Source organism: Prunus dulcis, chromosome 5 (assembly GCF_902201215.1).
Source record: "Prunus dulcis chromosome 5, ALMONDv2, whole genome shotgun sequence".
In the NCBI taxonomy this organism is placed as follows: domain Eukaryota; kingdom Viridiplantae; phylum Streptophyta; class Magnoliopsida; order Rosales; family Rosaceae; genus Prunus; species Prunus dulcis.
The window spans coordinates 5,362,554-5,431,489 of record NC_047654.1 but is presented as its reverse complement, the minus strand read 5'-3'; the positions used below and the strand labels follow the sequence as shown (position 1 = coordinate 5,431,489).

Below are 68,936 nucleotides of genomic sequence, written 5' to 3'. Positions count from 1 at the left end.
GTTGACTCATTACCATCCATGCCACAACCCACTCAAGCAAGCCCCGGGCGTTTGAGTGGCTTGGGCCCACTTAGGCTTGTAGCGTGGTTGAGTGTGAGATAACGATTTCGTGCTTGGCATGGCATGTCGCTTGGCATGTTTTAATTATGATGCTTGGTGGGATAATTAGCATGGATTTGTAGAGCTAATGCATTTTATAATCTTAATCTCGATTCTTAGCATGATGGATTATTTATTTGGCATGGCATGTGGAGTGTGACTTGTGCGTGGCGGACTTTCGTGTGCTCCAAATCGGGTCTTTTCTCAATAATATATCGTTTTGAACCGAGAATATTTTCGGGCCCAACCGTGGATATTTTGGGCCTCAACAACCGTCTACAGGGGACCAACTCTGTTGCCCTTTATTCACTTTTTAAAAAAAAAATGGTTTTGTGTCATTGAACATACTCGAACCTTGACCCTTAAAGGAGGAAGGCTCACTCACAAACCACTACACCAAACTTGATTTTGTAATATTTATTCAGTTACACAATATTTATATAAATAATCAACGGTTTTTTAAATATTAAAAAAAATCATTTCATCATTTATTCACACAAAAACTGCAAATAAAAACATAAACTGCAATAAAAATACAATGTAGATATCAATTATGTTTAAAAAAACAAAAACGAAAACGAAAACAACTACAAAAACAATTGTAATTAAATGAAAACTGCAATGCAGTTTCCAATTTTCAAAAGTCCAATTTTGAGTTCCCTTGCTCTTAGGTAGTTCTACTCTTCTCTTGCCCACCCAATTCCTCATCTGGGTAGTCTCTACTCTTCAAATTGGTGAGGTTGAAGACCAAGGAAAGAGCAAAAATTCAATTGTAATTAAATGAAAACTGCAATGCAGTTTCCAAAAGTCCAATTTTGAGTTATCTTGCTCTTGGGTAGTTCTACTCTTCTCTTGCCCACCCAATTCCTTATCTGGGTAGCCTCTATTCTTCAAATTGGTAAGGTTGAAGGCCAAGGAAAGAGCAAAAATCCAATTGTAATTACCAAAATTGCAATGCAGTTTGTGCAAAAATACAATGCAGAACCTGTGTAAAATTTCACTGAACTAAAGCTTAAATGGTATTGCAAAATATCATATGACAGTGATGGCATCAACCATTTCCAAATCAAGACAAATGCATAGTAAGTGAGCTTTATAATAAGAAGTTGCTTATTTCAAATCAAGACAAATGTATCGTAAGAGTAACAGCTAGAACTCAATTAGACTGTATCATAATAAAGACTAGGTAAGGACACCTTAATGGAAAGATAACTCAGTCAGTTAACCAACTAGATATTCATCGAAAATATCCAAAACCACCAATTATGATTCATTTTTACTTTAATTTTAAGCTAAAGGCCTTAAGGTCTAGGGTTGATTACTTTGCAACATTGGGTCCCGTAGTTCGCTTGCTCGAGCCATCTTCAAGCTCCATAGTTCACTTGTTCAAGAGCTTGACAACCCTAAATCTTACGGCTATCGACCTGTCACGACCCGATTCGAGAATTAGGACAATTCTCGAATCAGGGTATGAGTCATACCATAGTTAAGAATAAAATCCTACAACCATAATATAATGAGAAATAGAGCCACAAATAATACAAATTCACTTAATAACACATAATTAGAGTCGCAGTAGCTTGTAGTTAAATATACACTTAGATCCTTATCAAACGGTTGACTACTTATCAATATTAATTACACAAATCAACAACAAAAGCCTAGTATCTTGGTTGAAACTCAATTCCTCAAACTTCGCCTTGAATCCTACACAATCTATTAGGGTATGAGCATTCTAATACCCAGTAGAATACCGTCAAACCCCTCAAGGTCAACTATCACAGTTAATCAAAGTGTTATGCATCAAACAATACAAGATACATAAATTATACAACTAGTCCATAATAGATAAATAAATTTGCATATGCAATGATGTTATGGACTCACTCCCTTATAATCCTACTAATTCATACCTTAGGGCAATAAGCCTGCATGTCTCATACCATGCGTATTACCACCGCGACTCTGAATAGCATAAAATATGAACTAGAACCCATTCATCCCTTCACCCCATTTTTTATTTACAAATTCATAACTTTCACTTTTCATTAAAGACCATGCTCCCATCACCTAATTATATTCATGCCCTGCTCTCGTCACCTAAATATGTTCCACATTTTTACAAAAATATATCTAAGATCTCACCCCTTAGATATACCTCGACCCAAACACAACTGTATTTATGATGCACAGTCCTGATCTCTTGGACCCCTGTAGTCCAAGAAATTTATGGTCACTCACCGTTGGATGTAAATTCAACGGTTGACTTGAATCGGGTAATAATCATTTATGTCATATTGCATTTATATATATTATTTTGAACCATTGGATTAATATCCAACGGTGGGTGACCACAATCTCTTGGACTCCTGTGGTCCAAGAGATCGGGACTGTTATGATGCATATGTAATGCAACTCAAATATTATTTATCTCTGAGGAATAATAATAGAGATAATAAAAATAATATTTCAAGTTTAATCACATGAATAATAATATTCACCCAACATCAAATAATATCCCCAGAGCAACATCTATAATAATATTCACATGACATCAAATAGTATTTCTTCGAACATCAAATTATATTCACCGAGCAAAATAATAATAATAATAATATTTATAGTACTATATATAAGCACCAAAATTAAAAGTGACATAGCCCAATCATCGAGAAATCAAGAAACCATTCCTCGTGTCCAGCTATCTAAAGTACCAATTTACCATTTGGAAGTTCTCGCATTCGTCGAATCTACTCTTTTAATCCAATTCCTAAACAAATTCAAATCCAAATTATTAATGAGCAGTCTTCGCTCTATTTCACCTAAGACCAGTAAACCTCAACCTTACGCATTTCAAAGATTCTACGTGAAAATGATGAAAATGCCATTGGGACCAACCGGGGGTCCAAAGCGGTCAAATCTCGTCCAAAACAATCTAAAATTGCATCCTACGCCTTGTCAACAGCGAAACAAGGCCAACAACACCCATTGTCCAAAAGTCACTATTCGGGTTTCGTGGGCCCCACATCAATCGACACTTCAAAAAAAATCTGTATCGACGCACAACCTCGAATTAACTCAAAATATATATCATCGAACTCGAATCGAGTCGGATGGAATAAAAAATATTGCGTCGAAAGCTATCGAAACAGCAGCCACTCGCCGAAGATACGAGTGTGCTTGGTTAAGGTTGTTGTTCATCTTCTCCAAAATTCTGTAATTTATCCTATTTCTTCCCAATTTGTGTGCTTCATTTTGACTAACCAAACTTTAGTGGAAAAGGGCAAATTTATAACGGTTTTAAAGCCTGTTATCTCTAGTTTCTAACCAACAAACCACACTCAAAACGAATCTAAAACAAAAGAGAAATCAAGCTTCAAAGTTGAGCTCGTGGATGGTTTTCTGCATAAAGCATATTTTTCTCCAAAGATTTGCAACCACGTTTGACATAACAAAACTTAACCAAATTCGACGAAACCAATTGCGTTGTGTTCCTTGACAAGTCTAGTTTAAAACTCAACAAATGGATTTCTCATACACTCAAAGAATTGGGAGAAAAAGATAGCCAAAATGAGGCTCGCTGATTGAATATTTCCAAAAAAAGAAAATTTCTGGATTGTTTATAAGTTGATTTCATCCATTCTAACTCACCAATCGATCCTATAGCTTCAAACTCACTCCAAACTTCACAACTACTTCTCAAAAGACTCAAAACAATTATAAAAATTGAATTAAATCCATGTATTAACAAATTACTTGAAATAATAAATATGCTTACCTTTCATTATCAACTCAAGAACATTTCCAAGCTTCTTCCTCTTCTTCTCCCTCTCACTGTCTCCTCCATTTATCCCACTTTTCGTAGCTCTAATAAAATCAGATTGATTAGGGAAGATCCCTTAGGCTAGGTGACTCATCCTTTCATAATGGTGAATTTGAAAATTTGAGGCAAAGGGGAAAGAATGGGATGTTGCCCTCCACGTTTCAGATTCTTCTCTTCTTCTTTTTTCTTTTTTTTTTCTTTTTTTTTTTGCTTACAAGGTATTTTGGTAATTTTCACACGTTGGGGTATTTTTGGTCATTTTTGTGAAAAATTTAAAAAACGATTTTCTACGCATTCACTAAGTCGAATACTATCGTTCTACCTAAGAATCATAATGGTCTCACTTCAATTTCTTATACTTTCTTTGAAAAATTCACAAAATGTTACATAAGGGCATTTTTGTCAAACTGGAAATTAAACACACAGGGGGGGTATTCAATTGAGATTTTAATATATTGTAATTACATGATTTTAATGTCATGGATTTTAGCCAAATTTGTAATTATATGGTTTTACTTATGATTTTAATAGATCGCAATAACATGATTTTACTTATGATTTTAATTCACTTAGGATTTTACTTATGATTTTAATATATTGTAATTACATGATTTTACTTATATTTCTATACAAGTTTGAACTCTATCACCCAACATCATTCACATAAATACATAACCTGAAGGCATATACCATTACACTAAATACAAGGAAACATCATGATCGTGGCATGAGAGCAAGTCAAAGCTGAATCAAGAATGGAGATAGAAAATCATCACGAAGATGTGAAGTGGTCCAGAGTGCCACCCAAGTACTTATGCCTTTACACCATCTATTCTTGAAAAACCACTTTGACAACTGTTTCTTTCATTGGTTCAGATTTTAAAACAATTCATGAGTTCAGATTTTAAAAAATTAATGTTATGTGATGACTTCTTAACAACTGTGCTTTTGATATTTTCATCCCCAAAGAGCAGGTGTTTATGAAAAAAGTACCCAAAAGATAATTTTGCTCTGAAGAAACTTGTCTATAAGGAAAGAAGAGCCATTGGAAAATGCCCATTAACTCCAGAAGAGGCAAAATCTTCTCTCTTGTTAATGTTTCATTATCTTCTCTCTTATGAAAAGTTTTTGTTTTTGTTTTTTTTGGTATAGTAGAAAGCATGAAAAAATAGTGGGAAAAAAAGGTATGAGAGCATATATGATCGAATCATGCATAGGATGGTGAGATTTGTTATGTGATTTGGTATTTATATCACACACTCAAAAGTCTCACACAATACATCATTTAATAAATACATTAAAATCAATAAGTTTTTTAATACCACGATACTTTTTCTTATCTTTTAAAAGTCTTAATTGAATACTACCGAACTTGTATTGATTATTTAAAAATCCTAATTGAATTACTTAAAAATCTTAACTAAATATTTAAGCTTCAAAACAATCCATTAAAATCTCAACTGAATACACCCTACCCCAAGTGCAAGTCGGGACTTGAATCTCAAGTTCAAGTCGGGACTTAAAGGGGTGGTATTCAATTGAGATTTTAAAAGACTATTTAAGGATAAAAAAATCCAATTGATTTAATCAGAATGTAATGACTTATGGGATTCTATTGATGGATTTGTATAATTAGGATTTTTAACGTTTGGATTTTAAAGATTATATCATCATATTTGAAAAGATCACATGAATTTATATCATAAGATTTATACCTGGGCCTAACTAAGTAGGGCTACAGCCCAAACCAAATTTGAAACTTTTTTAAATACCTAGGCCGATAGATATAGTGAACCCAAAATTTCATACTCATAAAAAAAAAAATTATATATATATATATAAAGGTAGCCCATGCATTATCCACAACTACAGCAGCCGACCTAGACAAAAAGGTGTTTACTCCCAAGTTGTGGCTTGATATTGATGTGTCATTTTATGGGGTTAGAAGAATACGTTTTGTTCAAGGATGAAAATAAGAATAACATTCATGGTTACAGCAGTGCACTCCCATGGATGACAACCAACATAAATAAAAGCATAGTTCCATCTCTTGAAAGGAACAAAATCGATGTGGAGACTTTTAACTAATCCCCCCAAGTGTGCAACTCCTGAGATATGACTGTCTCCCTACAATAACAAAATAATGTTACCACTAAATTGACTGAAAAATAACAATAATATTGATTTGATGGCATCAGAAAGACAATTCTGGAGTTCCAAATCATTCAGTTTGATAAATGACAGTTTGCACAGTGTTTCAACTTGGCTACGTTACATCACTCGAAGGATAATGCTTGCAGAAAATAAAAACAAGCACAATAAACAAGGTCGAATTGTGAAACCATTGACAGGCTGAAAACCATTGAGTGATGATAACCATGACTCAAGTCCTACTCTTGTTTCAAGCCCAATATAAACACCAGACATGAAACTTGAACATAGACACAATGAAATTTGAAAACTGGAAGATAATCAATGTACCTCTATTATCCTCAAGACATCTTTCCCAATTAGAAAGATCCCTTAAAATGGAAAAAAGAAGAGGTAAGTTTTCAAGGATTTTCTTAAACCAACAAGGCAAGAAGATCAGCACAACATGATTTGAAGGAAGAAGTACCTTGTTCACGAAGAGCTCAATGCATATCTATTCATCTTCTCTAGCAGACCCAAAAAAACACTCACTTGAAAAGTCTGATAGATTAGGGTGGGATTTGATATAGGGTTGGTATTTATACCTCCCACTAAAAAGTCTTACACAATTCCACATTTTAAAAAATCCCTCTAAATTAACAAGTTTTTGAATACCATAAAATTTTTTGTTACTTGTTTAAAGTCTTGATTGAATACCGCTAGATTTTGATACTCTCTTTAAAATATCCTAATAGTCTTAAGGCAAAATGACACTTGTAGTCCCTATGGTTTCCAACTTTTACTACTAAGGTCCCTGTGGTTTCAATTTCGTCATTTTTGCCACTATAGTTTACGATTCCAATCAATTCAAGGACACTTCTCAATTTCCGTCAAATTCCTTTTAGTTATGTTAGGGCATGAGCACCTACCCCTCATATAGAGGGGCATTACGGTCAAATCGAGCCATCTTATAAACCCAAAACACTGGCTCAGCCTTACCCATTCGAATTAGGAGATAATTTCAGGGTCGTTGATCATGATTGTGGTTATGAAGTTGGTAAAAATTTGAACATTGGCACCATTCCTATCTGTTATGCATTCTGAATGTTGTAATGTGTAAATTGAATGTTGTAGTTCTTTTGGTTTCAAAATTTGCAAGGAATGTGGAATGGAAGCTTTATTTTGATTCAAATGCCTTATTCAATTGACATTTGTTTCAACAAAAAAACTTGACAATTTCATGCTACAATAAATTTCCTGCTTACTCATTTGATATAACAGAATGCTAAATACTGCTAACAATCAATCTACTGCTCCCATTCAATTCCAAAAAGAGTCACTTTCAATTCCAAAACAACTTCAAAATGCTATTACATGACAAATGTTCCAGCAACTAAAAAGCTTCAGAATGTTAACAATTGATATCACGTTCAAAACATGCATCAATTCAAAATACTTTTACATTTGAAAGGTGCAACAATTGAAAGGTTCAGCACTTCAAATTCATAAGGTCTAGTAACTGAAAGGTCCAACACTTCAAAATACTTTTATATTCCCAACTTCAAATTATATTCCTAACTTCATTACTTCACAAAATAGTCAAGAATATGAATATGTTTCACTTCAGTTGGATTTGTACTTCATTCACTTCCTTGGTGCTTTTCCAGGTGGTTTCCATGAAGCACTACTGCAAACCCCCAACAGCCTTGGACCTTAGCTTGGAGTTGAATGCACGGAAGCAGATGGATTCATAGAGGCAGAAGTAATTGGATTCACAGAGGCAGAAGCAGTTAGATTCACAGAGGCAGAGGCAGATAGATTCACAGAACTCGATACACCTTGCTGCAAAGTTGCATGTGATGAGCTTTTCCTGATCTGCATTGAAAAAAAAAAAAAAAAAAAGGTTTACCAATTATTGTAATATATATGAAGTTGATAAAAAAAATTGCAAAATTATGAACTGAAACTCATAAGAAGCTTTCTTCTTTGCACATTCATTTGAGAACCTCTTGCATTCATTTCAGAACCTCTTACATTCATTTTAGAACCATATGCATTGGTTTGAGAACCAGACCCTTTCTTTTTCTTTGAAGGGTACCCAATTGTCAATTAACAAAGTGAAGGAAAAGAAAATAAATTTGACCTAAAAAAAAAAATTGAAATTTGAAATTAACAACTAACAAAGTGAAGGAAAAGAAACTAAAACAACTATAAAAATAAAATAAAAAATTGAAACAATTAAAAAAAAGAAACTGAAACAACTAGGCTTTACCTGAGAAATGATCCTTCAAGTTGCACCCATCTACTCCAATGATGGGTTTATAACCAGCAAGAAAGCCCTTTTTGCATGCATCAAGGCATACATAAATCCTCTGAAAAAGTGGAGGAAGCTCCACCCTTATCTTCATTATGCTTGCAACATTAGTTGCTCTGACCTCATCATAATACTCTCGTAACCTTGAGTATTTCTCCTTATAAGTCCCTTATATTATCTCCTTGGCCTTGTTCTTAACTCTTGGAGCATTTCCACCAGTTGCCTCTTGCCATGGCAAGATTAGCCCTAGGGCAGACACTATTCACGTGAATAGTGGCTGCCCTAGCCCCCTCCAGCAAAATGTGTTTCCAGCAGTTGGGGCTTGCCATGGCAAATACTATTCATTTTTTTTGTTTTTTTCACAACTTTTTTTACTTAAATAATTAATTTGGATAATATTTTCGGATAAGATTTTTTGGTTTCTACGTGTCAATACTATTCATATTGGATAATATTTTCGGATAAGATTTTATTTTATTAGTTGTATTGGTTGGTATTTATAGGAAAAAAAAGTATGAGGATTTGGTGTTAAAAGTGAAGAGTATTGGTTGGTATTTATAGACATTGGCGAACCCAGAATTTTTGTAGCAGAGGTGCAATATTGACTAAGTATGAAAAATGATTTTTTGGAAAATCATTTTCTCAAGATAATTTTTGGCGGCTTTTATTCCTTACACATCAAATAAGAAAACTTGATTTTATGAAATTTTAATATGAAGTATATATTGACTTAATGAGCCATCATTTTTAGCTTAAATCGTATTTTGCACTAAAACCGATTTTTTCATATTTTGATTTGATGGGAATTTGATTTTCTAGTATTTTTATTTGAATCCAAATAGGGGGTACTTCCTTATTTACATTGTAAACTTAAGTAAATGGAGTAATATAAAAATAAATTAAAGTAAAAGAACAAAGACATTTACTTAAATGTTGAAAATGGAAATAAGGTATAGAGAAAAAAAAAAAAAATCAGCCTTGCCCTCGGGCCAGCACTCGGGCCAGTCTTGCCCTCGGGCCAGCCCAGTCTACTGGGTCCCACCATTTGCCCGGGCTGGATTTTGTTACTGGAAACCACTTTTTTGCCCAAACCCCCCCCAGCCCGAGTCCAGCCTTAGCTGCTGGAAATGCTCTTGCACATTGACTATCAGACACATTATACCCTAAGTCCCTCTTCACTGCTTTCTTCAAATGCTTACACTTTATATCAGGCTCATCCATGATACGATCTAAGTACTTATGAGCAATGAACACACAGTTCACAAATGGGTTAGTAGGGTTTCAATGACAAATGTGCTTATCAATAAACGTCTTGATTTGCAGTGTTTTGCTCAAGCCGCATAAAAGAAGCATGCATTTTCCACGTGCAATTTTTACATTGTGCAGTTATCCTCCTCTTATCATTTATCACAAATTTAATATGAAAATTGCCTTGCATTGCATAATTTTTCACAGCTTTTTTAAAGTCTTCCTTGCTTCCAAATAACATTCCCTTCTCAAATTTAGGGTTATCCAAATCAGACTTACAAAACTCTGGAAATTTTCTCCTTCAATCACCTTCCTCATCTGAAGAGTAATTAGGAGAATCAAATCTTTTCTCAGATTTTGTATCACTATCTTCCACAAAATCTTTAGGGAGACAAGTATTTCCTACTCTCCCAAAGTTGGACTGAAGATTTACATCAAATTCATTGTTGTCATCTATATTAGCACTATCTTCAAATTCTAATCTTTTTTCCTCTACCATCAATATCAGTGTCTTCTTCAGTACTCTCTTCTTCATTACCCTATTCATTGATGATATTCCCAGCCAGCTTTATAGGAACCTCTACAGTTCCTAGAGTTCCTATATTGGGCACTTGTTCTACATATTCTTGGGTCAACTGTGACTCATAATTAAAAACCTCATCAAAAAAATGCATCTGAAACATCATCAAATGTTGCATTATAAAGCAATGGGGGTGGCCTAACATCTGAAAATTTTTAGCATAACTAAATAAGAACAAAAAAGCAAACCATGCATATTGAATATTTTATGTAAATAAATAAAGACACTATTCTTCCTAAAGCTTTTAGTAGTGAAAACATGTACGAAACCACTGCCTTTACTTCCTATTCCAACAAAAAAAAAACCTTCACTTCCTAAAGTCTTTACTTTCCCACCAACTATTCCACTAAGAGACAAACTTAAACCAGTACAAAAGGCTACAAATCAAGAATAAGAAATAACACTGCAGACAATCGAAAAAACAAAACATTGAAAGCAACAAACACTTTAACCATTGAAGGCCCCTATATCAAATTGAAACTAAGTTAAATAATCAAGCTCTTTCTAACCTAGTTTGTTCGAGCCTTTGTGTTTGAGGATTCGAGCCTTTGTGTTTTCTTTCTCTGAAGTAAGAAGAATGAGAATGCTGGGTTATTTTAGGGGCACATGCGCTATGAATTCCAAGGGATTGTACCTTAATGCCCCTCCACTTATTCAATAACTAACGGCAACAACTAACTAAAAGGAATTGACAGAAATTGAGAAGTGTCTTCGAATTGCTTGGAATCCTAAACCACAGTGGCAAAAGTGACGAAATTAAAACCACAGGGACCTTAGTGGTAAAAGTTGAAAACCACATGGACTACAAGTGTCTTTTTGCCTATTCTTAATGAAATACTACAAGACTTGTTTAGATTATTTAAAAGTCTCACAAAACTTATTTATTTCAAAATAATATTGTAAAATTTCAATTGATTACACCCTCGTAAAATCATATAATTGCAATATATTAAAATCATAAATAAAATCAAATAATAAAAAATTTAGCTGAAATCCATCACATTAAAATCATATAATTACAATTTATTAAAATATCAACTGAATACACCCCCTCCGCACCCAAAAAGGGACAACTTTATTCCACGCGATCCTCACGTGTTGGTCGAACCCAGAAATTTCAGTGAGAGAGAGAGGAGGAAGAGAGCAAAGATGGAGAGAAAGGCAGTGAGAAGCGAAGCGATGGAGAGCATATCAGAGAGGCTATCGTCAATGGAGGGCCTCTACTTCCCTCGTGCCTTACACTCCAACACCGTCAATCCCTCCCAGCGCAAGGCCATACTCCTGGACCTCCTCTCTCGCGACGTCTCTGTTTTCCTAGGTACCCCGATTTATCTCTCTCCCACCCTCCGAGCTTTCTATGTTGGTATATTCTAACCCTGAAAGTTTTCAATTAGGGTTTTGAAGTAAAACCCTGACTGGATGATTGGTTTCTGGACAAATTTAGTGTAAAGTTGAAAAGATGCAAATTGTTCCTTTCGTTTTCGAGAAGATTAAGGAGAAAGAAGGAAGATTGTTTAGGTTTAGCTCTGCTGCGTTTAAAACCACTGAAAGGAGATTTTTCTTTGTTTCCACAATCCTCTTTATTTGTATGCTGAGAGAACTGAGCAGAAAAAGATAAAGAATCTAACTTTGAAGTTGACGTGTTTCTCGAGGTTCTTGCTATTGTTAATCTCACTTAAGCAAGCCAAAGCGAAGACTCGTATGAGTAATTAGCCTCAGGTTGAGTGCATATTATCATTGTTTGAGGATTCGAATGACGGGAAATATAAGATGCCAAAATGTATGTTGATTGCTATGCTGCAGTGCTTCCGATTCATTGGAAATTAGGCAGAACTATTTCTTTGTAATCTAACAGTTCAAATTAATTTCATTTCCATTTTTGCTAATACCATTTTCGTGATTTGTTTTTTCAGAACGTTATGGATCGAAATTGACTTTTGATGAGCTCCAGGAGTTTGACGTGCTTAAAGATGATTATGAAATCAATTGGCATGTGAATCATCTTAGAAGTTTAATGAGCCCAACGTCAGATGAATTGAAGTCAAGGTCAGTTACAGTCAAGAACCGGAGGCGAGCATATCTGAATAAACTGATATTGGATGGGCATTATTTCTCAGAAGATGCCATGAGGGAGAGGGAGCCATACTTGCATCACGAGTATGTAGGGAAGTTTCAGGATCCGATTGGAAGGAGCATGGCCAGACCTGGGGAGAGGTGGTCAGACACGTTGTTGAGGAGGGCAGAGGAAGCAATTTTGGTTGCAAAGATTAGAGGGGAGCAGCAAAGGTTGGGTGTTTCTGAGAGTGATTGGGTTGGTGGTGAGAGAAACCAGCAAGAAGAGCAAGAAGAGGAAGAAGAGGAAGAAGAAGAAGAGGAAGACGAAGAAGAAGTTAAGAAGGCTAACAGGGGCGCACAATCTGCAGAGGTAACTTATTAAACAATTAAAAGTTATTCTTGCAAAATTAAAGAAGTATTGTTTGCTGACTGCCACATTCTATATTCTATGTATATTTCAATATTTGTGCTGACTGCCACATCCCATGATAAAACCTGAAAACAATATGGTGATGGTGATTGTCTGCGTTCTCTGTTGAATTTTGGAGTTTTGTCTGGTGAGATATGTAATGACCAAAAACTAGTTCATAATATATACTTTTTAAAAGAAGTGGGTTATGATTAGAATCAATGGCTATTACATAAGATTTCAGATCCCTCTCTCTTACTATGGTTTTCTTCTGTTAAGTATCACTGTAGTGACAAAATATCTGCTGCCTTATGGAAGAACACCTTGATTGCCTTATCTCTAGAATTCGAGTTGGATTCTAAATAATTATTGAAAAATAGACAAGGGTAAGGTAGTGGTGCTACAAGTTACTTTTAGTTTTATTTTTTATGTCAGTGGTCTATCCAGTGAGCATCACCGTTTTTATTCTAATACTATGTGCTATACTGATGAAACTTTAAAGTCATAGTAATCTCAACCAATTTGGTGAAAATGCTTTTTTTTGATGTTTTGATCTTTGGTTCTTGTATGATTTAAATGCTTCTAATGATTTAGATAACTACTTGGTTCTTGTTAGTTGATACAACATAGCTTGCAGGTGGTTCTAACATTTTTAGTTTGCCTTGTCTCTTATAGGTGCTTATGGATCATCCAGATGCACCTAATGGTGCTCAAACTGGGGATCGTCTGGATGCGCCCAATGGTGCTCAAACCATCACAGACGAGCGCAGTGAGCAAGCAACTGTATCTGCAGAAGAGTTGCAAGATCAGATGGATCAGTTCACCCACATCATGCAGCAGAAGTTTTTGTTGGGAGAAGATAATGAGTATCTAGATTACTCAAAAATTGACAATGATGAGACCTTGGATGATCACTGGCAGAGGGAAGCCAACCATGACGCTGAGGAGAAGTACTTTGCTGAGGATTAAGGAGAACTCAAGTGCATATAGTCCTGGTGCTTGTGAGTTTTTTTTTTCTTTTTAAATAACCTAGTGGTCTAGCATATACCTACTTTCTATGTACATTATGTGTAACCAGCACTTTGTTTTAGTTGTTTGCTGGTTTTTTCAACTGAAACATCTTAAGAATACTTGAAAAGTTAATCTTTTTAACTGATTGAGATTATGCACATGTAAGATACTATAGAGCTCAAATATATTTTCACTAGTTTTTTGTTGCCCTCTATCCTGAAGTGGGACTCAGAATATCATGGGTTCCATCCGAAATAAGAGATTAATTTGAAATTATAGCTAGGAATTGAAATAAATACTCAGAAGTGGGACTCGATGCAATCTACTCAATTGAAGAGCCGAAAATGCATATCATACATAATATTGATCATGATCTTCCGCATCTCAATAATGCCTTCATCAAGGAAGATAATTGACTAAGACCCCATTGATTATCTACATGAACGGTTAACTCCAAATGCTTGAGATTTGATAATATATGAATGACATCATCCTCATTGTAGTTCTGAGAATCAAAAAAAGAGTAACTAACTACATAACCAAGAAAAAGACCACAAGGAAAAAAAATATCATAACTATAAATACTAAACTAACCACAAATTGAATATCCATCATGGGAGTTTCTGGTTGGGAAAGACAACATGAAAGTTGGGTAAAGGTATTCCTCATGAAGTCCCAGTGGTGGCACTCCAACCCTCAATGGATACCTCAACCAGAAAGAGTGCATTACTGATGAGCATGTTTATTGTGTCAAATAAAGTAGGACAAATATTCAGATATGCTCGTATATGCTCATATTATTATTCTTCTCCAATATGGAGGTATTTATATAAGTACAAAGATGTGTTAACCCTAAATAAAATAGGAAATATATCTAAATTACAATAGGAAGTAAATCTCTATTACAATATGACTAAATAATAATTGGTAAATAACCAAAATTCTAATGAAATAAGGAACTAAAATCCTAACTAAGGACTCGCCAACACTTCCCCTCAAGTTGGGGCAAAGATATTTTGCATGCCCAACTTGAGAAGCGAGTCATAGAACTCCATACTTGAGAAGCACCAATTGTAGAGAAGGTCTTTTCGTCAACCACAAGTGAAACAAGTGACAAACTAAGGCAAAGTTCGCAGCGGAAACACAAGAGCAAACCCTAAAAAATAGGGCACATAGCAGAACATAGAAACCCTGTGAGCACAGCTGTAGATAAGGAAGAACACAGAAACTCTGTGAGCACGGCAGTAGATAAGGCAGAACATAGAAATCATGTGAGCATGGCAGTAGGTAAGGCAGAACACAGAAATCATGTGAGCATGGCAATAGGTAAGGCAGAACACAGGTAGATAAGGCAGAACACAGAAACCCTGTGAGCACGGCAGTAGATAAGGCAGAACACATAAGGCAACAATAAATTCTTCCATATAAACTTTCGCTAATTCACGTAGACACAACTTCTTTTCAATCCTCCTCTCCCCTTGAAGAGAAGGGGTCGTTAGAGTCAAGAAATAAGCAGCATCTTCATGGGAATACGTCAAGGTCATTGGGATAGGTCAATAAACATATCCATTTCACTCCCCCTTCCCCCTAAGGGGAGGAGGAGAGCACTTAAAATTCAAGAAGAACGCAAGCACATGTCACAAAAGGACTAGGCTCTGATACCATGTCAAACAAAGTAGGGCAAATATTCAGATATGCTCCTATATGCTCATATTATTATTCTTCTCCAATATGAAGGTATTTATACAAGTACAAAGATGTGTTAACCCTAAATAAAATAGAAAATATATCTAAATTACAATATGAAATAAATCTCTATTACAATAAGACTAATAATAATTGGTAAGTAACCAAAATTCTAATGAAATAAGGAACCAAAATCCTAACTAAGGACTCGCCAACATATTGTAGTGCCAGTTTGAATAAACGAAACAAGGTTTTGTGTCACGAATCTCAACGTTTTTGACTTCACTGCATTTCTTTAGCACTACGTACTTCAATTTCACTAAAGGACTGACAACTCTCAAATTAACCAAACTTCTAGCCATACACATTGATAATGGTTCAAAAACTGAACAATGTGTGACAAGAAGTACTCAAGAATTTCTCCAATCACATCAATATTTTGGAAACACGGAACTTCGAGGGACTTAAGTCCAACGTAGTAAAATGAAGCAAACCCTTCTTTGAGACCGAATAGTTGGCGGGGAAATGTATAAAAATCTATGCTCACATCACCGTGTACCATAACAAAATCCAACACAAGCACTTGAACTCCTCTCTTTTTCAATGCAAATTGAATCCAGTTATCGATGGAACTTGTAAAGCGGCTATCTAAATCAAAGCAAACCCTAAATAGTTTGATGTTAAGGCTAGTATGTTGTTCCTTAAGTTTTACCTCATTTTAAGATCTTTGCAAGCATCACTCTTTCTTGTCCGATTGAATTATTTATTTATTTTTTTTCCCTCATTGCAAAGCTAATTGATGGCCACTACTTTTGCTTGATTAATATATTTGAGCAATTTCCTTTATGTTTTGTCGTCCAATTACCAAATTCATCTTTCTCTTGTAAAATTAATTGGTGGTGGCCACAACTTTAGCTTGATTAATATAAAGATTTTTTAGTTCTCATCATATTCGGGTTCAGACTCCATACTCGAGACATAGACATAAAGTTTGTGACGTCTCAGGATGAGCAGGAAATGGTTTTGATATAGCCTTTGCTACCCTTCTGAAGTGGTACCATACGTAGTTGCAGACCTGGATTTTGGAGAATCAGCAAAACTAGATTTTGATATGTGAAAAGAGACTTTGAAGTGAGAAAAAAGAAAGAAGAAGAAAGGATGCAGAAATGTTTAATTTTTCTTTAATCGACTCTGTTTTTTTTTTTTTTTTTCCGGTAAATGTTAGGTCTCCTTAGAAGTCATTCTATAAAGGAGGAGTGAGTTTGCCTTTAAAATTTTAAAGATAAAATGAGTAAGGAAATAGGACAAGGGATGGAAATAGTAGCACACTCTACTCGTTTGTGAGTGATTCTAGATAGACCAAAAATCACTTCTCCATATAATCACTTTAGGTGGTTTTAAGTGATTTTATGGAGAGACAGACGAAATGTGTTTCTCCTTATAATCACTTAGGGCCAGGTTGACATTGTTGTATTGTGAAAATAATCTTTGTAAGAGAAATCAACTGTGAGAGAAATCAGTTATGAGATAAAGCAGTTTGGCGTTGATAAACTTTTTATTAAAGTGTTGTTTGTACTGATTCCTGCATAATCAAAAAATGAGTGCAGCATAATCACTCAGCGCCTCTTTGAAACTAATTTCTATAGGCTGGGCTTCCCAAATTTTTTTAAAAATCACTTATTATCCCAAATAAGTCATGCCAAAAAAACATTAAAAGTGATTATACGAAAAAGCACGTAAAAGATACTTCTCCCAAAAAGTGATTATGGCTTATCAACACTTGACCATTTCTTTTGTTATTTAGCAAATCAAAAGCCAGCCGACTTCTTTTGCACGTGACAAATAGTACAATCCATCATCATACCTTTACCACCGTGGGCCCCACTCCCTCCGCTGCCTCCAGGTTAAAGAAAGAGGAATGTCAACCCAATTTCTTTATTTCCTCATTAATTTCCCGTTAATTTTCACTTATTATCTCACTTGCTTTTAAATTTTTAATCAATCAAATTTAATTTAAAACCATAAACATAAACAGCGAAAATATCTCTGGCCACAGCTCCACTCCCATTGGCCACCCCAACCCAACAGGGCCCCACCTGACGATCTCCCCAACATTCCCCAGTCACCTGACACGTGTCCATATCCTCTCTCTCTGTGCAGAATCTAAACGACCAAACTCTAGATCTCCCCTCATCAACAATAAATCCAAACGAGTTGTCGTTCGTTCGCTTGCTAGCCCATCTATCCATCGCCATTCGCCAACGACAATAAAATTACCCAAAACACCCTCACTATATAACTATAAGCCTCCCCCGATCTCTCCCTCTCTTCCCTCTCTTCCCTCTCTCTGCTTCGCACTCTTATTCTTCTCTCGAAGCTGAGTTGGTGACCCGAAAACCCGAACCCGAACGAACGAATTCCAGAGCGGCATGAGTTAGCAATCGAAACCGAAAACCCCTAGACCCTCAGCCCTAGGGTTTTTTAATTTTTGTAATTTTCATTTTTTTTTGGGGGTTAATTGTTAATTTTCGATGCTGGGGTGAGAAAATTTTTGGGCATCAAAGAAGAAGAAGAGATGTATAGGGAGCGAGGGGTGGGTGGGTCGAAGGTGACGGAGGTGGGGCCCGCCGTTGATCGGAAGCGGATCAATGACGCTCTGGACAAGCAGCTCGAGCGATCCTCGCCGTCCACTTCTAGGGCAATCAATGGCAAGGATAAGCCGCTTATCATGGGGGGAAAGCAGCCTCCATCTGACCACAGAGACTCTCGCTCTGCCTCTGCCTCTCTCGCTAAAACCAATTGCTCCGATGGTTTGAAATTTTCTTTATGTTAATTTGATTAATTAGAATTGTATGCCTTCTCCTTGCTCAATTTGTTTCCTTTTTTATTTTTTGTGGGTTTCTATGAAAGTAGAAGAGTAGAGATCGATTGCCTGCTTCGGACAACATCGTTGATATGTTAAAAATCTATGCTTTGCTTTGGTTTGTTGCATTCGCACGAGTGTAAAAAAGCTAAATAAGGGGTTTGAAATGGATTCGCATTTGGATTAAGTTTTCAGAAATGGGGTGCATCTGGACAGGAGGATGCATTGATATATATATTTTTCCCTTAATGATATCAACTGGATTTGTGTACATACTTGTTTTAATTATAATGCATTGTACACATATTACGAATTGTGTTCCGATTGATGTCATCGAAACATGTTAGCGGTATCCAAAATGATGAAATCGGACATTCTGTATGAGCTTTCCATCTATTCGTTGTGACAACTAAACCTTAAGTATATCCTTTGCTATAGCGGTCTGCCCATGATTTAATGTCACCGTCTTTTTGCTTCCACAGGCTTATCCATACAAGAAAAGCTGTAATTTTGTGGCCCCACTAGTTAGTTGTTCTGTCGGATGTCCCATCCCTTCCTTCACATAATTTTACCGTCCATTAAACTGCCAGGTCCAGAATCCGGAAGTTACTGAGCATTGTTTAGATTTTGGGAAATTTACTTGAACTTTTGCTAGAGTCCGTCATTTGCAATAGGATATGGGTTTTTCTAGGGAGTGATACCAAACAGTTAGGTGTTATATCCTTTTGATCTGGAGTTTAATGATAAATTTTGTTCTTGTAGTTTGAATGTATCCCTATTTTATAAAGCGCAATGTTAGTAAACTACGTCTCAAGATAGAGAGTAATTTTCATATTTGAAGTTCATTCTCTTACAAGTGGTTCTTTGCAAACTGTTTGAAAACTTGGTTTCTTGTTTTTTACATTACTATTGAGTATTAAGGAAATTCACTATTCTTGATTTTAAATATCTGCTTCTATCCCACTCTCCCTACCCCTGAGAAAAAAATTGATACATGCGACCATGGACAGAAGGGTTGCACATAGAACACTATTTATCATCTTTAAACTTCATTGAAATATGTGATTTATTCTACTCTGGTGAAGTTTGATTTATGACAAGTAGGTACTGTAAAATTGGGGTGCACATCTCCTGGAAAAACAGAATGTGTGAACTTTGTTTAGTTTATAATTATGTTTTTGTTCATCTGCATTTTCTGTTGTTGGTTTTGTTTGGTTTGTCTTGCCTATTCATAGATATAGGCTACCAGTTCTGTAAAACTACTAATGGAAATGTATCTACATTGACCGCAGAGGAATCTGAAACAGACAGTGAAGAGTCAGATGTTAGTGGTTCAGATGGGGATGACACATCTTGGATCTCATGGTTTTGCAATTTACGAGGAAATGAATTTTTTTGCGAAGTTGATGATGATTACATACAAGATGATTTTAACCTCTGCGGGCTAAGCAGTCAAGTGCCATACTATGATTATGCACTTGATTTAATTTTGGATGTTGAATCTTCTCACGGTAAGCTTGATGTTTCAAAGTTTTTCGCGTTGGCTCCATGTGTGTTCTTTCTTGCAGCCATATGATTAAGCTATATTTTATATATAAAGAAAATATGATCAGTCTGTATTTCTGTAAGAATCATTTCCATGGACTTGCAAACTTTTAAAGCTATTTTTCTTGAAATTTGTTCTTTCACCAGCTTAATATTAAAGGATGATTATTTTTGAACTCAAGAAGCTACTTTCTGAAGCTGTTTTTAAAAATAAAAAATAAAAAATCCATACCCAATTCTACTGTCTAGAAAAAAAATTAGAACGAGCATCTTGTTTCTCCCTCCTCCCCTACCCCACCACATTTTAAATTATATATGACTATTTGTGTGATCAGCCATTTGGTTTTTTGCCTATTTGATATATACTTTTGGCAGGTGATATGTTCACAGAAGAACAAAATGAGTTGATTGAATCAGCAGCAGAGATGCTTTATGGTCTAATTCATGTTCGATATATATTGACAAGCAAAGGCATGGCGGCCATGGTAAGTTTCTTTTCTTGATTGTCTGTTTGAAACTTTCATGCTTTCTTGACTGTAAAATTTGTGAACTGGCTAGAATTGTGCTATTGGATCTACAGCTAGACAAGTACAAAAACTATGATTTTGGGAGATGCCCAAGAGTTTTCTGCTGCGGACAACCCTGCCTCCCAGTTGGCCAATCGGATATCCCACGGTCAAGCACTGTAAAAATATATTGCCCCAAGTGTGAAGATATCTACTACCCTCGATCGAAGTATCAAGGTAGTATCCTTTATATATTGAATGTATATTTACAATTGTTGGCTGCATACAGCTACTTTGCCAAGAAGCTGAGCATTAACGTTTGGTTTTTATTCCTTTGCTGGTTGGCTTCTAAATGTCTGGAAGCTGAACATTAACATCTTGTTTTAAGTTGAGATGGGGGTTATTTCTATTAAAATTTAATTTGTAGGTTTTGTCCTGGAAGTATTGTAATTGTAAGTTAGAAACTGGCAAGTAGGCTGAAACCATTTTTCCAATGTTTCCTTTAGGTAAATTATTTGTTTCATCTGATTCACTTGCATTTATACGTGGATTGTTGTGGTGTCTTTTTAAAGGGTATGGCATTGGGGTCTGAAACTGCTTCCTCTATGGATGGCTATGCATCAGTGTTCATGTTGATAAATTATAACAGCTTGGTTTTGTCATTTGAGAAGATTTTGTTAGTTTCCTTATTGATATCTGTTGTCTAATGTAGTCAATTTCGAGTTTTTATATGCTATTTGATTCTTTCTTTTTTGTTAGAAACATGAAATTACTGTGTATTTTGCTAGAACCATTCGTTTATCAGTATCATGTTATGTACTTTGTCGTCTATAGCATCATTATGGGGTTGGGTCAATTTCATGGTCCAACACCATGCTCACTAGTTTTGCCTGCATTAATTCCTGAGTTACTTAACTCTATCTAGACATTGATGGAGCCTACTTCGGAAGTACATTTCCTCACCTGTTCTTGATGACATACGGGAACCTGAAGCCTCAGAAGGCATCACAGAGCTATGTTCCTAGAGTGTTCGGATTCAAGCTTCACAAGCCATGATGCTGGAATTTCAAGCTTCAGCTAGGGTGGTGGAGTTCATGTGAGACTCGCTTCCCTCTGTCATTAATGCTCTTGAGAGTGCGGTGGAGTTACTCCTCCAAATTATCACAATATAGATTTCCTCTTAATGTGTTCTCGGATACACTATCAATCATATTTGCAGCCATTCCAAGCTTCATTTTCAATTTTAGCTGCATCTTGGTGAGCTTCTATAGAACTTCTCAGTTTGGTTTTAGTATTAATAAGTACTTTGTAGTGGTTTCTGCCGACTTGTTTTCTTCATTTTCTTATTAGCTCAAGTTGGATTATTTAAAAACACTCCGAGAATAGCCACTTCATCTCACTACAATTTTCGTCTATCCTCAGAATGTATTGTTTAGTCATAATCTTCTTGTCTAATGATTTTAGATTAAAGTCAACAGTAGGATGTATGCACTTAATTGTTGGAATATAGTAATCATATATACCATCTGCGTGCAGGTATTTTCATTTTTGACCTAATGTTCTTTAATTTTTCTTTGTTTAATATGTTGCTTTCCTTTTAAAAACAAAATCCTGCTTTCCAAAAGTTCTGCTTTTTGGGGGAAGAGAATTCAAAGTTACAAATTAGATATACTAGTTTAAAACGGAAAACAGAAAGTTGGGATTCTTTGACGTGCAACTTTGGAGTAAAACTAACATGTAATGTTTCATAATCCTTTCCCTCAATAAGACGAGCGAGATAGAGAGGGGTAAGAACATAGTATGAAAACCGGGATGGGTAAATTTGTACAAATGTTCTCCCCTATGCCCGGGGCAATATTACCAATTGATCTATATTTCTTTTCTTTTCTTTTTTTTTTGGTGGTGAAAATTAATTTTTTTTTTTTTAATAGGAACTAGTTTGATTTTTTTTTTTTTTTTTGTGTGGGTAAAAAATGGACTTATTCATCAAGAGGAGTTGAAAAAATTAAGAGCATTTATTTCTGTACACGACTTCGGTTTCTAATTACTTGCTTGTATAAAAAAACGAAACAATTTATACATCTATGGAACTCTTGACGGCCGCAGCACGAGTAAGAATTTGGCTTCATTATGGAGAGATGTTGAACCAATTGATTGATCCACAGTGTCAAACCTGAAGATTGAAAGTAAAGGTTTCTTTTATCATAAAATATGGCCATCAATGATGAAGATTAGTACAACTATGTAAAGATCTTCTAAAATATTTTTAAAAACTATATATTTTAAGAATACATCATAATCAAATGCATATGAAATTCCAATTAAAAAATTAATGAGGTTCAATCAAACGTTACGATTGTCAAAGTTCACGGCAAGCGACACAAAAACTACAAACGTCATTAGCATTATCCTTGTTTATGCAGTCAGCGTTATCTTCCAGCAGAAAATACAGTCAGCGTTATCCAATCGGATATTGCCACGTGTGTTTCCTTTTCAAATTTAAGAAAGAGCAAGGGCATTTCAGCAAATATTCTATAATCTCGGGGTTGTATAAAGAAGAAACAAACCACCTCAGGTCGGTTTCTGCCTGAAAACCAGACATGAAAACCACAGCACAGAAAAGAAACAGCAACATAACACACAGATATGCACCAATTGCTCTGAATCTAGGGAAACCCCAAAACCCACAGGTATTCTAAATTCACAGAGCCACTCACAGAGAGAGAGAGAGAGAGAGAGAGAGAGAGAGAGAGAGAGAGAGAGAGAATTTGTATGTAAATGCAACGCAGATCGGAAAAGTAAAGAAAAGCAGAGACTTAGGCCAACCCAACACTTAGAATTCATCCAATTCCTCATCAAAAGCACTTCCAAATCCAGTTATCCGGATACCCAATTTTTCCGACACATGTCACCGAACTACCCACCTGATCATTTCTAAGCAACCCAAACAGAGACATCACTCACCATCACCAAACCCACCAACACAACCTCACCAAAATCCCACCCAATTCAAATTCCATGAGGAACCCATCTCCAAGTTTCTCTTGCCATCACATGCCCTTTGCTCAGCTCCCCACAAAAGGCCTACAATGAACCAAACACCTTCCAGTCTTTCCCACTCTCCTACACTCTCCTCTCTTCACCACCACCACCACCACAACCAAAGTTCTTTGAATTCAGGCTCTTCTTCTTCTTCTTCACATTCATTTCTGTGTTCTGCTTCACTTGCAATTATTCCCTTTGCCACGAGATCACTGGCTGTCAAACTTTTTCGCCATTTCCGCTGTGCCCATTTGCTCAGAGTCCACTGTCGCTTGCTTATCCTCCTTTCAGTGCCTTCCCTTTACTTCATCACAAGTCCTCGCCGGTCTTTCCTTCTTGATTTCCTCTCTGTAATCGCTTTCTCGGCAGCCCTTTTGATTTCTCTGAATATTGCACTTCCTCGTTTTGTTTCAATTCGCTTGTTTCTTTCCCGCACTTTGCCAATTAAGCTTTGTTCATCTTCTTGCGTCCCTAAGCCCTCTCAGCCTGTTCTTTGGTCAATTGGGCCGAAGCCAAAATTGGAGAAAAGGCCAAATTCTGGATCTTGGGTGCAGGTTTATGGTAATAAGGATGTTTATGAGGGTGAATTTGATAGAGGAAAGTGTTCAGGAAGTGGGGTTTATTACTATCATATGAGTGGGAGGTATGAAGGTGATTGGATAGATGAGAAGTATGATGGTTATGGTGTGGAGACTTGGGCAAGAGGAAGCCGGTATCGTGGACAGTATAGGCAGGGGTTAAGGCATGGGATTGGGGTTTATAGATTCTTCACTGGTGATGTTTATGCTGGAGAGTGGTCTAATGGGCAGTGCCATGGGTGTGGAATACTTACGTGTGAGGACGGGAGCCGGTATGTTGGGGAGTTCAAGTGGGGTGTCAAGCATGGACTAGGTCATTATCATTTCAGGTAAATTTACTCTCTTCTTTTAGATATATGGTTAATGTGTGTGATGTAATGTTATTTGGGTTTCCAGGATATTGATGTTTTGAAATAAACACTGATCAGTGGCGATGTTAATCTATGTGGTCTAATATTGATGTTTGGAGTTAGTTTGTTAACACTAGTCAAGTAGATGATGGCCTACGTTTTCCCGCTTGAAGCGGTGGGAAAGGTTGATGGAATTGAAATGATTATGTACCCTCCCTGAGTTACTATGTCGTCTTTTGATCTGGTGTTGGAATTTGTGCGCTAGCTTGTAGGTCAGTTTACCCGTACTCTTTTACAGTAGTAGGAAGTTCAGTTGCAAAACTCATAACAGGACTTATCAGACCTGTGTGTATTCTACTTAGGTGAAACATGGGAACAAATGGTTTGAATAAATATTAGAGGTATACATATTGGTCAGGGTTGTCTAAGGTTTTAGGTATTATGAGCTTAATGGAACAGTTATGCACTTCGTACCAAGTTTAGTTAGTTTTGTCTCTTTGGCTGGGAGTTTGTTTCTTTCAGTCATGAGTTCATAGATGTCAAGTCTGTTTGGCCTTAAGTTGTTTTACCTATCATGGTTCTTTCTCATAATTTACAGAAGTTCAATACCTTAAGGATTCACTTTCTGGGTTATGACCAGGATATGTCTTAGAATACCTAGAATAAAAGATAGTTAAGTCTTTTGGCGAAAAAAAAAGGCAGTTAAGTCTTTAAGCCTCATGGAGTTTGGAACCTATCTCATACTTTTTTGCCTTCACCAACACATTCTCTACAGGGTCCCTTGAATCTCCTTTAAAAAAAATATATAAATGACAGCCATAGAATTTGGCCACTGTTCTTTTATATGCTTAATTACGTTGCTGATGTTTTTGGCACCTGTGGACAGGAAAACTGATTTAGTTTCCTCCATTTGACTGTCGTGTCTGTGTGTTTTATGTGTGTTGTGTGTGTGATCTCACACATGTTAAGAAAACCTGTTATATGAAAAGTGCATTCAATGATTTTTTGGTCTTCAAGCATATGCCAAGGAAGGAGGGGTTAGTGGTGATCGTTTGATATATATGCAAGTGAAAGTTAATTCACAAAACCACATCAGTGCTTATTGCTACGTGTGATTGTGCAGAAATGGGGATAGGTATGCTGGGGAATATTTTGCTGACAAGATGCACGGTTTTGGAGTATATCAGTTTGGGAATGGGCACCGGTATGAAGGAGCCTGGCATGAAGGAAGAAAGCAGGGACTTGGTATGTACACTTTCAGAAGTGGGGAAACACAATCTGGGCATTGGCAAAATGGGGTTCTAGATATTCCCAGTGTGCAAAATACCCATCCTGGATCTCCCCGTGCTGTCAACCATGCCAGAGTGCTTAATGCAGTCCAGGTAATTGTGTTTTATGTCCTTGTGGTGTTAGTATTTCTTTGGAATAAATTCTGCTTGAAATGTGATGGTCTACAACCATAAAATATTTTGGAATAAGTTAGCTGGACAAGCTTTGTGCAAAGTATTTTGTATTGTATGTTGTTGTTGACTTGGTTATTAATTAAAAGTTTAGTAAAACACCATCAATAAGTTATATCTTCTTGTTTGCAGATAAAGTATGTATACATCATTTTGATGCTTTTGAAACTGACTCACAATGGATTTGTCATACAAGTAATATTCCTCATTAGAACACCAACCAGTTAGATCTTTTTCTTTTCACTAAAATTTAATTGATGTGTGAAGGTGCAGCCATTGATTTAGATTAGCTTTGCTTGTTGAGGATAACTTTCTACTCAGCGAGTGTTTCTGCAGTCTAAATTTCTAGTTGCTTGATGATCCCAGTGAAAAAATTGAAAAACTTTTAAACAATAAAACATGAAATTTTTACAAAGACTTGGAAGCTACACTGAGTGAGTTTGGTTTTTCTGATTTTGTATGTAGTAGATGTCTCCTTCTCGTTTATGGAGAGCTTCATGATTGCATTTTTGTTGGAATCTATTGGAAGTTTGTGGATGCATGAGTTGTACCTACTTCCACTATGGATGTCATCAGTCATTAGAGTTAGACTCGCTTTTGGGTTTTAACGTTATGCTGCCAGAGCTTTTCCTCAAAAAATGACAACTTTGCAATAGAAATACTCAAAAGTTGATTTATGTGAAGACAAAACTGCTAAAAACAATTATGTGCACAAGCCCTCACCACTAAGATAGTTTTCTCACTAAAAATCATCTTATGAGCAGGAAGCACAGAGAGCTGCTGAGAGAGCATATGAAGTTGCCAAAGTGGATGAAAGGGTGAAGAAAGCCGTAGCAATAGCTAATAAAGCAGCAAATGCTGCAAGAGTTGCAGCTGTAAAGGCTGTGCAGAAACAGATACACCCATTACAACAATGATGGCAACAGCACTACCCCACAGCCTGCCTCATCTTTACAGACCATTCAGCATCAACATCATGCTTTTGCGGCTGAATCGTCACAGCGTATTTTTATTTACTGTTAGACAAAGCCACAGAAGCACGAGGAAAGAAGACCACAGACCGGTAGTTTGCTTGTCTTTTCTTTTCTGTTTCTTTCTTCTGCATTTATATTGTGATGGGGAATGCGAGGTACCTGCCTGGAACCACATTCAGTCATTGATATATATGGCTGATTGGGGAGCAGGCAGGCTTTCCCCTTTTTGTAGCCTCAACAATATGTACATAGGATGAGTAAGAGTGTCCAAGTTATAAACCAAGGTTAGCAACTCGGCACGAAGGTTCCCGAATTTAGTCCATGGTTCGAGTTTACATTTTTGCTTCCTCTTGTAAAAGCTACTGCTTATTATTGTATGTAATTGTGCCTGGATGAAGACTATCCAGTCTGGTGTTATTAGTGTACAATGTTCCCTCCTTTGGGGGAAAAAAAAAAGGAAAAAAAAAGGGGAAAAAGAAGCAGAGAAATGGTGGTGTATAATGTATATGAGGATGAACTTGCAGCCTAATTTTCTTCACTTCATGCCAAAATTAGTAATGGAGGATCAGACTCCACTGTAGATTGATTTTAGGCTTTTAGGTCGGTGATCCACGTTCCTTTTTTCTAAGGATGAAAACGAAGTGCCTTTGATGTATTACATGCCAAAAAGACCACAAAGGCATGTTTTAATATAGCCATGTTTCTTATAACTTAGGAACTATAGCAGATGGGATGGCTACAAACACAAGATGGAATAGAACCAACTTTGGGTCCGGGGTATCTAATTCTGGTGGAAATTCAGCCATTCCTCACAATTCATGTGATGTTGTGGTTCGTTGAGAAGCAAATCGAGCAGCAGATCTGGTCTTTCAGCCAATTCTCCATTAACTCAACGTCAGTGGAGAGTAGAGAAGTGAGATTGCAGTCAACAGATCTCTGGCAGCAAGGAAAAGATCTGCCAACATGTCGGTCTGTACAACGACGACTTATTTCCCAAACAAGTAAAACTAATAATCCAAATAACCACTACGCGAAAAGGGCATAAGACCATTCGAAGTATTAAACACAAATCCCGAAACTATTTCAATTGCATTGAGAACAGACCCAAATTCCAACAGGGAAGCTAAAAATCTCACATTAAACAAATACTACAAGTCAACATGGCCTTCCATCTAACAAGTTCTTCAAAATATAAGCAAACAAAAGGAGAAACATTCTCAAAACTGCTTGAAAGTCTATCAATACTTGCAAATGCTCAGAGCATAGTAGAGTGGAGTAACCGCAGCTCAACTCTCAGTTTGCTCTCTCAGCCTTCTGATTGTGCTCCTAACCGTCACAGCACTAGCAGTGCTGTTAAGAAAAAACGAAAAATCAATAAGTTGATTACTTGGACTGAAAATTAAAGTAACTTTGAACAAAAGCGAAAAAGGATTCTTACTTCAAGGTATAGGCACCGCCTGCCTTCACTTTTCCGCAGTCCTTGCATCCCCAAATTCCAACAGCCTTTCTTTTCACAGCATACTATACAACAAGGAAATCAAAGATTTTATCATTTTTCAATAGACAAGAGTAAGACTAAATTTGTTGAGGATATAGAACCGCACTACCTTGCCGCAAAATTCGCAGAAATACTTGCTGTGTTGACTGACTTCCATCTTCTTAATCTGCTTACGCAGACTAGCACCATAACGGGTTCCTGCAATAAACGGCAGAAAATAGAATCATATACACTTCAATGCAGAATTAAAACTTAAACATACAGTGCCATCAGGAGATCATGGTATGCAGCATTGTTGCCCAGAGAAAGAAATAAGCGTAGCAACATAAGAACAAATATTTCTCTTACCAAAAAGAGAAGGCCATCTCATACAATTTTCGAGAAAACAAAACAGAAAATGGAAAAAATCAGGTGTAATTCCAATAACCAATCCAACCAATCCTACCATTACACCTAATCTCAGCTATTAACAAACTGGAAATTCAATTACTTAGCATAAAACCACAACATAATCTGCATATCAACCAAGTAAAAAAACCACAAAAGGCAATGAATTTCAGACATATAATCATAAAACACCATTACACAAGAAATCGGAAAGACAGAAATGAGATCAATATATGGCTCAAAGGCTGAAGCATAACAGAGAACATAGTACGTGAGAATAAAAGCATTAGGCACTTACCATATTTCCCAACAATACCCGCCTTCTTTGTCCTCTTAGTCTGCGAAAAAACAAATACCATTTCTTATAAACACACAACGCTTGGAAATACCAAATCAATATGCAATAAAATTCATCCAAGACATTTTCAAAAACTAAATTCACAAATCTTACGAAACGAAAACCATAACCCAAAATTAAGATTTTTCTTCATTTTCCCTAATTCAGAGCTAGTTCAAGATAACAACAAGCTTTTACGATTTGGTTCCACAAAAATCAAGCCTATATTACAGAGCATTTTTCCCAGAAAACTTAAACAACAAACAAATTTCTGTGAATACAAACAGTCCATAAGTAGAGAGAGAGAGAGAGAGAGAGAGAGAGAGAGGTACCATTGTTGTGGGTACGAGGGTCGCTGGCTGTGAAGGGCTGAAGCGGCTGGTACTGACTTCTCAGAGCAATAGAGGAAAACCCTAACTTGGTTTGTTCTAATTTATAGAGCGCAAATGGGCTGGATCATTTTAAAACGGGTCAACCCAGCTGGGTTTAAAACAAAACAAATAAGTCTTTGTTGAGGGTAAAAAAAAAAAAAAGCCCAAATTACATGAGAAACTCCGTGTAGGCCTAATCACCAACAAACCAAATCATGTCATTAAAAATAAATTGGACGTAAAAGTATAACAAGTTCCGTTGTAGTCTAGTTGGTCAGGATACTCGGTTCTCACCCGAGAGACCCGGGTTCAAGTCCCGGCAACGGAAATTCTTTTTTAGTTTTGTGTTTTCAATAGTCTCCAAACTTAAAGCTAAATTCTGAAGCCAGTTATGCCAAATTATCTTAGCCAATGAGTTTTTTTTTTTTTTTTTTAAATTTTTTATAAAAAAAATTCCAAATGATTGAGAATGAATAGCAAAAATGAAGACAGATGCATACGGGTTAACTCGATGGTAGAGGTGCGTAGATTAGGACTCGTAATGGGTCGTGTCATCTCAAGATTATATATGTATAAAAAATACTCAATCCAAACCCAACCTGTTTAATAAACGTATCATTTACGAGTTAACCTGTTAATTTTTCGTGCGATTTTCAAGTCGTGTCGGGTTGACCCACTAAGTGGTAGCAAATAAAAAACAAAGTTAACTATATGTTAAGTAATATGACATGTGTTGAATAATTAGAGAAGGGACATGAATGGGACACCAAATTGGGAACATCAGATCCGCTACCCGTTTAATAAAAGTATCATTTACGAGTTAACCCGTTAATTTTTCGTGCGGGTTTCAAGTCGTGTCAGATTGACTCGCTAAGTGTAGCAAATAAAAAAAACAAATAAAAAATCCTAAATTTTGATAATTTAATCAAGTAATTGCATTTTTTATTTTTTTTATATAAAATTGTGATTGTATTTTGCCTCTCTGTATGTATGAAGATTGAAAAATAGAAATAAAATAAATTTAAAAAATGAAGAATAAAAAAAAGGGTTGGCAGGTTGACCCGTTTAATAAACGGATTATACAAGTATTTTAACGGGTTAATGGGTTGATCTGAAAATGACTCAAAAATTTAATCATCTGGGTTGACCCACTAATTTTCCATGCGAATTTTAAGTCGTGTATCGGGTCGTGTCAAAAATTGCCACCCCTATTGTAGATGCTTTTACCCAAGTCATTTTAGGCATATAATAAAACTAATATTGACCTAACTCAAAAATATTATTACTCATGAATTTATAATAGTCACATATTTTGTGGCTTAATATGCAATTAATTAGGAACATGATTACTTTTTGTGACTTAAGAACTGCGACAAAAGGATCTTGTTTGTTACTATGGAGTGAATTTGATATGTGAAATGTTAAAAGAAGACAAGATTAATTGAGTTGATTATGATGATCTCCGATAATTAGTGTTGTAGATAGTCAATTTATTAGTGATTCTCTTTCTTGTATTATAAAGATAATTAGCACAATATATGGTTTTCTACTTTCTTGTATAAAGTTGTAAGTAATTCCAATGGAATATTTTTGCTCACCACTTTAACCCAATGTGTATTATCACCATCTTTCTAAACACTTGACACGTGTCCATGGGCCTAACCATTGTTAACTTTTTGTTTTGTATTTGTGGAACTATGGTTATGCTCATAGACATGTGTCAAGTGTTGAAAAGGGTGGTGATGGTACCCCTTGGGTTAAAATGGTGAGCAAAAATGTAAGGGCTTTTTTTTATAATGCAATTGATTAATTTTTGTTAAGTTTTTTGTCATTGAGTTGCTCTTTCAAAAAAAATGGTTCTCATCTCATGTCATTGAGTATTTGGAACGTTAATGAAGACATTTTGTTATGGTATGCTAAAAGCATCTCCGTCAGCCTCTTCAACGGCTTTGGAATGCTAAAATATGTGAGCCACATTATCAAAACTCTCTCTAACAGTATTGTCAAACTCAGTCATAAAAGCTGCAACCTCTCTCTCTCTTCAGGACTGGTAAGTTGACATTGACTTAATTGAATTGAAGAGTCTGTTGGGGCATAAATTACTAAAGTAGCAAATAAGCCTTTTCAAATTGCCACATAAGTCTACAAACTTTAATTTGAATAGTTCAATTTGCTACTATTCTTGGAGATGCTCTAACTACGTACTCTATGTCAAACTGTGTACCTTTATCATGGCTTAGGCCATAATATAAGAGGAAATGTGTGAGATCCCACATCGACCAAACGGAGAGGGGGTGATGTGTCTTATATGGCACACCTCGCATCCATCTTGTGGGAGGCCTTTTGGGAGCTCACTGGCTTCGGGTTCGTAGGCCTTCATATAACTTAACATATAGTTTACTTTGTCCCCAAAATCGACTTAGGTATATTTAAATTGTAATAACCCGATCCTTAAATAATATTTATTTATTAATTTATTAGAGAGAAAGACAATTTTGCCCCTATAATAAATTAGTAAAGAAAAAAATTTGACTTTTTGACTAAGAAGGAATTTGGAAATTTCGCTTGCACCGTTGCGTAAAGTGCGACGAAATGAGTCTGTAGATACGTAGTGGGCTCGAATCGGAGTTATAACAGGAAAAATATGAGCAAATTACTCAGAGGGGCAAAAATGTAATTTAGAGTAAATCAGATTTTTAAAAATATTTCTCTCTCTCTCTCTCTCCGCGCAAACCCCCTCTCCCCCCCTTTTTTGGGCGATTTTCCTCCAGCCATATCCTCCAAACCCCCATAACAACCGCCATACCACACCTGACCATCGTGACCGGACCCAAACGCACCAGCGTCAGCTCCACCACCAAGCCCGACCCTCTCCTGCCGCTTAACCGCCATGATTTTGCCGAAAAATCACAAAACCTGACCGGTTTCAGTCAAAATTTCACCGGCGTCGTACGTCGTCCTCCGGCCACCAATCTTGACGAGTGAAGTATGCTTTTCCACCTATTTTCCATGCTCTAACTGATGGTTGGGTAGGTTTTCATCAATTTGAAGTGTAAATAGTTCGATTTTCGAGTTAGGGTTCGGCCGATTTTAGGATCGCAATTCCGGTCACTTCCGACCAGTTTTTGGGGTAGGTCCAAGAATAAAAGTGGTTCCAAATGGGGTTTTACCCCTAGAGTAGGAGTTTGGGCAGGCGGTTTGGAGTTTTTCCGGCCGCCAGAAATTTATCAAGCCACCCTTACGCTGCCAACGCGTGTGGCGGAGCGTGGGCAGTATGGTGGGGACCACATTCAATCTTAGAATGATCCCTTGGTCCTCATGAGCGCGTAGGTACTCGCGGATTTCAATTTGGATAATGTTTGAACCCCAAACGGATCTAGCCTATTGTACGATTTTCAGGTTCAATATGTTTGAGCCATTGGATGGTAGTCATTTTTACAAATGTTGATTTAGATAATTCCAGGATCGTATGGGAGTCGACGGATCTTAAATCGGAGTTCCGGATACTCCGAAAATGCCAACCATAGGACTAGGGTTACAGAAACTGTCCAACTGTATGATCATGATCAATCCGACTGTCCGATCGAGATTAGACTATTGGGACATGTGTCCTAGGTATATTGGAACCTCTACGAACTTCCGGATCAAAATTAGAGGTCGTGGACCCCACGGGGTCCCCGGTTGACTTTTTGGGACTTTAGGGCTTTTTGAGTCTCAAGGCACTTTGAAACCATTCCAAATGTAAGGAAAGTTTTTGTGGGCATATGAATGATTTTATAGTTAGTGCATGCACTTCTAGGAGCCGGAGGTCAGGGTTTTTATTAAATACTTATATCGAGCAATTTATTAATTAAATATTCATGATGGTTTAATCAGGCACACGGGCCCAGACCAACTGGCAGGAAGGACCTTCATGAGGTCCAGCTAGCTCGGACCAGGAGTGAGTGGACTTTTGCTTTCATAAATAATTTTATGCAATTTAAATTCATTATTTGATCTTGAATAAGTATTCAATAGATCAAGGGCTTTTTAGCATATGTTGCTAAGATTAAGTATTTTGTTTATTTGTAGTGGTTCCTATCATCATGAAAATCGAGGGAGGACGAGAAAAACAACAAAGAAGGATTGGCTCTATGAGGTGGTGGTTAGCCCTTCAAAAGAACTTGAAGCAATGGAGAGATATAGGAGCAAAATGGGTTTGGAGGATTCTTCCCCCTTCCAGGGTTGCGGTGGATGGACCAAATCAGCTATAATGGAGTTATGATACAACTGTCTTGGAACTGTCAAGGGTTTGGGAACCCCTTGATAGTTTTGTATCTTAAGGAACTTTTTATGTTCCAAAAATCCCACGGTGGTGTTTCTAATAGAAACGAAGAAAAATCACCATCGTAATACAAAGCTTCGTCCATAGCGTGGATATAAAAAAGGGATATCTATCGATTCTATTGGCTCTACAGGAGGTATGAGCATGTGGTGGAGGAAAGATTATGAGTCTTGTAGATATTAGATTTACGGGCCAACCCTATACTTGGAAAAAAGAGTTAGAGGAAAGATTGTGATTAGATAAAGGTTAAACCAGGGTCTCACTAATCTAAATTGGATTGAAACTTGGGGTTTACTCCTATGTTTCCCATTGCCCACGAGTGGGCTTAGACTATTACCCATATTATTAGATTGCAAACAATGATTAGTTTATCGTATGATAAATTTCGAAATTTCAAGCTAGTAAGGGAGGATTATTATAAAAATGAAAGACTATTGAGTTTGTTAACAAATTGAGGAGGATAGCTTCGACATAAATACAAAATTATCAGAAGAGATTGGTGAGGTGAGATTTCATAAGTGGGAATTCACCAAATGCCCCGGGCAATAACGTATGATTCCCTCTATTCGCACTAGATTAGGGTCCAGTTCTCTTAGGGCATGTTTGTTAAAGGGGAGGGGACTAGACAAGAATTATGTAATGAGGGCCTTTTATATGGCCGTTAATGGTAAAGATATAGAACCTTACCTAAAAACCATATATAAGGCCCCGACCATAGAATGACTCGGGGACTACGAGAGGCTATCATGCCAAGCATGAGCTTATTTAAAGCTCACTAACAGGGCTTACCTTAGCCCATTTCAAAAGCAGTGCTTAAATAAGGCGGCCCAAAATAACGAGCCCATCTCTCGCGAAAACAAAACACTCTCGTCTTCGTTTTCACGCTCTGGAGCTCTCGTCTTCTTCTCCAGTTTCATGAGCGAGGGTCTTCATCTACCTCTCTAGTTTGCCTCAATCTCTCCTCTTCTCTCCTTTCTCCTCTCTCCTCTACTTTTTCCACTGATTTTAATTTTGATTTTGTGCAGATTTAACGATTGGGGTTACTTCTTACTCTGTGCAAATCTTAAGGCTTTCATTGATTCACTGTTGAGGTAAGCTCTGCTAGCTTTATAATTCATCCTTTATTGCTTCTTTGATCTTGGTTTTTTTTTTCGTTGGATTTATTTTTTAATTTTTTCTGTGATTTCTAAATGAATCGTAATTGGGGAAGTAGAAGAAAAATATTTATGTGTTATATTCGTATTTGTATTGGTCGTATTGTTGATTAGTTGGGATTGAAATTGTGGTCTAATTGCATTTTGCAGCTTACAATATGTGATTTTTCCTTTTCCTTTTTGTTTTTTGGTTGTTATTGACGCTGTTGAATCTGGAGGACCCATTTATTGCTTTTCTAAAGTAAGGTCTTTTTTTTTTTTTTCCCTGGGTTTACGAGTGCATCTGTGATTGTTTTATTTCAGTTTTTAGGTGCTGAAAAATAGGCTGGATTTATATGTTCTGTGAGAGTTGGTTTTCTGTTTCAATATACAAAGAAGGTGGGGAAGTTTTAAAATTAGGATAAATGTTGTTTTCAATCAGTTTGGAGCTGAAGCTTGTTTCTTGAGAAATTAAGCTTTTCTAAGACCCAGTTTTGTGTTTTAAAGTATGCACATTTCACTATTCAATTCTGTGCTGATATGATATTCTTCTTCTTGGCATTATGCTCATGGTTCTGGAATTTCAGTTTGCAATGAATCGCTTTATCAATCTGAAAGATTAGTTTTGTTTAGAAATTGAATGAAAGTAAATTGTACTGCATCTGTGTTGCATGTCTATGCTAAGGCCATCTCCATTAATAAACTATCTGATTACCATACTCAACTGATTATAAACTCTTGAAAACTGTATATTTTTGTAAGTGAGAAAGCTTTGAAGTTTGTTGGTTGTATTAAAGGATAAATATGTATTTTTTGGTCAATTGGGTCTAGTGTTTGATGTATTTTTGGTTTGCAATTACTACATGGACCAAGGAAGATTCGTGTTCTATTGTTCATCTGCTGATTGATAATTGTGATATGATGTTGGGTTTTGTTTTGAGAAAGTTAAGTCAGACACAGGTTCTAACAATTCATTTGAATAATTAGGTGATCAAGTTGGGTAAGTTAGTTTGGTGTGCTTCACTTGATTGATTTGGCGATCAAGTTGAGTTGGATTGAATTTGCAATGCATTTGGTTTAATTTACTTGTCAGGGTCGATATCATAGAATTGTGTGGATAATGTAATCCCTGGGCTTAATTTGGTCATTCATTTGCATTTATTTAATTAGTCTTCAGTCTAATTTAGTCTTAACTCTTTCTGCATGGGGATATGAGGATGCTGACAGGTTTGGCTTGGTGAACCTTCTCTTTGAGGACTGAGAGGCTGTAGATGAGAGAGGTCGAGTGGTTCTATGGGCCTGTTGATGACTTTTGGATATGTATTTGTTTGTAATAGTTAAATTAGTTTTGGATTTATTTAGTAGTTTATAATTTTTGTAATTATCAGTTTGTAATTTTTTTTTATAACGCATATTTAAGAACAGAAAAAAAATGATTTAATGTTTAAAATAATTATTTTTATAGTTTAGAAATATAGTCCTGTCTTGGATTGCACCAAACATAGGATAGTGCTAAATAACACTATTTTGCCCCTTAGACCCCCTTTTTTTTTTTTTTTTTGGGTCGAAGCCCTTTAGACCCCATTAGTTCAGCACTCCACCAAATATAGGACAGGACTAAGTCCAATCCAAGCCAATCCAAGCCAGTCGTTGAATTTAGTCATGTCCAGTCCAGTCCTGTGTACCAAACACCCCCATAGTAGATAGGCCTACCAATGGGTTATTTTAAGATTAGGTTAATTGTCTTTTAAGCAAATTCTACCTTGTTTCAATCTTGTATTTGATTTCATAGACACCATGTTTTTTAATTTTACACTAGTTCATGTCATGTAATGCTGATTATACTTCTGATTTCCTATCTCTCATCTGTATCCAGTTTTGACCCATTATTCTCCTTGAATGAGAATTTACCAAGAACTGGACAATCTTTCATTTGTTGGAAAATGGCAAAGAAAGGAAGCTCAAAGTTGAATATTGCTATTATTCATCCTGATCTGGGTATAGGTAATTTCTATTTCTTCTTGTCATCATTGAAGATTGTAAAGAAGTTGTTTTGGCCTTATGTTTTTGTGATGTAATGTGCAGGTGGAGCTGAAAGACTAGTTGTTGATGCGGCTGTGGAACTTGCATCCCATGGGCATAAAGTTCATGTTTTCACAGCGCACCATGACCAAAATCGCTGTTTTGAGGAGACTATTTCTGGTGTGCCTTTTTTGTACTTCAAATTGATCTTTGAAATCATTGTATTTGTGAAAATGTGGTGGGGTTTACTTAGGGTTGGAATGTCTGTGGTACAATAAATCAAATAGGTGTGTTCGGCAACCACAAAAACTCATGCCCTTATCCTACATCAAATTGTAATGCCATTTGAAAGTTGAAATCCGAGACTTATACGTACACAAGAAGATAAAATTTTGTATGCATCCTTTGGAGGAAGAAAAGAAGTCACAGTAGAATACTGAAAGATTTCAGGTTCAAGTAGTCTTGGTGTTTGTGTGTATTTCTAGGAGTACCATGGTTAGAAATACAACCTGCCTTGAGAAATATATCGCATAATACTACTAAATAGGCAGATGGGTGTTAGACCTTAGAGTTGGAAGATGGCTTATGCTTTCTGCTTCCTTTTTGGGGAACCTGTTCTCAGTTTGGTGTTGGTTAGCTGTCATTCAAAAGCAGTGCATAGTTTGATGTTTTAATGTCATCGGTTTGCCAGGTACCTTTCCTGTGACTGTATATGGCGCTTTCCTACCCCGACATATATTCTATCATCTTCATGCTTTGTGTGCATATCTGCGGTGCCTTTTTGTTGCTGTTTGTGTGCTGGTCATGTGGCCATCATTTGATGTGATACTAGCTGATCAGGTTTCTGTTGTCATCCCATTGCTGAAGCTAAAGAAGTCAACAAAGGTGCTTGCACCTATCTTGTCCGAATTGTTATGTAGCATTGTTTGCTATTATAGTTGTTTTATGTGTTACATCTTTGTGTACAGGTTCTTTTTTATTGCCATTTTCCAGATTTATTACTGGCTCAACATACAACTATTCTAAGGAGGATATATAGAAAACCGATAGACTTCATAGAAGAAATGACAACTGGTCTGATTCCATTTCTTGGTTTTATCGTTTTTATGTGATGCGTGGACAGCATCTCTCTAGTGTTCTTTTGTTGTGTGTGTACAGCTATTCCTTACCATATTATTTGTTTAAATGATACTGCTGCAGGAATTGCTGATAAGATTCTTGTTAATAGCAAATTTACGGCATCTATGTTTGCAAAGACCTTTAAGCGTCTTCATGCGCGAGGAGTTCAGCCAGCTGTTCTTTACCCAGCTGTCAATGTGAATCAGTTTGATGAACCCACCAATTCTTATAAGTAATGAACGTGTTTGTGTATCTGTTGTTTCCTTACGGTTTTAGGCATGCTTTTATGATTCCATATCTAACCATTTGTTAGATGACTTTTCTTTGAATTTTATCTGGTAATTTACAGTTTCGGTTATTTGTTTATTTCCTTGTTGTAGGTTGAATTTTCTGTCCATCAACCGTTTTGAGAAGAAAAAGAATATAGACTTGGCAATTTTGGCCTTTTCTATGCTTCGGACCCTAGGAGGAGATGTGCTTCAAGGCCTCAATCTGGCTGAAGCTTCCTTAACAATTGCAGGCAAGTTCCTACTTTTTTTATCTGCCTGGGTAGTCTTATTGATGGATGTTTTATGCTAATTAGTAAGCACACCCTTTGAAAAAAAAAAAAAAGAGGACTTTAAATTACTATACAAGCTACCGGGTTAGATATGCTTGGTCCTTGTTTTCGGTAATTCTTCATGATATTTGTTTGGGCCATATACCAAAGGATCCAATGCCTACTCGAATGCCTGCCGGTTGACATTGATACATTAATCCAGCATCATTTCATACATTGATGGATAGAATTGCATGACTTGTGCACATATGGGTGAAAAAATTGATACATGTCTTTTGTTTTAGGTGGTTTTGATAAGCGCTTGAAGGAAAATGTTGAGTACTTGGAGGAGCTCAGAAGTTTAGCGGAAAGGGAAGGAGTGTCTAGTCAGGTTAACTTCATCACATCTTGCTCAACAGCTGAAAGAAATGCACTTCTCTCCCAATGCCTATGTGTTCTTTATACGCCAAAGGTGCTAATTTCTTTATTTGGTTCCATTGATTGGATATAGTGAAGAAATGAATTTGACGTGCAGTATTCAATAATGCAGGATGAACACTTTGGCATTGTTCCTCTGGAAGCGATGGCGGCTCACAAACCTGTTATTGCATGCAATAGTGGGGGCCCTGTAGAAACAGTTAAGGATGGTGTAACAGGATTTCTTTGTGAGGGTAACCCAAGAGAATTCTCCTTGGCTATGGCTAAACTCATTCAAGACCCACAGATGGCACAGAGAATGGGTACAGAAGCTCGAAAGCATGTCACGGAGTCATTCTCTACAAAAATATTTGGTCAGAATTTGAATCAATACCTTGTTGATATTGCTCGGACAAAGAGAGACTGAGAATAAATTAACATAGCGCATGATACAGAGACAGTCGCTTTAATATGAATCTCTGCTTTAAAGCGACTGCTGGAAGCTTCAGATATTACATGATGATGGCAATTAACTAACTATACTTGTCCTGCATTGGAGTTTATGTATGGTTGCGGCGGGCCCCATTGACTTACAATCTTTTTGTTTGGTGGAATTTGACGTACTTTAGGTCTTGGAGAATTCACATAGGTGAAACACCTAGCCATGTGAATCCAAATAATTTTGTTTTGAGTATAAGCGATAGGGGAGGGTGAGTTTTACAAAATATTTATTGGCTGCTATGGGATTTCAAATCTTTACCCACATGGGTGGAGGCGAAAGAACTCAACCAATCGATTTATACCCCACTGACCCAAATAATTTTGTTAATGTATAGCCTAAAGGTGACCCATACCCTTAAGAAACTATATTGCTAAGTAGTAGTCTTACCCATTTTATCCACTATACTCAGCAATATGGAAGAGGTATCCAAAACATAGAAATTCAATTCAGCTGGGATAATTTTGTAGCCCTATCTCAAGTTCTGAACAAAATCAGACTTACACACGTCAAGTTCCTGATCAGTAGGATTTCAAATTCCAAACCATTTGGCAGTTGTTTGGACCTGGAACCCCCAAAAATGGGAAATGGGAATGTTTTCCAATTTAAAGGGAAAGGGGAAACGTTATTAGAAAGAAGTGAGATGCAAAATGAGAGAGCTGAACACTAACAGAAGAAGAACACATGAAACTAAAATATGAAAGGAGAAAAGAAAGAGCAACAAAACCAAACCAACCAATAGAACAAATATGGAATTGTGAAATGAATACGTAAAGCTCATTTTTGTTAAGAGAGTTTCACTAAATCCACAGGGAGACATCCCTAAAATTTGTCAGGCATCTAACTCCATCCATTTTGTAAATCATATCCCTTATATGAACTCTGCCAATGCATAGCGGCCAGATGAATAAGCTCTGTGTCCTCCTCATGCAGTTTAAATACAATGGCTATCGTTCCTCCGTAGGAAATTTGGCCGCATTGAGGCATTTTATCAAACACATTGCCCCTAAAGCAAAACTAATGGAAGACAGTTATATTCGATTGACCCCTTTTGTCTCTTAGTTGATACGCAAGTGATCTAGTATTCATGAGTAGAAATCCAAGTGAAGATTACTTCCATGCTCCTCTTTTGCTAAATAATGCTCTACATAGAGCCATCAATTTTCTTCACCGATTAATATAGCAGTATACATGTTAAAGAGTTCGAATGAATGAAACACTGTCACATTTATTTCGTGAACAAATTTGCCGCTCCCACTAATCTTATTTTTGGTACTACAACTTGTACATGCATTCACCACTTTAGATAAAAATTCTTCTAACATGAAAGTTAAAGGAAATAAAGGATATATATATATATATATTTATATATCAAATTGCAAGAATAAATTTAATAAAGACCAATATGATTAAAAATAAACCAAGAATCCACCAGAGCAAATTCTGATAAAATTTCTGCAATGGGTTCTTGCAGCTTTGCTTGAAAAGTTCATGAGGATAGATCCTTGACTTTTTTTCTCTGTCACCATTTATAAATTAATTTTCGTTGAGATAATTTCAAGTATTCGTATATTTTTGTAGTTGTATTCTGGCTGTCACATTCTCAATTAATTCCTAAAATCTCTCTTCTCGATATTCCTTGTAATTTTGATTGGGACGAAATAATTATGTCCAGTTGTGAAATTAGTGTTTACATTAATTTTACTTTTCGACTTTTACTTCTTAATTCTGATTTAGAGATATAACTTGTAAGTGTGAATATAGGATAGGACGGTTGTCTTTAAACATTCGTCACAATTATGCAGGATCAACATTCAACCATGACAATGAGTCTCTGGATGTTCCCCCATTTTTGCGCCACACCGAGTAAGAGAAAGAGGGAAAAAAAAAAAGAAAGGAAAAACAGAGATTTCGGATGCGATTAACTGACATTTAATCAAATTTTGTACCCTAAACAATGGTTTTGCAATGAAAATGTTGATTATGCTTTGCAGAAATCCTATAACTTTTTTTCTCCTACAAGCTAACAAACAAGTACAGATGTAGAAGATGTTAGATGCATACTCCACCTTGAATTTTAGATGGTATGTACACGGCCGACAAGAAGTTAAAGTTCATGCACAGACAATGCTTCTAACTCAAATTTCAGTGCTCTTTCCAGCATCAATTGTAGTTCCAATCTAAAAGAACAAAACTACTTCATGTTACTTAATCCAGTCACATGATGGATGAAACAAAAAAGCTAACAGTCTTACCTCCACTTTGGCACTTCTCTTTGTAAGTAGCATCTACGTAACATGGCTTCCGTTTTCCTCTTGTCTGGCAAGGTTATAAGCAACGTATTAAATGTCGATATTTTCACCGAAATATATCGATATATCGATAATTTCGTCGATATTTTCGAGGATATTTCGGCTGCGATATTTTCGTTCAATACCCTGCTTCAAATGGTCAATATATCGCGATATGAACTTTCAAAAATTAAACATGTAAACTCACTCACCCTCTGCTGCGCACGCTGGGGCTCGAACCCAGCCCCCTTCCGAAAGTTGCAGCCTCTTAACCACAACACTGGTCATCAGTTTGTGATTATTATCTATGTAATTTAATATATATAATACACTACTTGTGAGCTGGTTTTCAAGTTTCAACTCTTCAACTACTCACCACGTTTCAACTTACTCATTCACTCCACCATTCAACCACACACCTAACTAATTAGTTGTAGTCATATTTCTATACATATAGTTAGGTTACCATGCCGTCTCTTGTTTCTCAACATCTCTCCAAAACAAAACATAATGCTCATATTTTTCTCAACATCTATCAACCTCAATTTCCCCACAAGTTCATAGTAAGTTATTCTCATTCATTATTGTTATTTAATTTGCATGTTTATTATTATCTATTCCAAATTTAAGGGTGGTATTATATTTTAAATTGTGTCAATTAATTACTTAGTCAATGACATGTGGTTTTTAATTTTTCTATTCTTTATTTGGTCACTTACATGTGTATTTATTGTCTCTAAATTCATTATTAAAGACTTTATATTACATATTTTCTTTAATTACTACATATTTTCTACACTCACAGTATTTGTCAGCTCGCTATATAATCAACTTAAATTAGTTAAATCCATCATGCAATACATTTCCTTCCAATTTTTTGTGATAAACTAATAGATAATTGACTAAATAAGCATCCTCCAAAGTTTCAATAAAAATTTCCAAGTTTTTCTTACAATTTCCGTGGTTTTTATTCAATTTTTATCGATATCGATAATATCCCGATATTTCCATCAAAATTTCTGTGTTTTTGGACTATCGATATTTCCGATATCCTCGATATTTTAGACCTTGGTTATAAGGAACCTTATTTAAAGTTACCAAAATAAATTGTAATGCCAATGTAAAGCACCATATCTCTCACCTTCTGCTATCAAGGGAAGGAGACACTGTTGCGGCAGACGGTACTTCTCTGAGTCCAAATGGAAGGCTCCAAGCCAGAGTATCTCGGGGACCCCTAGTAATTTTGCATCAAAGGCCATTTGCTTGCATACAAAAGAATTGACTTTATCAGAAGTTTTCAATCCTCAATATTTGCAGTCTTCCTTCCTACTTAGTTCATATGTTAGTTAAGTTCGTAAACTATACATAACTAGTTTACAGATTGATCAAGAAGCCTAACCATGGAACCAAACCGATACAAAAGGGAATAGACAAAAGGGAAAAGAAAGCACAAACAGCATGTAAGGCAAGGCACTCTGTACTTCCATTTATCATAATCCAAGTTCAAGTCTCATAAGCCCGTATACTAAGAATTATTTTTGACACTGGAAATGAAAAATAACTCAGATTCACCTGAAAACACAGAAGGGTGCATGTAATAGATATCTCTCTTAAACCCATGTCTGTTTTCTTGCAGAAGTTGCTGAACAATTACTAGAACACTAAGCAAAACATCTGAAACGGATTCGGCGAACCAGGCATTCAGTAACTGGTACCTTGCATAAATCTCTTGTACATTTATGATAGAGTTCAATTGTCTATTAATGTCGTTATGAGGTTGATAGTTTGACAACATAACATCCACAAATCTTTGATTTTCTATGCCTTTATTGTTAATCAAAAATGGAAGATGAACACTCATTTCAGTTCATTTTGATAAATTAATCTGTTTATTATAAAAATTGGCGAGGGCCTCTGTTTTTTCTTAGCAAATCGCAGGGCCGTGGCTGTGAACTCCATCGTGAGTGCTTTCCCTCCCTAATTCTTGCGTTAATGGAGATTTTTCAAAAATAATTTCCGGGTATTTATAAGATTGCTTGTGGGCCGGGTAAGTTTAGCTCACTTTATAAGGAACATGTTAGAGTAGAAGGGAAAAAACAAAGTGATTTTATTATATTTGGATGAGAATAGTACATGACTCGATATAGACTAATTGGCCTTCTACACTTAGCATATTGGCCACCACACTTGATTTAGAATAGTTTTGGGCTATTTGGCCGTTACACTTTAATTAGTTTGGACTATTTGACCCTTACACTTTGATTGAAGAGCTTCTTTTTCTTTTTTTTGGGTGCCTCCACATGGAGGAAAGTTTTTTCCTCTCATGCCATCTCTTTTATTTTCACTCTCCTCCTCTTTTCTTTAGATTTCCTTCCCCTTCTAGATTTCTTGAAACTTTGAATTGAGTATTGATAGCACGTACCTTTCTTTTGAGTCGACCCATGCGCCCATAGTTGATCAAATGCGGCTCTCGAGTTGAACTAGCTCTCAAACCAACTCTAACGTCCAATACGATCGAACCAGCTCTGATACTACTGTTAGATTGTAGTAGGTATGTGATGAGCGTATGTGATGCTCTGATACCACTTGTTGGGTTTTAAAGAACAAAAGAGTGATTTTATTTATTCAACAATAGATGCGTACAAGGCTTTAAGGAGAAGTAGGCTTATTGACCTTCAACAACTAGAAAGAAACTATTTGCTAGGCTTATTGGCCTATTCTCTCTCTTTGCTGGCTATTTGGCCTGTTCTTACTCTCTTTGCTGGCTAATTGGCCCTTATAGGCTAATTGGCCCTTACACTTTGATAGATGAGCTTATTGGCTCTCAACATAGTTTGATTTGAGTAGCTCTTAGCTCCCTAATGGTTTGGGAGTTAATTGGTTTTACTCCACATTCCATTGTGGTTGCATGCCTATTTATAGGCTTGATCAACCGACATGCTTTGTTCCACCGACTAGGGAAGATTTCTTGCAACCACATGTTTGTATGCTCTAGAGATTTCTTCCACCACCGTACTCTAGCGATTCACTTATCACTTTTTCTAGAATATTCCACCATATTCATTTTGCTTTGCTGCCCGTGCAACTTCTTTATTGTGAGCTCTTGAATTCTCTAGATGATTCTTGAAATCTTAAACACAAATGTGCATTATTTTCAACAGAATAGAACTTTGTGTTTGTCAAACTTGAGTCTTACAATGACTAAGGCACATATATATATATATATATGATCATAGAAAATACAAAAAATTTGTGTTAAGTTTCATTGCAGAGCATCATGATCTTCCAATATACTTCATCAATAAAACTATTTGTAACATAGAGGGAAGTAACATGAGTTATTCCCTGCAAATGTCTCCTTTATACATCAGCAGTCTGTTTGACCAACTAGTATTACAAAAGGAAATCACAGAAAAATCAGCCATCATTCAGTATGCACACATAACCCTTTTGAACTCCGGTATTATTGAGAAGCCTCATGTTTGTTAAGTGTCAGCTCCTCCTGGAGTCGATATGGAAGATACACAAGGGAACCAATATCGGCGAATACCATCTTTGTGGCCATCATCAATCATTGCAAGACCCTCCTGAGAAAAGCAAGGGTTTCTTGAGACTGAAGGTTCAGTAAATGTCATCAACTTACGTCTAGTAAAGTGTCGAATGCATCAATTGCACAGCCAGTGGTCCAAGATAACCGTCTCTCTACGTCATCAACAATCACAAATCCTTGAGCCTAAGAGAAGAGAACCGGAACATAAGCGCAAGTAACCCATCTAGATGGCAAAAATCAAATAAGTTCGTTGAAATTTATACTCCTGGCAAAGATAGCAGGAAGATAAAACAAAAATTTGCAACCCGGGCTAGCTCTAAAATTTCATTATGGTCTTTGTTCAACTCAGTTGGAACAGAACGAACAAGCTTTCGCTTTCCAACAGAAATCACATCAAAACCATTACCCAATACCTGGAATCAAGCAACAATCATAATAGTATGGTACTAACTACTGCAGAGATATAATATGAACTGCCTAAGACAAACTTTATGAAATGTTTAAGAGTCGAAAGCATCATAATAAATCATAAAACACAGAGTTTCAATCATGAGATCAAAAGGGACTACTACTACAACTACTCATATACAATGGTAACAAAACCTAATCGGCCTTCCAGCAATCAACAGGCTAACAACCTAAAAGAATGTGGCAAGAATTCAAGCCCCTTGGGCCTAGTCACCTAAAATTCAGGATGTGAACCTCTTCTACTGAGACCATAGGATCACAAGATTTATTTTTATTCTTTTGGGGCTGGGGGCCAATCACTTGTCTAAGGCCTTCCTAATTGAAGTACCTTATATTCACATCAATTTCTGACAGACACTTGTACAAGTAATGCATGGACAAGCTAACCATATTTAGCTTCAACCAACTTATAGCACACAGGCAATCATCCTCAGAAACAGCTTCACGATCACTCTTTCGCCTCTGATGAACCATATTGCAGAGTTCCTACAGGTTGATCAAACCTCCATTGTGGGGTCTTTTTGCCAAGCAAATGTCAACAATTTTGCACCCCTGTCTAACCAATGAGCTCCATTTTAGAATATGTAATATATACACTCCCATATAAATGCAGAGACTTTAGTTGCATCAATATATATTGGACAACAATCCTACAAAATATTGGGCACTGACTTTGCAACTTAACAGAGGCCTGGAACATATATATCTAAATAATCTTAGTAACAACAATATTAACAGCCAATCTTGCAGATATGCAAAGAGATTAAGAAGAAGGTACCAACCAAGTTCATGATAGAAGTCACCAATCCCCAAGAGCTCTGCCCAGAAACCCTTATTGGAGGCCAAGGGATCTACTCCAACCTTAGTGCACATGTTATGAAATTGTGATCTGAAAGCAGGGTTCTTGCGAATATCATTCTGTACAATACACGTCCACAAACAACACAAATTGATACCAACAAAGAAAATTTTCACATAATTAACCATCTGAAAATTATTGAAAACAAAATGGGACCTTGTGTTTTCGAGCGAAATCTTCCAACTGGGTTCGAAAAGTGGTAAGTTGTTCCTTCATGAGATCGGTTCTAATCTTGGCGACATTCTCGCCTAACAACTGATATTGGTCCTGCAAAAGCAGCATGGCTTGGTTAATTGAATTTCAATAATTAATGACATTAATCAATGATGGAGAAGAATTTGTGTATGCCCAACCCTTCAATGATGGTCATCTATGGCTAAGCAGTCCTATTTTGCAATCTGATGAAGGAGCAACAATTTGTGTATGTCACAGATAAGTAAAGACTTTCTTGGTCATGGAAATGCAAAATTTCATTGCTAGCAATTGTCATTGGGCAAGTTGATTTCACACATTGTATCAATCCAGTATTCCAAAATGAACAACAATAGCTCAAATGCTTAAGAGGCAGTCTAACCATTTTAACCAAAGTGTAGGGAAGAGATAAATTGGGAGTGTTTCTGATATGGCCCCATGTATTCCAAACACAAAACCGTAGTCATTCCTTCCATGGGAGATAACAAGCAGTCTGGGATATAACAAGGAGTCTACAAAACCTTCTCATTCAACCATGACAGAAGGAACCAAGTGATCCTTGTATCGCAGCCCTTGAGTGAAGACAACTACAGCACAAGGAATTACTCACAGCTTTATACAAGGAAGTAGAAAACAGATCCTATATTGTGCTAATTGTCTATACAATACAGGAAAGAGAACCATTAATTAGTTGACTATCTACAACAACACACTAATTATCGGAGATCATCAGAATCAACTCAATTGATCTTGTCTTCGTTAAATCTTAACCAAAAGTTGACTGGCCTAGCTGCTCAAAGTATATGTCTTCATGCAGTAAAGCTATGCTTTTAAATATGTGCTTCAGTTTCTCGTGCTGAGCCATCTCTTCCAAGATTTTATCCTCTGAAACTGTGGCTCGGATTTCCTTCTTGAGAGCCTTCTTGTCTGAATCAGAAAACACCAACTCAGATAAACGACTCTTGTCAACTTGGCGACTGTATTTATCCTCTTCGTTAGTTCCGTCCATGAGGAGATGGTAGACAAACACAACCTTCTTCTGTCCCAGCCTGTAGGCACGGGATATTGCTTGCCTCTCCACAGATGGATTCCATGTGACATCAAGCAATACAACCCTGGAAGCTCCAACAAGGCTTATGCCTTCGGAACATGCTTTAGTTGAAGCTAGTAATACCTTGGCATTGCTAGATGGATCATTGAAAACCTTCATCGAGGATTGACGCTGCTTCATATCACATTTCCCATCCATATACAGCACCTCTTCCCCTTCAGTCCACTGAAATAGAGATTTCAGAAGATCCCTTACAAGGATTAACGGATCAAGGTATTGACTGAAAACCAGAACTCTTTCCTTCATAGCATCGCTGAGCCGAATGAGTTCCATCACAAATTTTGCCTTGACTCCAGCATCGGGATTTAATTTAAGCTCCTCTAACCTACCCCGGTCGGCAGAAAATGCATCTTCCTTGTCCTTAAGCAAGAGGGAAGGATGAATACATATTAAAGCCTCTAGGTTTTCATATCGAAACAGTTCCTTCACCCCTTGAATTCTCTTATGAAACTTCACCTGTAGTGGGGTTGGGTGTAAAACAACTACTGAGTTCCTTAACCCGAGAAGACTATCTTGTAGCACAGAACCTTTATAGGCATGGACAAATGGTGCAATCTGAGCTTTGACTTCTGTAGCATGTTTTTCTTTGTCATCAGCAACTTTTCCACTACTACTGGCCACAAAAGTCCATTTCGATTTTTCCCCATTGCTTTTCCGGCCTCGTTTTCTGGGAAGATCCTTATTGAATTTAGTAGAATCAATCGAGGCTGCAAAAGTGGGCCTCACAATGCAGATTGTATTGAATAGCTCCTGAAAGTTATTCTGAAACGGAGTTCCAGAGAGCAGAATACGGCTTTTTGTTTTGATTTCTGACAAAGCCTTCCACATATGACTTTGATCATTCCGAGGAGTGTGTCCTTCATCAAACACTACAAGACCAGGAAACTCAAGAAGGATTTTCCCCATTTTGTCAGCTGAGCCAGTTTTTTGTGCTCCAGAAAGATGCTCAAACAGCCGGTAAGTAATCCCCAGGATGCTTCTGTTCTTTTTCCAAGAATACAACTTCAGCATTCGCCTGTTCTCTTTGTTAACACTTTTCCTGCCTTGAGCTTGCATCACCAAATTTACAGCTGTTTGATTTTCTTCGCCAGATAACTCCAAGTTGTTAAGATTGTGAAACGGAATGTCAAACTTCCATTTTTTAAACTCCTCTTCCCACGTAAGGAGCATGCTACGAGGAGCAATCAGAAGCGGCCTGCAATCTGGGAATAACTCCATGTATGTCTGGAGAAAGACAATGGTCAGGCGAGTTTTTCCTGTTCCAGGAGCATGTGATATGATGCATCCATTCCCACCAACACTACTTGGCTTTTTCAACTTGTCAAGATGAATACCACCCGCTATATGGTTCCAGATAAACTCAAAACCTTCACGCTGATGGGGATACATACTACTTTTAACACCAGGAATTAAGTCCCACACTGTGCCTTCAACGTGAGGATGAGAATTACAGCCAGAATGGCGATCAGAATCAGAAACATGGGATTGAAGCTCATCAAAGATAGACCGGTTGTCTGTTTCGGAGCCTCTTTTGCCAAATCTTCCATAAGGGCAGTCAAGCTGGAATGAACATACACAAGGGAAAAATCACATATCTGATATGCTAAATAAGCACGGAGTATCAGAAAGCAGACAAGGAAAGTAAAAGAAGATCGGAAAATCAGACCCTATATACTAAATCATTCTTTTTTTTCTTTTTTTTTTTTTTGCCAAGATATACTAAATCATTCAAAGCAACATATTTGACGAGACTCAAGAAATCCTTAAAAAAAATTGAGATTGGCCAGAAACATTGCAAGGACATTCACCATAACTAACTTGATAATTCTGATTTGAATGACTAAAATCAACAAGTTGCAGCTTTCAGAAGTAAAAATGGCCCACCAATGAGCATTAAATAACCCCATCCGAGGATGAAGGATCCTCTCAACATCAAGGAAAGAAAGCATTGTCAAGTTAAGTACACCAAAAAACAATTACTGTCAAGTTAAAGACCAGAAGCTTTGAGTAACCAACTGAACTAAACCAATGATCAAGTCCGAGCATATGCAAGAGCTATTTACAAATACAATAAAAATCTAATAATAACAAATAACAGTTGAAATATGCCAATTGGGTCAATAACTTGAACAGTGAGTTTGCTCTCAGATCCAATCAAACTTGGCCAACTCATGTTACAGGGAATGGAACGTCAACACGTCATAGTTTCATTCCAAATAATGGACCCATCTAGGTTAGCAAGCCCTTGCTCTAAGTCTCTAAATCTAGAACTTATATGGATAAAATTGCCAACAAAGGATGCATCCTAAAGCATGTTCCAAACAACACGGAATGCTCTACATGTAGTGTTGTCATAATAATAACTATATTCTAAGTTTCAGTGCAAATGAAAAATGCTAACATAATCAGTCTTAACTGAAAGGAACATGCATATGACAGTTGCAGGACTTACAAAGTTCGGTAAAATATACTTGATCTCCTGATCTATATAAGAGCAAAACTTGCATAGGAGTCCAATCTCTTCATCAAGTATAAGCTGATGAACCCCTCTCCTACAGAGGCTAGCTACTGTTTCAACTTCGTTAGCAATAGGAAGTGAATCTTGACTTTCAACCTGCCAATCAAACATTCACTTACAATAAAACATCTTGTGCAAGAAACAAAAATGTACTTTCTAGGAGCAGAGTGCAAACAATGTTGTTTATGTCAACCTACCACATTAGAATCAGGGGACTCAATCTCAGAAGCTCTGAGAGCAAATTCAAGATCGTCCCATAGTTCTTTTTCTTCTGGATCACACTCTGACTTCTTTGGTACATTTGACTGCTCCCATGGAAAAGTAAACTTAAGTGGAAGAGTTGTCATCTCAGATTCTGGTGGATTTCTTTCATCTTTAGGGCCTTCATCTCCAAAGGAAACTGACCCTTCCAGTGTCCCTTCTCCCTTCTCATAAATGGAATCTACAAGAATCTTAAAAGCATTACAGTCCTTCTTTGCCCGCATGGACATTCTGTTAGTCAGATTCTCGATATCCCTTTTATTCTTCTTGCACACTCCGTGGACACCGTGCCATTTACTAGGCTCAGTTTCTGGACTACCACCATAGGTCTTGTCACTTTCATCATTTCTTCTATCATCATCAGTCCCTGTTTTCTTTTTGTGGCACCTAGTTCTTGGACCACTGCAATTGGCGTCATCAACATCCTTATTGTCATTATCATGCCCAGAAGAAGAATCCTCATTATCCTCATCAACACAAAGTCGTTGATTTACAGTTCCAAATTCTATTCTCTTCTTTTCACTTCTTCGACTAACTCGTGAACGATTTCGTTTTGCCACACTATTAAACTCTTGTGCGGAATGAATAGGATCATCTTTGTTGCTATCAATGTCATCATCTGCATCAACTGACATATCCAACCCAACCCTTCTCTTTCTCCTCACACCAACCTCAACACTTCTTCCCTTTCCCGCTTTCCCACTTCCTTTTGTAATCTCACTAGCATCAATGTCCTTTCCCTTCTTCACCTCAACATCACCCTCAACACTTTTCCCCTTTCTTGGTTTCCCACTTGTCTTGATAACCTCTCTTTCATCATCATGCCCCTCTCCACTGCATGAATTCGACTCCTCAGAAAATACAGAACTTTCTGACTTTTCTTGTTCAAAAGACTCATCATCTGATTCATCTGAGGAATCAGAAATAGCATCCTCACTAGAACTACTCTTCCAAGATTCATCTGAGCCATCAGAAGCAGTATCCTCACTGGCATCACTCCTCTCGGTACTTGAACAACCAAAACCTCCTACTTTCTCTTCACCCAAATACACCACCTCACCATCACTATCCTCCACGTCAACTGGACACAAATTCTCAATGTCCACAGCACCAGATTTAGAATTCTTTCCATTTGATCCGGCACTCTCAACATGATCAAAACCCACAGAATCATTGTCTTGCTTTCCAAATGAACTTTCACTGAGGATCTCCACACTGGCCGCTACACTGTCATCAGAATCATCATAACCGGACCTCTGTTTCTTAGACCCCTCAGCAGATTTTCTTTTCCCACCCTTCTTCTTGTTCTTGCCTTTCATGGATGGACTCACACTGACTTCCTCATTCTCCTCAGAGTCATCAACATAAATACAGTCCCATTCCTTGGATCCCTTGCGTGATTTCTCTTTCATATTGGGCCCATCATGGAGTTTTCTTTTCCCACTCTTCTTCTTGTCCTTGCCTCCCACAGAAGGACTCACACTGGCTTCCTCATTCTCCTCAGAGTCATCCAGAGAGACACAATCCCATTCCTTGGACCCCCTACGTGATTTCTCTTTTTTATCAGACCCATCACGGAGTTTTCGTTTCCCACCCTGTTTCTCGCATATCTTCCTCCAGTATTTCTCCTCACTTAGCCGTGTCCTCCTTGCTACAGGCGCGTTATAGTCCATGAGCACCAAAGATTGAACCTTTTCCACCAAAAACACAAAAAATTATAAAAAAAGTCAGCTCTTTTATATCAAAATCACACTAACACATCCATATGTATATATATACACCTACACACGTAACTGCAAAGAGAAGAAGCTACATCCTATCACAATAACCCCAAAGATTCAATTTTTTTCACCAAAGAAAAATCATCACAAAGGCAGCTCTTTTCCCTCGAATCGCACACCCACATACACAAAAATCATACAACACATGCATATACACACCAGAAACAGCAAAACAGAGTCATAGGGAGACAGAGAGACTTACAAGCAGCAAAAATGGCGAACTTGCAGAGAGAGAAAACAGAGAAGAGCACAACAAGAGCTTCGTGATGGTGAGCAGGACCAGCGGAAGGCAAAAGGGCGCGAAGAGAGAGTGCTTGTGCTTCAGAGCATGCAAGCCACGCCACGCCAGAGAGCAAAGGAGACGGACGCTTTTTTTTCCTTCTTCGTAAGTGTAAATTTTGGTCTTTGAGAGTTAAAAAGGAGAGGTCAAATTGGGGTCTGTAAGCGTGAATTTATTTTCGGACAAAGCTGCCCTTTCTTGGACCTAGAAATAGGAGGACGCGAGGGGGTATTACAGTAAAATCGGACAACAAGCGAGGTTTGGTGCTTGCATGAAACTGGGAACTAGCGCGGTGATTGGTGGAGAAATCAACGGACTGGATGGTGTCCACGTTAAGAAAAAGGAGCAGATGAACGGTCAAGATTTCGTACTGTACTCTCTGAGTCTTTCTTTTGTATTTGGCTTCTTCTGTTCAGGGTTTCAATGAAGGCAATCCACCTTACCCAAAAAGAATCAAGAGGTTTCCTTAATAAGATAAAAACTTTAGGCTTTGTTTAAAAATAAAAAAAATCAAAGCCTCTTTTTGGATTTGGATTTGGACTTATTAGTAGGCAAAGAAATAAATGAGTTTCACTAGAATAAGCTCTGTTTGATATTGATGTAGGGTGGGAATTTTTTATTTTATTTACTATATTAAGGGCTTGATTTGAACTTGGTTTGTCAATCAATAAATTAAGAGGTGGCTTTATTGAAATTTGAATCAAAGGTAGGTTTTCCTCAATTAATATTTCATAGGTTGTTAAATGATGATAAAGAAGGAACTCTAAATTATAGGATCTTGATGATTAATTTAAATTTAGGAAAATTTGAGTAAATATCACCTAAACTTTTAGGCACTCGATTTATTACCACTTGAATTTTGTAAAATAAATATTGAAAAAAAACAGAATTTTTTTATTAAAAAAAAAACTGCCATTACTGGTAATCCATGAAAATTTTCAATTGCACTTGACAATGAAATATATTACATGATGTAACGTCCTAAATGTGTTTTCCAGTTGCAGAATCCAGGAGTAAGACATCATAGAACCCTTTGGTCCTTGCTTGCTTCTGTGCTAGGTAAACCTACAAGCAAAACCAAAAAGTGAACAACTATATACAATCCACTGCTATAGTGACCAATTCAAACTGATGAATATTTTGATATAATTGCAACTGCAGCCTCATTTGGTGTTAAATATCATCAACAATTCTAAGGAACACACATAACTAAGATAAGCAACAAATTTGTAGTCTTCTTTTTTTGGGTCAAAATTTATCTGATTTGTTATCAGAAAAACTGAAAGGTCTGCAAAAGATCTGCTTGTGTAGTGGTTTAGAGTATTTACTCTCTCAAACAAAGTCTTGGATTCAAGTCATAATATTCGTGTAGTGTATATGAATTTAATATACTATCACCTCTCTTAATAAAAACAAAATTAAAAATAAAAATCCACAGCAGTTAACTATTTAGTGACTCCGATGATAATTTATTGACTCCGATGATAATTTATGATGATCAAGTAACATGGGAATGAGAGCAAAATAAAAAAGAACTTCACGTCAACTACTAAAAAAAAGAAAAAGACTAAATATTTCTCAACCAATGAGGATAAGACACGAACTTTGAGAGCCCATATAGTACTTCCTTTTTCTAATCTCCAGGGTAGAGAGTAGAGACCTATGTACGGCTATATATGACAAGTAGTCCTACAATCAGAATTTTTCATTTTTCTAGGGTTCTCACCTTTTCTTCAACTTTTCCCACTGTGGTGTACAGATTGCAGAGTGCCCCCAAAAAAATTAAACTCCACAACTTTGACAATTTTTCTGCAGGAAAAGAAAAACAAAATATTGACTGCATTTGGACTCACAAGGGTTGGTGCTTCTTGACCAAAAAAAAGGGGTTGGTGCTAGCTGTCACCCTGCCGAGCATAATTTGGCAAGGGTTGAACTTTTCTCTCTTGCTATTATTGTCCTTTTGTTTTTATTTTCTTTCTTTTGGAGCATGGGTTTTTTGTTGTTGTTGTTTTGGAACATGGGTTTTTGATGTTGTAGAGAATAGTAGTACAAGAGACTGGGAAGTTGAAGCTGAGGAAGGTAGGGTCTTTACTCTTTTACTTGTTTGGGTATTGAGTAAGAGTGAATGACAGTTGGGTGCCACGCATAAGTCTTTTTAGCTCGAGATTGTGGGTCTGTTTTGGTATAGAAGTGTCAAATAGAATGTGTCGGACCAGCTCGTTCCGTTTAGAGTCAGTCCATTTAATAAACGAGTCGTGTCGGGCTTGCACATTTATGAAAATCATCAACGTGGGTAACAAAAAAAATGATCTATTCATGGAGAAAATCAGAAGAAGGTGGATGGGTGTTGTGGCTGAAGTTGGAGGTCCGATAGCAGCGAGATTTGGGAGAAAGAAGAACACGTTCTTGATTTTGGGTTGAGAGCGTGTTACCCACAAATTGACTTTTTTGTTTTAATGTTTTTTAAAGTAAAATTAATGTCATGAAGTAAAAAGTAAAACAAAATAGATTTTTTAAACTAGTTTTTAAATTAGATCTAAGAATAGGTGACCATAAGACTCTTGGACCGTCCAAGAGAACGACGGATTCAAATCCTAAAAATTAATAATAAAAAGAATCAAACCCAATTTATAAAAAGAGAGAGAGAAATTTAAGTCCACAAAGAGAGAGATAATAGGAAACTAAACCCCACAAAAAAAGATAAATCACAAAAAATAGGCACAGGATGCTATTTAATGGTTTGTCCAGAGTGGTGGTTTAGTTGTTTAGCTGAGGATGTTTATTTTTCAGTTCGTTTATAATAAGATTTCACTTTTCGTTGGGAAAAAAAAAAAACTTCCTACCGCTGGCTTGGCTACAACACCCTATACCACCACAACTTAATACTACAAGAAAGTACCCAAAACGGCATAAAAACGCGTTTTCTTGGCGGGCCCCAGGGTCCCACCCTAAGTTTCCTAACGACGAAATGAGCGTTTTAAACGGCCAATAATGTTGTCGTAGATTTTAAACGCCCCTCTCCCCCCATCAAAACCCACAAAAAGAAAATAAGAAAAAAAACAAAGAAAGAAAAAATCCAAAATATAAAAAATTTGTCTCTGTAAATCACGAGGAGGGAAGCCCCTGTAGTATTATTTTTATAAATTTATAAAGAAGAGTTTTTCAGATCGGGGACCCTTCGATTTTGGTCTCCTCGATCGCCATCGCAACCTACATTGCCTCGGATCTGATCGCGGATTTGGATTTTTTATTGTCCGATTTTATTGGTTTGATTAATTTGGAAGGCGATTTCAGATTTGATTCTTTGCATTTTGCTTCGGTTGAGCTTCGCAGCCGATTGGATTTGATCGGGGAACTTCCCAGAATATGAGTTTTGTGATGATCTGAAGGATTTGATTTGATTGTTGTTTATTGGAGAGATGGATCCGTTATCTGCAATCAGCGAAGAGCTGGCGGAGATCGACGGCCAAATCACTGACATTTTCCGTGCATTATCGTGAGCATTTTCATTTCATGCCTCTGTTTGGATTTTGGTTGATTAAAAGATTTTGTTTCAGAGTGTTTTATGGTTCCTTCTTGGAAATTCAAGTCTAATGCTAGTGTTTGGATTCGTGATTTATTTTATTCTTATTAATATATATATATTTTTTTTTTGCAGAAATGGGTTTCAGAAGCTGGAGAAGATTAAGGACTCGAATAGGCAAAGTAGGCAGCTTGAAGAGCTCACTGACAAGATGCGAGACTGCAAGAGGTATTTTTCATAGTTTGATTCTCGTTATTTATTGAGAAAGTTAATGTGGGCTTAATGTCAATCAATGTTCTTGATAAGTTGGTGAATATGTGTGCTAAGAGTTATTGAATGGTAAATTGGTTCGTGATGGTGACTGGGGGTGATGCAATTAGCTTAAGTATTAACACATCGTCAGTTTGCATAAAATAAATGAATTTCAGTACAGTAAGCTCCATTTGATCTTGATGTAGAATGCTACATTTTTTCTTTTCACTATTAATGGTTTGATTGGATTTGGTTTGTGAATAAATTAAGAGCTGACTTTATTGAAATTAGAATCAAAGGTAGCTCTCCTCAACTAATATTTCGTAAGTTAAATGATGATAAATAAAGGAATTCTTTATTGGATAGTTTCTTGTTGATTAAAATTATATATTTACAAGTTGCTTCAAACAATGGAAAGAAGTTCATTACTCAGAAAACTTTACCATGAAGGCTTTCTGAATTATGTATGCTAGGATAGGTCCTAGCCAGTTGACAATTTTATTTCTTAATCCCCTTAACTTTTGATGAACAACTCTAGGAATGTGATAGACCTGCCAGACAATAAACAATGCTTTCATTGCTATGCTCTAGTCTGTTCTTTGTCACCTTTGAGCTGGAATTTCGGTTTCAGAAGGAATCTAAATGAGCTGAAATCGGGGGATATGGTGGCATTGTTGGCAGTTTTGGAAGGTGTAAGTTAACATGCTGCTAGAGCTGTGAAAGGTGGAATTGGGGTCCTCATGAAAGTTTCATCCTTATTAGAACATTTGGAAAGTTAAGGTACCTCTGGAAGGTCCACATTTTCGTGTGGCTGGTGTCACTGGCTGGTGTCACTGAGATGGGTTAACACATGCAGCACAGTGCAGAGGAGACCACAAGTTTGTTTGTCTCCTCAATGGTGTGTAATGTGCAAAGCTAGCAGTGATTGTCAATCATTTGTTTCTTCACTGTCCTGTGACTTAAAATTTGTGGTTTAGATTGTGGAGGGGGTGGGAGGTAGAAGGCAAAAAGTTTTGAGTGGTGTAGTAAAGCTGTGTTTTGGGTGTTACGGTGGGAAAAAAAAAAAAAAAACGGATCTTTGGGGATAATTTGGGTGTTTATGAGGAGGTTCTTTGGGTTAAGATCAGGTTTTGATAATTTCTTTGGGCTTCATTTTTGTTGGAATTCAGAGATATTTTTGCTTTCAGCTATACTTCTTTATTGGAGAGCAGCTGTATCCTAACTCGTTTAGTTGTTTTTCCTGATGTATTAAGAGGCTTGTGTTGAATTTTGTACGAAGCCTTTTCTTTAGGTTGTTGTCTGTGGATGGCTTGTTCATGTTCTCTTTGCACTGACTTTTGGCATTAGTGAAGTCTCAATATTTAAAAAAGAAATAAAAAGATTAGAATGGAATTGCTACTGTGCCATAGGTTCAATTCAATATTCTTGCTCAGGTCTCATATCCGTTCTCATCTCACTTGGACGTCATGCCTGTCCATTATGGAGATGGTGAAAGTGCTTATGAGTTGTTTCTTCATTGCCCAATTGCCTTACATTTAGGGTGGAGACTGTTTGGGAGGCTAGGAAGCTGGGTAGTTCCAGCATCTTTCATACCACTGTTTTGCGAGCACAAACATTTTGGGGAAGGAAGAATAGTGTAGTCCTAGGGAGGTGTGGTATGATGGATGTGCTTTGGGTGTTGTAGCTAGAAAGAATTTAGATGATATTTGATAGCATTAGGGAGAGGGGAAAGAAGTTTTGTGGGATAAATATTGATTTTGGTCACATTGTGGGTTTCAGTTTCTTCAGAATTTTGAAAAATTCCTTATTTTGCAGATTGGGGGGCTGCCATTATTTAGGATGGTAGGACGGCGGTTTTGTTTGTTTCCATTTTAATTGACTTTTGGATAATTGTTTAGCTTCGGTTGTCAGTGGACTCCTTTTCAACTGCAAACTTTTTATATTTCAGTTTGCACTCATCTATTTTTGTTAATAAAATTTTGTCTCTTATAACAAATATTATACTTGGAACTGGAATATTTCTACAATTTGTGACTAATGGTGGAAGTTTTGATGAAGTTTAACTAAGTTGACATTTGGTCATAAATCCTGCTCCATTATTTGTAAGGGATTGAAATATCTTGTCTGTTGTCGTGTCAAGGATAGTTGAGCAGTAATGAACATCATCTGCTTTTTATGCTGAGATATGCATACTAATTCAGTACTACATCATCTGCGTCTTATGCTGAGATATGCATACTAATTCAGTACTCTTATCCTTTTACATTGAGCTCTGGATTTGCCTGGTTTATTTTTTGGATTTTCCACCCAAAATTATCCTTTACCTAAGAAATTGATGCTTCTTAGATTCAATATTATGATGGTTTGCCATGTCATTTGAGAAACAAATGCCATAATCTGATGGATCTGTGCTTAATTACTAAATTTGGCCAGCATCTGTGGTTTCTATATATCAAATTTTCTGCAATTCATTTGTAGAAGTTGTGATTATTTAATTCAATTTATACAGACGTTTAAATTCCAACTTATGAAGTCCTCAATTAGATTTTCAAGCTAAGAAGGTTATATATGTTGTGTTGTTTTCAGGCTTATCAAGGAATTTGACAGAGAAGTCAAGAATATTGAGAGAGTAAATGACCCAGACACCAGTAGAATGCTGAATGAGAAAAAGCAGACAATGGTGGGTTGTCAATTCTTAATTCATATACAGAGTTTGCATGTCTACTTTTTTTTTTCTTCTAATTGTCCCTTCTTTTAATTGTCTTCTTTTGTCTATTCGTTGTTTTGGCATGTTACAAGTGTATTAACCATTGTTGGAACTTTTGTGCAGATCAAAGAGTTGAATTCATATGTGGCTCTGAAAAAGCAGTAAGTTAGCATTAGCAAGAAATTTCATTAATTGTTGTGTGAGTGTGCCTGTACATTGTATCGGTCTGACTTGAACATCTATTATCGCAGGCTTGCATAACATATGTACATAAATAATATTTCATTGATGTATGAGATTTCATATGTTGATTACATATCAATATGGAGACCAAAATACCTGCAATGTAAAATGCCTTGTTTTCTGAGTCTTAATTATTAATTCATAATTATTCCAATAATAAAGTTTTTAATTCACAATTATACAATTGATATGATTCTCGAATCTACTGTTCCCATAAATACTAAATATTTAGCACGGATGTCTTCATGAACGTGTTTCCAAATTAGTAGAGTCCTGTCATTTCCTATACTTTTAATTAGAGATGCACACGTGCACTTGGGTAACTTAATTTGGATGGTAGTGGTCATTCGATGTTTTCCCTAATATTTGACATATTTCTCATCTCATCATCATTCTTCTAATAGCAGAAGAAGCCTGACTTTTACAATACAGAAAGACAATACATAGCACTATTTGTTGAAAAAGAACTATTCTATTGTTCTCTTGGATGAGTCAAAGTACTGGTTTGTTTTCAGGTCAAAATTGATTTATAAATTGATAATGCTTTAGTACTACAAGTAAATGTATTTATTTATTCTTTATAAGAAATTTTGAAAACGTTTGTTGTGTCTTTGGTGCAGATATGCGTCGAACCTTGAAAACAAGAAAATTGATCTCTTTGATGGGCCGGCCGAGGAATATGGGGAACAGAATGTCTTGCTAGCCTCGTGTAAGCAAATATCTATTTATTTGTTAACTTGCAATTCGGCCTTGTATCCTTTAATAATTGACCCATCAGCTGATAATTCCTGCTCTTATAAATAGCTCTCACACAAATGCTCATGCAAATGCACACGTACACTCAAACACACTCACAGATTCATGCTTATACAAATACATACGAGGAATGCCATAACATCACCAGGTAAATTGAGCATGGTTGATGTGGGGAGGAGAAAATAGACAATTGAGGGAAAGCATTAGAAAGGTGACTCCAAAAGAAAAAAAAAAAAAAAAAGGAAAAAGAAAAAGTTAGTTATCTATAACGGAGAGAGGGATAGGGATAGTTACAAGCTTGGGTCATGTTCTGGCACATGGCACATGTTACATATATGGTTGAAAATATGGGAGGGACACCAAATGAAATACAACTTTTCTTCATAAATACCTCTCTCTCTCTCTCTCTCTCTCTCTCTCTCTCTTTTGTAAGATCATGGGACACCAATTGATATACAACTATTTTGACTTTTCCTCTATTTGCTTGGTTTCATTATGTAATTGGCATGGTGGTGTTAATGTATGTTTTGCCATAAGTTAGGTTCTTAAAATCAGTTATAGGTGAATTTGACTATATCATAGTACTTGTAAGTTGTAAGTGGTTAATGCACATCTTGAGCCATACAAGACCTTATGTTCACTGGACGTTGGGACACCAATTGATATACAATTATTTCAACTTTTCCTCTATGTGCTTGGTTTCATTATGTAATTGGCACCAGTTGATGTACGTTTTGTCATAAGTTAGGTTCATAAAATCAATTATAGGTGAATTTGACTATATCATAGCACTTGTAAGTCTAAGTGGTTAATGCACATCTTGAGCCATACAAGACCTTATGTTCACTGCACGTTGCAGTAACTCACCTTTCTGTTAACACCGAGTACCCAGGTCTTTACTCTAATGATATTATATAGAAAATGCATCTGTAGCTACCTGAAATTTGTAAAAATGCCTAATTCTGATACAGTAGTGCTTCAAAAACCAATTATTACTTTCCACCAGCTGGGCTTTGTGACTATATTGACTATATGAAGCTTTGGAAGAATTGGATTTTGGAGTTGATATGAGATTGTTCACCAGTGACAACAGTGACTGCATAATCAATACAAGCCCTTGGTTGGATCAAGAACTAAAAGGCCTGGATGGATTGGTGTAGGATTAGAGGTTAAACTTGATTTAACAAAGAAAAGTAATGTATGTTAAACATTTTGGGAAGTTCCTAAGAAGTATGCATTTATGCAATAACTTTGACATTAGTATTTTGTTCAGATGCAATGCCGAAGATGACCAATGCATTTTCTTAGGCGTCATACTTTTTGTTTCCTTCATTCTAGATGAATTATTTTTTTACCAGAGTCCACATATTTTGCAGCTATGACAAATCAACAACTAATTGATAATGGAAACCAAATGATGGATGAGACAGATCAAGCGATTGAGAGATCAAAAAAGGTTGGTACATTTTAAAAAGGTCCAATTTTATTATTGGAAGAAAAAGATTGTTCCTGCTCCCAGGTGTTGTTAGAAGTGATTCAAGTAGAACTTATCTTTGTGTTCCTGTTTGTAATAGGTCGTTCATGAGACCATCAATGTTGGAACAGAGACAGCAGCAGCTCTCAAAGCTCAAGTATGTGATTGTTTTCAATTATTTTACTTCATATTCCTTATAGAAAATTGCATGGGCATCGAACTAAAGTTTTATTTTTATTTTTAATTTTTTAATTTTTTTTAATTTTAATGTTTCATGTTTAGACTGAACAAATGAGTAGGATTGTCAACGAGCTGGACTCAATCCATTTCTCAATCAAGAAAGCTACTAAGCTGGTCAAGGAAATTGGTAGGCAGGTCAATTTCTGAATTATCCACTTGCTTTGTCATATGTTGATGATATTTCCCATTTCTATTACTCATTATGATTCTTTTTTTCTTTTTTTTTTCTTTCCCATTTTCTTCCCTGTTAGGTTGCAACTGATAGGTGTATTATGGGATTACTTGTCCTGGTTGTCATTGGAGTCGTAGCCATCATTATTGTGAAGGTATGGAGTTCGCTTGCATGTAGTTTTGTTTTTATAAATTGTTTTAAATTCCACAGATAGAAGATTTTGCGTTGTCATCTACAGCTACATAATTGAGTTCTTAATATTCATTGCCTAACTTATAGCCTGATAGATGCTAGAAAAGTAATGTTGTTTTATTCTCATAATTTTCATTTTTCTTCATTTATTGCTGTGGAAGCCACTGATGTTATTTGCCTTCTGATGGTCCCTTTGTGCTTCAAGGGAGTTTATTGTTCTAAAATAAAAAAATTAAGGGCCCGTTTGATAACCATTTCAATTTTAGTTTTTAGTTTTCATTTTTTGTGCTAGAGTAGACAGGAAAATGAGAGGGAGAATGGAAGTCAGGATGAGATTGAGAGAGAGGATAAGGGGGGAGGATGGGAGTGAGAAATAACAAAAGTGTAACAGAAACTTGAAAGTGAAAACAATTTCAAATAGATTTCATTTTTTAAATTTTGTTTTCACTTTTGTTACTCCTCCCTCCCATCTTCCCTCTCAATCCCATCTCCACTCTCATTCTCACTTCCATCCTCCCTCTTTGTCCTCTATACTCTAGCACAAAAAATGAAAACTAAAAACTAAAATTGAAATGGTTATCAAACGGACCCTAAATTATGCTTTGTTTGTTTGAAATTTGAAAGTACATTTGATGCTTCTAAAAGTAGCATATCCTTGAGCTGACTGCTAGTACTTTGAAGAGATAAGGTGTACTTGACTGTATCTACTTGGCTGCTAAAGTATATTTCTGAAATAATTTCCAACTAATATTACTATAAATCTAAGAAGATTTTGAATTTCCTAGTTAGGAAAATGAAATATTTTGCATTCAATTGTGGAACTTTATTTCCTCTTATCTGGTGAAGAGCTTGCTAACTTGTATCAGTCGTCTGTGTTTTGCCGTTGGTGGATATATGGTTAAACTGTTCTTATATCTTTAACTTTTCAGCTCGTCCATCCAAACAACAAGGACATTCGAGATATTCCTGGATTAGCCCCTCCCGCAATGACCCGAAAATTACTGTGGAATCCTAATTAAAGAGAGCTCAAAATGAACAATGTCATGAGATGGCCAAGATGGTTTGCATCATGCCCAAATGGACATTAGCTTTTTATCTCGTGATGCTGTTCTCAGCCCTGTTTTACAAAACAGATATGGAACTATTTCCCAGTAAGTTTTGCTTTGGAAACCGCCTGTCGTTTAGGAAAGCTAGGCTCACTACTGTTGTTGTGCCTTGGTATTTGGCTTCAGTTGCATGAGATATGTGTGATCAATTTTTCTTCCCTGATCGTAAAAGTTATCCCTATCTAAGTGAGGGAAATCTACTTTGAATTGTATTTTAGGCTGTATTGGTTCGTATACCCTGTATAATCACAGCTTGATTTTGTAGTCACTTTTACTAAAAGTTCTGTTTGGAAATTACTCCTTGATGTACCGAAATTAATATTTGAAATGAATTTGGGTCTTCTGTGGATTGAATCAGTGTAGCTCAGAAGTTGGTCTCATGTTTTATCATCTCTCAAGAAATGGATTTGAATCTGCAGGGCAGAGCTCTTTTTTGGTATGTCAATTTCTTTTTAGTTTCAAATGTCAAGTTTTTTTTTTTTTTTTTTGTTGTTGTTGTTAAATTTCAAATATCAAGTTTTTCATTTAAAAGTGACATGTTACTTCTCTCGCATGAGCCCAACCAAACTTCCTAGGAGTTCTTGTTAAAAGTGAACAAAAACTTCTTTGACAGGCCAATTGACAGAGGCACCTATGCTCAAATTCAAATGTTCTTAGACACCCAACCAAATTTAAGACATCCCATCCACCAAAAGCTCAACTGAATTACTCTGAAACCCAAACTATTAACCTTTTTCTTTTGTGGTAACATTAACTCATTACATGCAAAACTTATACCCCACACTTTGGCTCAACATTCCTCTATTATTGAAGGTATGAGTGATGTTTTGGATGGTTTTAGTATACTTGTAATTGAGTTAATAGTTTGTGGGTCTTGATGATGTAGTGTGATTTAGGATTTAGAGAGCAAGAAAATGATAGGTGCTAATTGGTAAAGGTTTTAATTTTCAGAGAATTTGGAAAAGATTTTAGAAGTTCATTATGCCATTTATAATAGTTTTACAAAGAGATGATTACAACTTGAAATTATAAAAACATTTTAGTGTTTGTAAACTTTTTACAGTCATTGTTATCAGTTGATTTTTCCATTTTATTAAAAGACATCCAAACTTCAAATCATCTATTCTCACATCACAAAAACATAAACAAACAAATCAAATCGTGATTATCGGGTGATATGACCCGACTCGATCTTATTGATAAGATTTGAGTCTTGAGAAACTTATAGCTACCTAAATATGATTTATTGCATACTTTTATGCATATCATGAATTTTCATGCAGCTGTGTATATTTGGATGCTAGTACAACTTTCTTCATAGATGGTTCGACCAGCTGGTTTGCATCCATTGAATTTTCTTTTTTGGTCAATATATTGTTTTCTGAGTTTGAAGCCTTCCTAAATATGTACACGGTTTGGTCAAACAAAGGATTTTCTTTTCTAGTGTAAATAAATTTGATTGAATTTTAGTTTTTTAGTTTTTTTTGGTCAAATGATTGAATTTTAGTATGAGCTCAAGATTTGCGTGTCTACGTCGGGAAATAAATGTTAAAGGTCACATCACTTGCCATTGATGTGTGCAATTTCTAATCAAGGATGTTGTTCCACTGACTACATTTGAAAACAAGCTGCCACTGTCAAATAGCTTCTCCTCGTGATGCTTTATAATCAAACCTTGCATTTACATGTATCTCCCCTGGCATGCATCATGAAGTTGACCTCTTCTTTTCTCAATCCGTGTAAAGTACATCACCAAGGCCGACCTTGAGATTTCAAATTTGATGGTTTCGTAAAACTTATAAAATCAAAGGCCCAGTGCAAACAATTGCTCTACTTGCTACCCCTCATCATTACCGTAAGTTTAAGTTTAACCCGCCAAAAGGTTTTCTCTTTGACCAAACAAGTAGGTCTTAAGCCGCTGTTAAGAATTGTTGATTAAAATGTATTTGTTTGTAGAAATTTCTTGAAGTTTATCATCAGAAAAGACTGCTGTAAAAAAGCTACACTTGAAACGCAACCAATGGACTCGAGGACCAAATACAATAGAAAAGTGTACGCTTTCTAGTTTGTCAAATGGTTGACAAATGCAATGACTCCTTTTTGAAAGGAAGGCCACCCCCTGGGTCATGCAATGTCAATCCAACACCTAGCTTATTTCATATATTATGCTATGAATTATTTTTCCTTTTTGATCAGTGATATTATAAATTATCTGTTGTAAACCCACGAATTAGACCGAAATATAATTATTCTTCTTAGTCCTTAATCAATGGAGTAACTAATTGTAGTCTGCATTCAAGTTTCTGGTTCAGGAAAATTCATACGTCAAGCACCGATGCTCTCCCGAGGTCTTGTATTCGATTTTCTCATCTTCAAATATTACTTGTATATAATCTGAAGTTATAACATGCTACCTGGATATATCCTCCAAAACATTTAACCAATGGAAAATTGTATATGTACCCTGTAATTTGCTTACAGCACCCTACCTGCTCACCAAAACTTCACCTAATTTCAAATTGTGTATAGTAAGCAAACTGTGGGTTGAATTCATACACTCTTTATATTACTTTATTAGTAGTCATATTCCTCTTTTTCTTCCCACTATTTTTGTTTAGAGCCAATCTCTTGTCTCACTTTAAGAGGTCCAGTAGGAAGATTGAAATACAAAGTGGATGGGTGAGCAATGCATATTTATAATGCTTATCTTTTGACAATTTAAAAAGTTTTACTTGACTTCATCATTACAAAAAAAATAAAAAAGTTATTTTATAACTTTCTCGTCTCTAACCCATAACGATTGGAATCAATGTTGTAATGCGAAGGAATTCAAAAGTGTGATTCTCACTGTACTAATTCAAGTGTTATATATATAATATGAATTAACGACGTAATTAACATGTCATGGACTTAAATTATAGTGAGTAGTGGATCTAGGAATTTTTCAGGAAAGTGACAATATTTAGAAGGCTAAAAGCTCAAAAGAAATACCCGGATTATTTGAAGGAGGATTTGAACTATCCGAATTATTCGAAGGAGGATTTAGACACTTTGCCGTTCTATAATTGTATAATTTAAATAAGCGTTAATTACTGTAGACGTCCCTCAACTTGGCCCCCATTTGCAATTGGGTCCGTGAACTTTTTTTTTGGGCAATTACATCCGTTAACTCGATAAATAGTTCCAATTGGGTCATGCCGTCTAATTCTGTCAATTTATCTGTCAAAACTAGGGGTAAAAGCGTCCTTTCAGTTAGCATAGATGAACTGCTCCTTCCATAATTATTTACTGTGCTGGAGAAAAGGTAAATTTAAAATACAAAAAATAATAACAAGAACAAATATATCTTAAAGGACAAAATAACAAAAAATTCAAAAAAATAAAAATAAAACCTAGAACAAGAACAGTCGCACCAAACCCAGAAAAAGGCACCCCCATCTCATCTTCCCCAACCTCCCCTTTCCCATACCCACCTCTGAAACCAGTGGTGATGATCATTCAATCCACCCCGTTCGATATCAACCGACGCTGTCTCAGCCTCTTAACCGGGTCTCGGCCGATTCGCTCTAGTACCCGCACGGCTTCCTCGAAGCCGTACCCGACGTACTGCCACAGACGAAAATGACAACAGGAACATTGTCGACGTCATGGAGTACTTGACGAACATACTGTCGTCGAAGGTGTATGACGTGGCCATCGAATCGTCGTTAGAATTGGCCACGAAGCTGTCGGAGCGATTGAGAGTGAGAGTTTGGATGAAAAGAGAGGACTTGTAGCCTGTAAGTGTTGTTCCAAGTGTTCAATTGAATAATTTGGATTGGAAAAATTGGGGATTTTTGAGAGAAACTTTTTTGTTGAATTTGTAAGTCTTCTCGTTCAAGCTTCGGGGAGCTTACAACATGATGGCAAAGCTTCCAAGGGAGCAACTGGATCGAGGGGTTATTTGCTCCTCAGCTGGAAACCATGCCCAAGGAGTTGCCTTGGCTGCTAAGAAGTTGAATTGCAGTGCTGTGATTGCAATGCCTGTAACCACACCAGAAATTAAGGTACACTTATTTTTTATTATTTTATTATTATTATTATTATTATTATTATTATTATTATTATTATTTCATTTTGGAGCTTAATTTCACAATTATAATTTGTGGGTTTGGCTTATTGAATGTTGTGGAATTCTCTATTGCTTGTTTGCAGTGGAAATCTGTTTAGAGATTGGGCGCCACGGTTGTTCTTATAGGGGATTCATATGATGAGGCTCAAACTTATGCTAAGAAGCGGGCTCAAGAGGAGGGAAGGAGCTTCATACCTCCTTTTGATCACCTAGATGTTTTTTTTTTCCTTCACTTTTTTCATTTTTTTTCTTCAGACTCGAAATGACGCTTTTACCCCTTTTTTTGACGAACAAATTGACATAGTTGGACGGTAGGACCCAATTCAACTATTTGTCCAGTTAAAGGATGTCATTGCCTCAAAAATTAGTTCACGGACCCAATTGCAAATGGGGGTCAAGTTTAGGGACGTCTACAGTAATTAACCCTTTAAACAAATAAGAGTCTTTGGTCTATCACTAATTGACTATAGTTTATATAGTATATCAATTAATGAACAAATTTCATGTCAATTACACAATTAGTCTACAAAAATTCATATCAAATCATCAATAAATCTCACGAAAAATCAATATCAATTAATCTAATCAAAATGCAAATCAAGTTATCAATTACACAAACAAATTATAATTCATCATACCTTGAGTCATGCCCCGCACAACCTTTTTCTCCTCAATTAAACAAACAAATCATATACAAAGATAACTAAATCAAAAAAACAAAAAAAAAAAAATCTCTGGAAAACAGAAACAATAAAATACATATTATAAAATATATAAAAAAAATAAGATTAAAAAAAAACCATAAGGAAAAAAAAAAAAAAACATTCAAACTTGGAGGAGAGGGATGGATCTGCCACAAGACTCAATAGCATGCAAAGCTTCGTCAAGAATTAAGACTTCAACGCAACGGAAGGCATCCCTTGGTATTTCCAACTTGGACTCAAAGAACACGCTCTTCCGTTATGTGGAAATAAGGCTTCAAGTTTTCTCTTTCAGTAATGCTATTTGAACACACTTAATTGACCACGTTAGCTTACCACTTTATGCGGCAACTACAGAAATTTTAGAAATTTAGATGGCATAAGCTATAGAAAGGTCAAATGGCTTTCTTGGGTTTTTTGGGGATTGACCACCAAATTGCTTCTTTTAACATTGATCTCAAAGATTTCTCAACCTTTGAAGCAATGAGGTGCAAAAATATTGGATTTGCTTTACCCAATTTTATGTTCTTCCTTTTTAAAACAGTAAGTTAACATTTTTAATGTTACAACTGACATTAGGGGTGGTTGCGGTTCGGTAACCGCGAATTTTTGCCTAAACCCCAAACCGACTGACTATTTGCAGTATGGTGATTTTTGAAACTGCAAACCGACCGCTTTTTGAGGTTTATTGAGCGATAAGGTTACCGTGAATTAGCAGTTTAAAACTACAAGTTCTTTTTGTGTCATAAAAATTCAATCTTCCACATTTTAGGCCTAATTTTGATGCTTCTTTTGAAGCCTTTTGAGTTCAAGCATACTTTAACCCAAAA

General features: G+C 36.4%; 8 protein-coding genes, 1 long non-coding RNA gene, 1 other non-coding gene and 1 pseudogene across 25 annotated transcripts; 7 read left to right on the top strand and 4 right to left on the bottom strand.

The window, feature by feature from the left end:
- The first annotated feature begins 11,258 nt into the window (after positions 1–11,258).
- On the top strand, positions 11,259–13,881 carry LOC117627798 (coiled-coil domain-containing protein 97). Its single transcript, XM_034360043.1, has 3 exons — positions 11,259–11,512; positions 12,108–12,619; positions 13,334–13,881. The coding sequence occupies exons 1-3, from the start codon at positions 11,344–11,346 to the stop codon at positions 13,625–13,627; spliced, it is 975 nt and encodes a 324-aa protein (XP_034215934.1). The 5' UTR covers positions 11,259–11,343; the 3' UTR covers positions 13,628–13,881.
- Positions 13,882–17,620: 3,739 nt separating this feature from the next.
- Positions 17,621–21,794, top strand: LOC117627413 (casein kinase II subunit beta-1-like). Of its 4 annotated transcripts, none has more exons than XM_034359504.1 (5): positions 17,621–18,165; positions 19,511–19,729; positions 20,154–20,248; positions 20,344–20,506; positions 21,195–21,794. In XM_034359504.1, exons 1-5 carry the CDS (start codon positions 17,931–17,933, stop codon positions 21,323–21,325), a joined length of 843 nt encoding a protein of 280 aa, XP_034215395.1. In that variant the 5' UTR covers positions 17,621–17,930; the 3' UTR covers positions 21,326–21,794. The 4 variants fall into 4 exon arrangements, with proteins under 4 accessions (XP_034215395.1, XP_034215394.1, XP_034215393.1 ...); XM_034359503.1 differs by having other exon boundaries at positions 20,344–20,509; positions 21,195–21,537; XM_034359502.1 differs by having other exon boundaries at positions 17,625–18,165; positions 20,139–20,248.
- Positions 21,795–22,845: 1,051 nt separating this feature from the next.
- On the top strand, positions 22,846–27,152 carry LOC117627339 (annotated as a pseudogene). Its single transcript, XR_004585761.1, has 3 exons — positions 22,846–24,218; positions 25,363–25,621; positions 26,464–27,152. The product of XR_004585761.1 is annotated as an uncharacterized LOC117627339 (transcript).
- A 578-nt stretch (positions 27,153–27,730) lies between these two features.
- Positions 27,731–29,327, bottom strand: LOC117627340 (60S ribosomal protein L37a). Its single transcript, XM_034359390.1, has 5 exons — positions 29,228–29,327; positions 28,857–28,896; positions 28,281–28,369; positions 28,112–28,194; positions 27,731–28,023 (listed from the first exon to the last, which is right to left on the bottom strand). The coding sequence occupies exons 1-5, from the start codon at positions 29,228–29,230 to the stop codon at positions 27,960–27,962; spliced, it is 279 nt and encodes a 92-aa protein (XP_034215281.1). The 5' UTR covers positions 29,231–29,327; the 3' UTR covers positions 27,731–27,959.
- Positions 29,328–29,521: 194 nt separating this feature from the next.
- Positions 29,522–29,594, top strand: TRNAE-CUC. Its single transcript has one exon. It is a non-coding gene; the product is annotated as a tRNA-Glu (tRNA).
- Positions 29,595–34,399: 4,805 nt separating this feature from the next.
- On the top strand, positions 34,400–39,415 carry LOC117627893 (alpha-1,3/1,6-mannosyltransferase ALG2-like). Of its 10 annotated transcripts, none has more exons than XM_034360186.1 (11): positions 34,400–34,515; positions 34,616–34,681; positions 35,951–36,003; positions 36,600–36,727; positions 36,809–36,925; positions 37,437–37,630; positions 37,714–37,819; positions 37,946–38,096; positions 38,245–38,384; positions 38,708–38,874; positions 38,953–39,415. In XM_034360186.1, exons 4-11 carry the CDS (start codon positions 36,667–36,669, stop codon positions 39,244–39,246), a joined length of 1,230 nt encoding a protein of 409 aa, XP_034216077.1. In that variant the 5' UTR covers positions 34,400–34,515; positions 34,616–34,681; positions 35,951–36,003; positions 36,600–36,666; the 3' UTR covers positions 39,247–39,415. The 10 variants fall into 10 exon arrangements, with proteins under 10 accessions (XP_034216077.1, XP_034216079.1, XP_034216071.1 ...); XM_034360188.1 differs by having other exon boundaries at positions 35,951–36,043; XM_034360180.1 differs by having other exon boundaries at positions 35,951–36,053.
- Positions 39,416–42,041: 2,626 nt separating this feature from the next.
- LOC117627546 lies at positions 42,042–45,190 on the top strand. Of its 2 annotated transcripts, none has more exons than XR_004585781.1 (3): positions 42,042–42,172; positions 43,246–43,320; positions 45,106–45,190. It is a non-coding gene; the product is annotated as an uncharacterized LOC117627546 (long non-coding RNA). The 2 variants fall into 2 exon arrangements; XR_004585780.1 differs by lacking the exon at positions 45,106–45,190 and adding an exon at positions 42,765–43,069 and having other exon boundaries at positions 43,246–43,422.
- Positions 44,850–46,112, bottom strand: LOC117627545 (vacuolar protein sorting-associated protein 22 homolog 1-like). Its single transcript, XM_034359667.1, has 3 exons — positions 46,015–46,112; positions 45,253–45,342; positions 44,850–45,196 (listed from the first exon to the last, which is right to left on the bottom strand). Exons 1-3 carry the CDS (start codon positions 46,099–46,101, stop codon positions 45,095–45,097), a joined length of 279 nt encoding a protein of 92 aa, XP_034215558.1. The 5' UTR covers positions 46,102–46,112; the 3' UTR covers positions 44,850–45,094.
- LOC117627544 (vacuolar protein sorting-associated protein 22 homolog 1-like) lies at positions 46,067–47,426 on the bottom strand. The gene is made up of 4 exons (XM_034359666.1): positions 47,061–47,426; positions 46,643–46,753; positions 46,410–46,545; positions 46,067–46,183 (listed from the first exon to the last, which is right to left on the bottom strand). Exons 1-4 carry the CDS (start codon positions 47,061–47,063, stop codon positions 46,125–46,127), a joined length of 309 nt encoding a protein of 102 aa, XP_034215557.1. The 5' UTR covers positions 47,064–47,426; the 3' UTR covers positions 46,067–46,124.
- Positions 46,985–52,734, bottom strand: LOC117627543 (SNF2 domain-containing protein CLASSY 4-like). Its single transcript, XM_034359665.1, has 4 exons — positions 52,552–52,734; positions 50,505–52,259; positions 50,242–50,403; positions 46,985–49,349 (listed from the first exon to the last, which is right to left on the bottom strand). The coding sequence occupies exons 2-4, from the start codon at positions 52,239–52,241 to the stop codon at positions 47,445–47,447; spliced, it is 3,804 nt and encodes a 1,267-aa protein (XP_034215556.1). The 5' UTR covers positions 52,242–52,259; positions 52,552–52,734; the 3' UTR covers positions 46,985–47,444.
- Positions 52,735–55,674: 2,940 nt separating this feature from the next.
- Positions 55,675–63,651, top strand: LOC117628438 (novel plant SNARE 11). 2 transcript variants are annotated; one of them, XM_034360898.1, is made up of 10 exons: positions 55,675–56,125; positions 56,288–56,380; positions 58,991–59,084; positions 59,235–59,272; positions 59,975–60,063; positions 61,487–61,566; positions 61,685–61,741; positions 61,867–61,959; positions 62,076–62,150; positions 63,118–63,651. In XM_034360898.1, the coding sequence occupies exons 1-10, from the start codon at positions 56,049–56,051 to the stop codon at positions 63,205–63,207; spliced, it is 786 nt and encodes a 261-aa protein (XP_034216789.1). In that variant the 5' UTR covers positions 55,675–56,048; the 3' UTR covers positions 63,208–63,651. The 2 variants fall into 2 exon arrangements, 1 of the variants encoding a protein (XP_034216789.1); XR_004585951.1 differs by having other exon boundaries at positions 56,049–56,125; positions 61,867–61,951; positions 63,118–63,165.
- The last annotated feature ends 5,285 nt before the right edge of the window (positions 63,652–68,936 follow it).

Coding starts and splice junctions, on each gene's coding strand:
- LOC117627798 (XM_034360043.1), top strand. CDS start 11,344: ATGGAGAGAAAGGCAGTGAGAAGCGAAGCGATGGAGAGCATATCAGAG. Junction 11,513..12,107: donor CGACGTCTCTGTTTTCCTAG/GTACCCCGATTT, acceptor TTGTTTTTTCAG/AACGTTATGGATCGAAATTG. Junction 12,620..13,333: donor GGGGCGCACAATCTGCAGAG/GTAACTTATTAA, acceptor TGTCTCTTATAG/GTGCTTATGGATCATCCAGA.
- LOC117627413 (XM_034359501.1), top strand. CDS start 17,931: ATGTATAGGGAGCGAGGGGTGGGTGGGTCGAAGGTGACGGAGGTGGGG. Junction 18,166..19,510: donor TAAAACCAATTGCTCCGATG/GTTTGAAATTTT, acceptor CATTGACCGCAG/AGGAATCTGAAACAGACAGT. Junction 19,730..20,138: donor GGATGTTGAATCTTCTCACG/GTAAGCTTGATG, acceptor TACTTTTGGCAG/GTGATATGTTCACAGAAGAA.
- LOC117627340 (XM_034359390.1), bottom strand. Junction 28,370..28,856: donor GGGTATTGTTGGGAAATATG/GTAAGTGCCTAA, acceptor CGTTTATTGCAG/GAACCCGTTATGGTGCTAGT. Junction 28,195..28,280: donor TCTGCGAATTTTGCGGCAAG/GTAGTGCGGTTC, acceptor CTTGTTGTATAG/TATGCTGTGAAAAGAAAGGC.
- LOC117627893 (XM_034360179.1), top strand. CDS start 34,506: ATGAGCGAGGGTCTTCATCTACCTCT. Junction 38,385..38,707: donor AGCTTCCTTAACAATTGCAG/GCAAGTTCCTAC, acceptor CTTTTGTTTTAG/GTGGTTTTGATAAGCGCTTG. Junction 38,875..38,952: donor GTGTTCTTTATACGCCAAAG/GTGCTAATTTCT, acceptor TCAATAATGCAG/GATGAACACTTTGGCATTGT.
- LOC117627545 (XM_034359667.1), bottom strand. CDS start 46,101: ATGGTTCATCAGAGGCGAAAGAGTGATCGTGAAGCTGTTTCTGAGGAT. Junction 45,343..46,014: donor GTTGGTTGAAGCTAAATATG/GTTAGCTTGTCC, acceptor CTCTTCTCTTAG/GCTCAAGGATTTGTGATTGT. Junction 45,197..45,252: donor CATTCGACACTTTACTAGAC/GTAAGTTGATGA, acceptor TGCTTTTCTCAG/GAGGGTCTTGCAATGATTGA.
- LOC117627544 (XM_034359666.1), bottom strand. Junction 46,546..46,642: donor ATTTCGCTCGAAAACACAAG/GTCCCATTTTGT, acceptor TGTATTGTACAG/AATGATATTCGCAAGAACCC. Junction 46,184..46,409: donor TGACTTCTATCATGAACTTG/GTTGGTACCTTC, acceptor CTCATTGGTTAG/ACAGGGGTGCAAAATTGTTG.
- LOC117627543 (XM_034359665.1), bottom strand. CDS start 52,241: ATGGACTATAACGCGCCTGTAGCAAGGAGGACACGGCTAAGTGAGGAG. Junction 50,404..50,504: donor AGTCCCCTGATTCTAATGTG/GTAGGTTGACAT, acceptor TTTGATTGGCAG/GTTGAAAGTCAAGATTCACT. Junction 49,350..50,241: donor AGTATATTTTACCGAACTTT/GTAAGTCCTGCA, acceptor TGTTCATTCCAG/CTTGACTGCCCTTATGGAAG.
- LOC117628438 (XM_034360898.1), top strand. CDS start 56,049: ATGGATCCGTTATCTGCAATCAGCGAAGAGCTGGCGGAGATCGACGGC. Junction 56,381..58,990: donor AAGATGCGAGACTGCAAGAG/GTATTTTTCATA, acceptor TGTTGTTTTCAG/GCTTATCAAGGAATTTGACA. Junction 60,064..61,486: donor GAATGTCTTGCTAGCCTCGT/GTAAGCAAATAT, acceptor CATATTTTGCAG/CTATGACAAATCAACAACTA.